The following is a 60,911-nucleotide window of genomic DNA, read 5'->3' on the forward strand; positions in this document are numbered from 1 at the left end:
ATTGTCCTCATTTTGTCTCCTCCTCCCCTTTTCTCCTCTTTCACTGTCTGCTCCCTTCATTCTGTCCTACACCTCCTTCTGAGATAGATCTATCTAACTCTATCTATCTATCTATCTATCTATCTATCTATCTATCTATCTATCTATCTATCTATCTATCTATCTATCTATCTATCTATCTATCTCTCTATCTATCTATCTATCTATCTATCTCTCTCCCTCCATCATGTCAGACAGAGATGAAGAAGGCTCATTGTTCAGCAGGTTGGGGACAGAGTCTCCTCGGCCCAGAGTGAAGTATGGAGGAATGTTCAGCAACGTTGAGGGAGCGTTCGAGAACAAGACGTTGAACTTCGAGTCCTTCAGCCCCGGGACGCAGCGGAGGCGTCGCCGTGGCGACAGCGATGCGCTCAGCGACGCCGGCAGCGACTTCTCGTCCGTCAGCCAGACGCCCCGCCCCCCACCGCCCCACGCCCCGGGAAACCACCGACTCAACTGCTACGGCAAGAGAGAGGTGACCAAAAAGATGTCTTTATTTTATTCATTCATTCACTTAAATGTAATGATTGATTGATTGATTGATTGATTGATTGATTGATTGATTGATTGATTGATTGATTGATTGATTGATTGATTGATTGACTCTCTCTGCTTCAAAGCAGTAGTATAGTGTTTGTATATGTATGTTATATATATATGTTAGTATAGTGTTTGTATATGTATGTTATATATATATGTTAGTATAGTGTTTGTATATGTATGTTATATATATATGTTAGTATAGTGTTTGTATATGTATGTTATATATATATGTTAGTATAGTGTTTGTATATGTATGTTATATATATATGTTAGTATAGTGTTTGTATATGTATGTTATATATATATATGTTAGTATAGTGTTTGTATATGTATGTTATATATATATGTTAGTATAGTGTTTGTATATGTATGTTATATATATATGTTAGTATAGTGTTTGTATATGTATGTTATATATATGTTAGTATAGTGTTTGTATATGTATGTTATATATATATATATGTTAGTATAGTGTTTGTATATGTTATATATATATGTTAGTATAGTGTTTGTATATGTATGTTATATATATATGTTAGTATAGTGTTTGTATATGTATGTTATATATATATGTTAGTATAGTGTTTGTATATGTATGTTATATATATATGTTAGTATAGTGTTTGTATATGTATGTTATATATATATGTTAGTATAGTGTTTGTATATGTATGTTATATATATATGTTAGTATAGTGTTTGTATATGTATGTTATATATATATGTTAGTATAGTGTTTGTATATGTATGTTATATATATATATGTTAGTATAGTGTTTGTATATGTATGTTATATATATATGTTAGTATAGTGTTTGTATATGTATGTTATATATATATGTTAGTATAGTGTTTGTATATGTTATATATATATGTTAGTATAGTGTTTGTATATGTATGTTATATATATATATGTTAGTATAGTGTTTGTATATGTATGTTATATATATATGTTAGTATAGTGTTTGTATATGTATGTTATATATATATGTTAGTATAGTGTTTGTATATGTATGTTATATATATATGTTAGTATAGTGTTTGTATATGTATGTTATATATATATGTTAGTATAGTGTTCGTTCAAATCATTGAAGTGAAGGTGAGAAACGTGCGCTGGTCTCAGGCCACGTTTCCACGGTAACGATGAGAAAAGAGTGCCGTTGCGTTGTCACTTTTTATTCTGCTTTCCACACGGAGGCACAACAGTGATTGAAAACGCTGCAGTGTGCATGCCAGGTGGCCAGGTGGCGCTGTGACCCGCTGCCAGATAGACCAGTCACACATGCACAAAATTGCTTCTGTTGTACTTCCTGTCACAGCTGTTTGTTCCCCCAGAACCCAGTGAAAATTTCACGGAAATTGCACGCTGCGTTCATTTTGTTCAAAATAAACCAATCCTGCACATTTTGGAAGCCAATCTTAGGCAATCAGGATGGAATATGGCAGATCGGGTAGATCTGTGTTGATCACATGACTATAGAGATACTGTCTACCGATTTGTGTGATGTTTGGACAAAATCTGGAGGAGTAATATCCAAAAACGTGTTTTGCACAAGTCGGCCTCCTGGTGGCGCTGTAACAGGCCAATCTAAAAAATGTGGGTTCTGAATTGGCATCCAGGGAGTGTTTGTGCACAGTTTCACAGCGACCGGGCCAATGGTGCCGGAGATTAGCTGTTCACCAGGTCAGGTAGGTTATTGTGGGCCAGCAATGTTTGGAATTCGCCAATCAGGATGGAATATGAAAAATCGGACCGAACCATCTTGATCACTTGACTATCGAGATAATGTGTACTGATTTGCATGATGTTTGGACAACATTTGTAGGAGTAATATAAAATATAAAATTGTTGCCAAAATCGGCCTCTTGGTGGCGCTATAATAGTATAATATAAAAATGGCCTTTAGGAAATTTTGCTATCTGATAGACCCAACGTTGCTATATGTCAACATTTGCATAAAAACTTACCAAAACTTTTTTAAACATTATATTTTCCTCTTCAAAGTACTCCTACAAAACCATCTGAAAGGTTTAAAAATGTTTTGCAAGTACAAATATATCCGGGTCTTACAGGGTTAAAAGGGTGGCATTTGTTTCTCAAGGTAGTGCAAATGTGCGTGCAAAGTTTCACAGTAATTGGACGCTGCGTTCATGATTTGCGGCATTTTGTTCAAAACGGGCCACTCCGGCAAACTTTAGGATGTAAATCTTAGCCAATCAGGATGGAATATAAAAAATCAAACAAAAATGCAGGGCAAAGGTTGTTCCTTGGCCTCTAGAGAGTGTTCATACAAGGTTTTACACAGATCGGTGCAGTTATAGGTAAAAATACTTATCAGCCTGTTATAGCGCCACCATGAGGCTGATTTGATAATTTTCAAGTGGCATATTTCTTCCTCGGCCTAGTGGAAAAGTAGGTGCAAAATGTCACAGTAAGTGAACGTTGTGTTCATGACTTGAGGCATTTTGTTCAAAACGGAGCACTCCTCCACACACACACACACACACACACACACACACACACACACACACACACACACACACACACACACACATGCATGTGTGTGTTAGAGGATGAGAGGGGTGTGTCTGTGAGTGAGCATGTGTGTGAGCAAGTGTGCATGCGTGCGTGCGTGCGTGCGTGTGTGTGTGTGTGTGTGTGTGAGTGTGTGTGTGTGTGATAAAGGGGTGTGGTCCTGGTTGTATTGCGTCACATTAAACACGGTCAGCTAGAAGCTGTACAGTTTGCTTTTCAAATTAAAATGAAAAATAAATTAATACAAAAATAAAATAAACGATTAATCATGAATTTGGGGAAAACATCAGCGGAACGACGAAATATGAAACAATCTCTCAAATCGATCATTATTTATAATATAATATATAATACAAACGTTACATAAATATCATTATATTATAATGTATATAAAACATATATAAATATCATAATGTATTGACTGGTATATATAATACAAACGCTATATTATTACCATTAAGCGCGAAAATAGCAGATCTACAAACTCACAGCGAGTCATGAGCTTGTAGATCGGCTATCTTTGGCTCTAATTTCAAAACGTTACACACGTTAGCTGTCGGTGGAGCTTTTATTTTGAAGAGAATGAGCGGGAAACAGGGTGTTAGTGTTGTGTGTTTTGACACACATGTAACTACACACCGTCCAGACAAAGAGCAGCACACTGACTGGAAACACTAAAACACACTGTGTTTATTATACACACACACACACACACACACACACACACACACACACACACACACACACTGCTGGGTGGTGCTTTATTAAGTAGATATTTAAAATCTTTCATTCATTCATCATGTCGTTCCTCAACAAGAAGAACTGCACGAGACCTACGGTGAGAGAGAGAGAGAGAGAGAGAGAGAGAGAGAGAGAGAGAGAGAGAGAGAGAGAGAGAGAGAGAGAGAGAGAGAGAGAGAGAGAGAGAGAGAGAGAGAGAGAGAGAGAGAGAGAGAGAGAGAGGTGTGTGACCCACATTGGGCAGTCGGTCTTGTATTGACCAAGACTGTCTGTCTGTCTCATTGTCTGTCTGTCTGTCTCACTAACCTGTCTGTCTGTCTGTCTGTCTGTCTCACTAACCTGTCTGTCTGTCTGTCTCACTAACCTGTCTGTCTGTCTGTCTCACTAACCTGTCTGTCTGTCTGTCTGTCTCACTAACCTGTCTGTCTGTCTGTCTCACTAACCTGTCTGTCTGTCTCACTAACCTGTCTGTCTGTCTCATTGTCTGTCTGTCTCACTAACCTGTCTGTCTGTCTCATTGTCTGTCTGTCTGTCTGTCTCACTAACCTGTCTGTCTGTCTCACTAACCTGTCTGTCTCATTGACCTGTGTGTGGTGTTTGCAGGGTGCTGGTCTGTTGATCAGAGGAGGTAAAGTGGTGAATGATGACCAGTCCTTCTATGCAGATGTTTACATAGAAGATGGAATCATCAGGTAATTATTATTATTATTATTATTATTATTATTATTATTATTATAACTTGTAGATCTGTAGATCTGTAGATCTGCTATTTTCTCTACTTCCTTTTAATTGATGGAATTCCCTAATTTATTCAAATTAATTTATGATTTGTTTCATTTTACTTTTGAAAATCTTTTAAACAAAAGATATATATTTACTTATAAAATAAAAATGTGCTGGCGACCCAAAAATGGGCCCCAACCCACTCTTTGGGAAACAGAGATCAGGCTCAGAAGGAGAACATGGTATGAGTACTGTACCCATAGATATATATAAAGGCTAGATGACTCACCCGCGCTGCTGGCCAATGGAGTACGACGTTGCCACATGGCGGCCATCTTGAAACAGTCATTCATAACATTATGTCTATGGTGCATATACTTTAAAATAACCATAGCGTGCTCAATTTTCATCCAATTTTCAAACGGTTTGGTGTGTTGTAAACACCAAAGATGTAGTTATGTTACTGCATACTTAAAATTATATATTAAAAAAAAACATGATTATAATTATAAGTATGCAGTATCATAACTACATCTTTGGTGTTTACAACACACCAAACCGTTTGAAAATCGGATGAAAATTGAGCACGCTATGGTTATTTCAAAGTATATGCACCATAGACATAATGTTATGAATGACTGTTTCAAGATGGCCGCGGTTGAGCTACGCTTGCGCCGCCCCCTTGAGCCATCTAGCCTTTATATATATCTATGACTGTACCGCCTGGTATGAGTACTGTCCCGCCTGGTATGAGTACTGTAACATTACATTTTACATTACATTACATTTTACATTACATTACATTACAGTCATTTAGCAGGCGCTTTTATCTAAAGCGACTTACAATAAGTGCATTCAACATAGGTAGGGAAGAAAACTACTAATCATCAGTCTTAAGTGCATTTTCTGCAAAAACAAGCAACCAAGAATATACCTAGCGCTAAGGTAAAAGTGCAATATATCAGCTACCTACTGTCTTAAACAGATGAGACAAATAGGAAAATCAAATGAGCAAGAGCTAAAACAAATAAGTGTATGAAATAAACAAGATCCAATAAAAACAAGAGCTCGTACAAATAATTGACAACAAGTAGGCAAGGCTAAGAGGAAGGGTGGTGTTTCCTGAAGAGGTGGGTTTTCAGCCTGCGGTGAAAGATGGGCAGTGACTCTGCTGTCCTAACATCAGTGACTCTGCTGTCCTGACATCAGTGGGGAGTTCATTCCACCACTGTGGGGCCAGAACAGAGAAAAGCTGTGACCGTGTAGATCGGCCAGAAGGACCACTGGGCGACGAGGCAACCAGTCGCCCCGAGGTGGCAGACCGAAGTGGTCGGGCAGGGGTGTAAGCCTTGACCATAGCCTGGAGGTAGGAAGGAGCTGTTCCTTTCACTGCCCTATAGGCTAGCACCAGGGTCTTGAACTGGATGCGAGCCGCTACGGGGAGCCAGTGTAGAGAACGGAGAAGGATGGTTGTGTGGGAGAACTTGGGGCGGTTGAACACCAGACGAGCCGCAGCTTTCTGAACAAGCTCCAGAGGTCTGATGGCTGATGCCGGAGCACCAGCAAGGAGGGAGTTGCAGTAGTCCAGGCGGGAGATGACAAGAGCCTGGATGAGCACCTGGGCTGCTTTCTCCATGAGGAAGGGGCGAATCCTAACGCCTGGTATGGGTACTGTACCGTCTGGTGTGGATACTGTACCGTCTGGTGTGGATACTGTACCGTCTGGTGTGGATACTGTACCGTCTGGTGTGGATACTGTACCGTCTGGTGTGGAAACTGTACCGTCTGGTGTGGATACTGTACCGTCTGGTGTGGATACTGTACCGTCTGGTGTGGATACTGTACCGTCTGGTGTGGATACTGTACCGTCTGGTGTGGATACTGTACAGTCTGGTGTGGATACTGTACTGTCTGGTGTGGGTACTGTACCGTCTGGTGTGGATACTGTACCGTCTGGTGTGGATACTGTACCGTCTGGTGTGGGTACTGTACCGTCTGGTGTGGAAACTGTACCGTCTGGTGTGGAAACTGTACCGCCCGCCAACAGAAAAAACCTACGGCGGGTGGTGCGGACAGCCCAGTGCATCATGGGAGGTGGACAGCCCAGTGCATCATGGGAGGTGGACAGCCCAGTGCATCATGGGAGGTGGACAGCCCAGTGCATCATGGGAGGTGGACAGCCCAGTGCATCATGGGAGGTGGACAGCCCAGTGCATCATGGGAGGTGGACAGCCCAGTGCATCATGGGAGGTGGACAGCCCAGTGCATCATGGGAGGTGGACAGCCCAGTGCATCATGGGAGGTGGACAGCCCAGTGCATCATGGGAGGTGGACAGCCCAGTGCATCATGGGAGGTGGACAGCCCAGTGCATCATGGGAGGTGGACAGCCCAGTGCATCATGGGAGGTGGCTGTATGAGAAGCTGGTGGAAGCTCAACGTATCGTCAAGGACACTCATCACCCCAGAGACGACCTGTTCTCCACTACTGCCACCACGGCCAGGCATTTCATTAGTAGTTGTTCTGAATGAAGTTCTTGTTAATGTTGTTAATAATCAGGCAGGTGGGAGGAAGTGAAGGCGGTGGAGGATTATGTTAACGTGTTTTAATTCATGTTAATGTATGCTTATTAATGTTAATTCATGTTAATGTAAGCTCATTAATGTTAATTCATGTTAATGTATGCTCATTAATGTTAATTCATGTTAATGTATGCTCATTAATGTTAATTCATGTTAATGTATGCTCGTTAATGTTAATTCATGTTAATGTAAGCTCATTAATGTTAATTCATGTTAATGTATGCTCATTAATGTTAATTCATGTTAATGTATGCTCATTAATGTTAATTCATGTTAATCAGGCAGGTGGGAGAGCAGCTGTTGGTGCCAGCCGGTGTGAAGACGGTGGAGGCTTATGGAAACCTGCTACTTCCTGGAGGAGTGGATGCTAACGTTAGCATGCTAGCTCCTCAACACGGAATGACTCCCGCTGACGACTTCTACCAGGCGTCTAAAGCTGCACTGGCTGGAGGCACCACTACGATTAGTAAGATAATAATACTATTAGTAAGATAATAATACTATTAGTAAGATAATAATACTACTATTAGTAAGAATACGACTACTACTATTACTACTATCACTAGCTGGAGGCACCACTACTATTAGTAAGATAATAATACTACTATTAGTAAGAATACAACTACTACTATTACTACTATCACTGGCTGGAGGCACCACTACTATTAGTAAGATAATAATACCACCATTAGTAAGAATACAACTACTACTATTACTACTATCACTGGCTGGAGGCACCACTACTATTAGTAAGATAATAATACTATTAGTAAGATAATAATACTATTAGTAAGATAATAATACTACTATTAGTAAGAATACGACTACTACTATTACTACTATCACTGGCTGGAGGCACCACTACTATTAGTAAGATAATAATACTATTAGTAAGATAATAATACTATTAGTAAGATAATAATACTACTATTAGTAAGAATACAACTACTACTATTACTACTATCACTGGCTGGAGGCACCACTACTATTAGTAAGATAATAATACTATTAGTAAGATAATAATACTATTAGTAAGATAATAATACTACTATTAGTAAGAATACGACTACTACTATTACTACTATCACTGGCTGGAGGCACCACTACTATTAGTAAGATAATAATACCACCATTAGTAAGAATACAACTACTACTATTACTACTATCACTGGCTGGAGGCACCACTACGATTAGTAAGATAATAATACTACTATTAGTAAGATAATAATACTATTAGTAAGATAATAATACTATTAGTAAGATAATAATACTATTAGTAAGATAATAATACTACCATTAGTAAGAATACAACTACTACCATTACTACTATCACTGGCTGGAGGCATGACTAATAGTTCATGACTTGAGGCATTTTGTTCAAAACGGAGCACTCCTGCAAACTTTGTTAGCCATTTTTAGCCAATCAGGATGAAATATAAAAGATCTGAAAGACCCGTTTTGTTTAATGACTATAGAGATACTGTGTACCGATTTGCGGGATCGTTGGACACAATCTGTAGGAGTACTGTCAAAAAATGTGTTCTGCTCAAATCGGCCTCCTGGTGGCGCTATAAAAGGCCCATGTGAAGAATTTAGGTTCAGAGGTTCTGCTGTGGCATCCGGGGAGTGTGTGTGTGTGTACAGTTTTGCTGGGATCAAGCCAACAGTGCCGGAGAATAGCTGTGCAATGACACACGGACACACACACGGACGGACACACACACACACACACACACACACACACACACACACACACACACGGACACACACGGACGGACGGACAGGAGGCAAAACATACTCTCTCGCCAGGCCGAAAACAATTGATTGATTGATTGATGTACTTTATTTAGTAAGACATGAGAAACAGTACTTGGAAGTACAATTCACAATACAAGGTCTACTAAACTGGATAACTCGTAAAGCACTAAGCTTGTCTAATAACAATAAAAACAAACGTATGTATCGGGTCTGGATCACATCCTGGTGAAACATCTTACAGTGTGAAAACCACAACGATATCTGACTCTGATTTATAGAAAGAGACTCTTATATTGTGAAATGCTTAACGATCAGATGACTCCTCCTACAGTGTTTACCTGTCCTTACTAACACCAAATCACAAATGCAATATAAGTCTATTCTAATCTGACTACAATAATCTAAACGACATAACATGTATTATAATTATATTTGAATGATTCTTATAATAATAATAATAGTATTTTAATGATTATTACATAAATAATAATAGTATTTGAATGAGTATAATAATAATAATAATAATAATAATAGTATTTGAATGAGTATAATAATAATAATAATAATAGTATTTGAATGAGTATAATAATAATAATAATAATAGTATTTTAATGAGTATAATAATAATAATAATAATAATAATAATAATAATAATAATAATAGTATTTGAATGATTGTCATCATTATAATCCTGTTGTTCTCAGTTGACCATGTGGTTCCAGAGCCAGGGACTAGTTTGCTGTGTGCGTATGAGCAGTGGAGGGATACGGCTGACAGGAGGGCGTGCTGCGACTACTCTCTGCACATGGATATCACCCGATGGAGCGACTCTCTGACCGAAGAGATGGAGACGCTCATTAAAGACAAAGGTACTGTGTGTGTGTGTGTGTGTGTGTGTGTGTGTGTGTGTGTGTGTGTGTGTGTGTGTGTGTGTGTGTGCGTGTGCGCGCGCGTGTGTCTCTCTGTCAGGGTCTGTCAGACATGAAACCCGACTTTGACCCCAACATGTCACGTCCCATTATTCTCTCTCTCTCTCTCTCTCTCTCTCTCTCTCTCAAAGTGGAGACCACACATGACTTTGTTTCAATAAGAAGTACTATTTATTTAGAAAAATAAATAGTAGATAAAGTAATTGGAATCAACTTAATAAAGTATGTTATCAGAATATCAGTGATGTGTGCAAGTGTATGAATGTATGAGACAAACAAACAACTCAAAGAACCTAACTCGACCAAAGCAAGTGAAGAGACACAGTGAAGGCTCAGGCCCCATTATATAGGGTGAGCAATCACCCCACCTGGGTGTGCAGGATTCCCCACCAATGAGGGGAGCCCATGGATCTCAGAGACACAGATCTAAGGCCGAGAGGCCGTCACATCCCCCTCCCCTCAGAATGAGGTCCACCTCAGACCTTGAAAGCAAACAACTTAAATCGTTTTTTTTTTTTTTTTTTTCAGGATTATCTTTTCTACTGTTCTCAGTTCTAATCCCCCACATCCACATCATGCTCCATTAAGTTAGACACCATGAGGAACAAGGGATCCTCCTGGAGGAAATACCCCTGACTAACTTTCCTCACCTGAGACCAAGACAAAACTAGATCATACAGGTCTTTCAGAGACTGGTCTTCTTGCTGTGCTTTCACCAGTTCTGAACGCGAAACATAAAGATCATTTGGCAAAGCAAACATGTTCCCCTCAGAGTTTTCTGACATTGCCTAGTCAAGCAATCCTCCAGAACAGCCCACAGTGCCTGTGTCACCGCACAAACCATATAGACAGGGTTCTCTTGCTGCTCTGTGGCCTCTGCCTGATCTGGCTCAGGGCCCTCTGGAGGTTCTAGAAGTGAAACACAGGTCATTTTATTGACCCATCAGATTTGTGTACATATTCTTGTCTGATATCATTTGCCCAAACTCGGGAACCTGCCAAGTCATTTCCCAAAATTATGTCAATTCCTTCGACTGGCAGTTCGGGGCGAACACCGACCTCCACGTCTCCCTGCACCAGATCACAGGACAGAAACATTTTATGCAGCGGCACCAACAGAGTTTGCAGGCCCATCCCTCTAACTGGAATGCAGACCCCAGTATCCGAACCTGGAGAAAAAGGCAGTGCTGCCTCTCTTACAAAGCTTTGTAAAGATCCTGAGCCCCGCAATATTCTTACTGGAACTTCCTTTTCACTCCCAATTAGCTTTGCCATCCCATAGGACATGAATGGAGCATAACCCAACTCAATCTCTGAAATGTCTATTGGCTTGACATGCATTTGAAAAGGAGCCACCAGTTCTGCTGCCTTCCCAACAATGGGATTATGAATGGATGCAGCCAAACCAGCTGACTTCACATATGAACTTTTCTCTTTTAGCAAAGGACATTATTTTAACCAATGTCCCTTTTCAAGGCAATAATGACATTGGTCTGAGTTACTTCTACCATCAACCTGTCATTCCAGTTTAGGCACTCCAAAGTCAGCTTTTTGGAATTCCTCAACATTTGGTTTCCCAAAGATACGCTTATGTGTTAAAACATATTCGTCCGCCAACACTGCAGCATCACTAGGACATTTAACTTTGCGTTCATTAATGTAGGTTAATGCAACATAGTCAGGAACAGACAGCTTTAACTGTTCTAGAACTACCAAATCACCTAAGTCCTCCAAACTTTTTACTCCAGATGAGGAACACCAACGGTTAAAATTTGACAACAAATCCCGTGTAAATTCCACCTGTGTCTGTCCACCATTTTTACGCCCTTCTCTGAACCGTTGGCGATATGCCTCAGGAACTAACTCATAGGCCTTCAATACCTGCCTTTACCTTTTTGTAGTCTTTGCAATCCTCTACAGACAGTGCCGAGTAAGCCTCTTGTGCTTTACCTGTAAAGACACACTGCAACATTAGAGTCTGTTCCTCCTCAGGCCAGCTTCTGTTCAAACACACGTTCAAACAAAAATACAGAAACATGTGTCCACATCCTTTTCATTAAACTTAGGCATTAACTTTAAGTTACTTCCTACATCGAAAGGAGAACCAGAGAATTTCTTGTTTAAAGCAGTTGCCGACATTTTCCCTTCTTTTATCAATCCTAATTTTTTCAGTTCCAAATCCAGTCTCATTTGTTCCTTTTTGTATTTCATTTTGTCCAACTCCTGCTCGTGTTCTATTTTTAACATTAACAGCTCCTTCTATTGTTCAAATGTTAACCCAGCCATCACCCTTACTTCCCTCCTTCACCAGCACCCCAGAATCTTCCAGGTTAGCCTGTATGATACTTTTAATGGTTTCTTTAATACGCTTGGTGTCAATGTCTATGGAATAATGTTGAGCAATGTTATTCAATTGGTCCTTTTTAGCACTTTTGGCACTTCTCATATTTATTGTTATGTATTACTTGTTGTTTGCACTATGATGTGGTTTGCACTGTCTTGTCCTGTCTTGCACCAGTCCTGTTGTAAGCTGCGCTCCACTGCATCAAACCAAATTCCTAACATGTCTACATGTCATGGCAATAAAGCTTCTGATTCTGAAAAGGGAAAATGGATGCTCTACCCACGTTTTCTCTGTCACCTAGGAAAACCTGCAACCGACTCTCTATAGAGAGTCTCTCTAGAGACTGCTGCCCCCCGAGGACAACCAGTTCTACATAATGCCACTCCAAATGTTATCTTACGTTATCAGTTTACCCAACGAGCCCAAAAAGGATTATTTAAACCTCCTCATTTCATCAAACTAAATAAAAAAAACCGCTGCCATGTGTGATACTCCACTCCATATGACCACATTGTTTTGACGAGCCCCCATTTATCATGATGACTTAGATTAAAGGCAGACAAAGTGGAGACCACACATGACTTTGTTTCAATAAGAAGTACATTTATTTAGGAAAATAAATAGTTTGGAATGAACTTAATAAAGTATGTTATCAGAATGTGTGTGTGTGTGTGTGTGTGTGTGTGTGTGTGTGTGTGTGTGTGTGTGTGTGTGTGTGTGTGTGTTAATAATGCATATTTCTCTCTCCAGGTGTAAACTCCTTTCTTCTCTTCATGTCTTATAAAGATAAATACCAGAGCTCTGACTCACAGGTAAACATATTATTAATATTATTATGATTATTATTATTACCACCACAATGTACACTCATTTAAAATGTGTGCATTTATCAGACTCTTATCCAGAGCGATTTAAAAAGTATTAAGATCAACTATGTCCAGACCAGGTAGTAGATAGAAGATAGATCATGGTAGTAATCAGTGTATCATTTATGAATAAATGAATATGTTTTATATATTTTAGTTATATGAAGCGTTCAGTGTCCTCAGAGATTTGGGAGGAATCGCTATGGTCCACGCTGAAAACGGTGACATCATCGATGAGGTAACACAACACACACACACACACACACACACACACACACACACACACACACACACACACACACACACACACACGCCCACACACACACACACACACACACACACACACACACACATACACACACACACACGCACACACACGCACTCACGCACATGTCTCTATCTACAGTATCTATCTATATATCTATCTATACATATATAGGGTGTTATGATAAACAGAACCGGGGTTCCGAGGTGATAGAATCTGAACCAACCTGAACCCAAGTGATGATAATAAAACGGGGACCAGAACTCGTACGGGTCGTGGATATTATACAAGCAACTAAGAAAGCACAGTGACTGTCTCTCTGCAATGGATAAAGTGGTGGAAGTTGAGGCAAGTGATCAACCTTCCTTTAGCCATCATGACATCTAACAGGGTACAGGCCTCACCCAAATGATAAAAAATATCACAAGGGTAGGCCCCACTTCTCAGACCATCATTGACCTCATTTTGACATCAGACCAGTCGAGGATTCCTTTAAGTGGAGTCATTGAGTGCAGTCTAAGCGACCATAACATCATTTTCTGCACGCGTAAGCTTCACAGATCTGTAGTTGATTGTCATAGCACGATCAGCTGCAGAGCTGTGAAAACTTACTCATCAGAAGCTCTCACAACAGCTCTTGAGAAAGTGGATTGGTCAAATGTACTCGGTGGCTCCTCGGCTGAGGAGTCTTGGACTGGTTTCAAAACTGCTTTTGTGTCTGTTATTGATAGCCTAGCGCCCAAGAAGGTGGTGAGAGTCAGAGCCCGTACACAACCCTGGATGAATGGAGACATCCTAAATGCAATCAAACTCAGAAACAAAATGTACTCTGAGTTCAGGAAATGCAAAGATGTGCAACTACTTGAAAGATGCAGAAATCAACGAAATGTAGTAAACAAATTGGTCAAAACTGCCAAAAAGAATTTCTTAAATGAAAGTATTGAGGCAAACAAAAGCCACCCACAAAAGCTGTGGGAAGCGCTACAGAAATTGGGCTGCAACAACAAAATTCAAACCAAAGCTACAAACATCTGCATTATTTCAAGTGGCGTGCTCATTACCGACAAGCAAGCGGTAGCAAACTGTTTTAACAGCTTTTTTACCACCATTGCAACCCAGTTGGTAAGCAAACTTCCTCAGCATTCAGGTTTGTACGGCTCTGACCACATCCATGCTCACTATGTTAAACTAGGGGCTAAAAAAGACTCCTTTTCATTCAAACCAGTAAATGCTGATGATGTGCAGAAAAAACTACTCGCCCTCCAGCCAAACAAGGCCACCGGCCTTGACAATATCCCCACCAGATTCCTCAGAGACGCAGCTACTGCTATTGCCCCCATAGTAGCCCAAATCACAAACCTATCCATCAGCCAGTGTCACGTCCCACAGGATTTCAAGTTGGCAAGAGTAATCCCTCTGCATAAAAAAGGAAGCAAATTAGAACCTGGCAACTATAGGCCTGTTTCCATCCTTTGTTCCATCTCAAAGGTTGTAGAGCGATTAATTCAAGAACAAATCAACAGCTACCTCAGCGAGCATAAACTGTTGTTTGAATTCCAATCGGGCTTCAGAACCTCCCATTCCACTGACACATGCCTACTGTATCTGACCGACTACATCAAACGTGAGGTAGACGCGGGCAAATACTGCGGCATGGTCATGTTGGACCTCCAAAAAGCGTTCGACACTGTAAACCACTCAATTTTACTTGATAAGCTGAGGGCGATTGGTTTTGACTGCACATCACTAAACTGGATGAGATCTTACCTGGAGGGAAGAGAACAAGTGGTTGACATCAACGGAACCATGTCCTCATCCCTCCCGGTGAGCTGTGGGGTTCCTCAGGGCAGCATTCTAGGGCCGTTACTGTTTCTTCTATACATTAACGACATGAGTGCTGCCTGTAACTGCAAATTGTTCCTGTTCGCTGATGACTCGGCACTCCTGATCTCGGGAGAGGACAAGTTGCAAGTTGAGGAGGCGCTCAGCTCCGAACTCTCAAAAATCCGTACTTGGCTTACCGATAACAAACTGTCACTACACCTTGGGAAAACTGAATCCATTCTCTTTGGGACCAAACATTCCCTCAGACAGATGGATGTAAATGATTTCAAGGTCAAAGTCGATGACACAATTATCTCTAGCAAAGAAGAGATTACCTATTTGGGTTGTGTACTTGACAAATACCTGACAGGTGATAGCATGGCTACAAAGGTGGTCAAAAGAGTAAACCAGAGAACCAAATTTATGGGCAGAGTTTCCTCTTTTGTCAACCCTCAGGCCCTCAGGACCCTCTCTGGGGCCCTGATTCAACCACTTTTTGACTATGCTTGCACCTCCTGGTACTCCAACACCTCAGTGTCACTGAAGACTAAGCTTCAAACCTCCCAAAACAAACTGATTCGGCTACTCCTCGGATTGGGGCCCATGACCCACCTTTCTCCCACCCATTTTGCCAGCCTAGGCTGGCTCAGGGTGGAAGACAGGGTTAAACAACTAAAAATGGGACTGGCCTTCAAAATTGTAAATGCAAATTTGCCCGATATGCCCCCAATTCCCGCATATCTGAGTAAATACCTCCAAAAGGTTAGCGACACCCACAGTCACAATACCAGAGGGAGCGTTAACAACAATTTGGTACCACCCACCCATAAATCAAACATGGGCAAATTCTCCTTCTACAGCACTGCCACCCAGGATTGGAATAGTCTAACTCCATCCCTCAAAAAATGCAGTTCGCTGGGCTCATTTAAAAGAGCCTTAAAAAATCACCTTTCAGGAGGCCAAAGGTGGAGGTAGTACCATTTTCCCGTTAGACAGCAGACCCCCCCCCCCCCCTGTTCTTGTACATATTATTTTTTTCCCCTCTTTTTTATTTTTTTTGTTGTACATAGTGTTATATATTGTTTTTGGCTGTTTATTTTGTAATGATATTTGAACTGTGGTGCCACTATATATGCCTATGAATTAAATACCAAGGCCCTCATTGGAAACAAGTCCGCAAGGACTTTTATGAACGGACCTGTTAGACAAAGTATTTTAAATGTAACTGTGCTGTTTTACATTTTTTGCCTAATAAAATATTCAATCAATCAAAAACAGGTAGTGTCAGAGGTTTATTAAAACCGGGTACATCTAGTGTCAGAGGTCTATTAAAACAGGGTACATCTAGTGTCAGAGGTCTATTAAAACAGGGTACATATAGTGTCAGAGGTTTATTAAAACAGGGTACATCTAGTGTCAGAGGTTTATTAAAACAGGGTACATCTAGTGTCAGAGGTTTATTAAAACAGGGTACATCTAGTGTCAGATGTTTATTAAAACAGGGTACATCTAGTGTCAGAGGTCTATTAAAACAGGGTACATCTAGTGTCAGAGGTTTATTAAAACAGGGTACATCTAGTACCAGAGGTTTATTAAAACAGGGTACATCTAGTGTCAGAGGTTTATTAAAACAGGGTACATCTAGTGTCAGAGGTTTATTAAAACAGGGTACATCTAGTGCCAGAGGTTTATTAAAACAGGGTACATCTAGTGTCAGAGGTTTATTAAAACAGGGTACATCTAGTGTCAGAGGTTTATTAAAACAGGGTACATCTAGTGTCAGAGGTTTATTAAAACAGGGTACATCTAGTGCCAGAGGTTTATTAAAACAGGGTACATCTAGTGTCAGAGGTTTATTAAAACAGGGTACAGCTAGTGCCAGAGGTTTATTAAAACAGGGTACATCTAGTGTCAGAGGTTTATTAAAACAGGGTACATCTAGTGTCAGAGGTTTATTAAAACAGGGTACAGCTAGTGCCAGAGGTTTATTAAAACAGGGTACAGCTAGTGCCAGAGGTTTATTAAAACAGGGTACATCTAGTGTCAGAGGTTTATTAAAACAGGGTACATCTAGTGCCAGAGGTTTATTAAAACAGGGTACATCTAGTGTCAGAGGTTTATTAAAACAGGGTACATCTAGTGTCAGAGGTTTATTAAAACAGGGTACAGCTAGTGCCAGAGGTTTATTAAAACAGGGTACATCTAGTACCAGAGGTTTATTAAAACAGGGTACATCTAGTGTCAGAGGTTTATTAAAACAGGGTACATCTAGTACCAGAGGTTTATTAAAACAGGGTACATCTAGTGTCAGAGGTTTATTAAAACAGGGTACATCTAGTGTCAGAGGTTTATTAAAACAGGGTACATCTAGTGCCAGAGGTTTATTAAAACAGGGTACATCTAGTGTCAGAGGTTTATTAAAACAGGGTACATCTAGTGTCAGAGGTTTATTAAAACAGGGTACATCTAGTGTCAGAGGTTTATTAAAACAGGGTACATCTAGTGCCAGAGGTTTATTAAAACAGGGTACATCTAGTGCCAGAGGTTTATTAAAACAGGGTACAGCTAGTGCCAGAGGTTTATTAAAACAGGGTACATCTAGTGCCAGAGGTTTATTAAAACAGGGTACATCTAGTGCCAGAGGTTTATTAAAACAGGGTACATCTAGTGCCAGAGGTTTATTAAAACAGGGTACAGCTAGTGCCAGAGGTTTATTAAAACAGGGTACATCTAGTGTCAGAGGTTTATTAAAACAGGGTACATCTAGTGTCAGAGGTTTATTAAAACAGGGTACATCTAGTGTCAGAGGTTTATTAAAACAGGGTACAGCTAGTGCCAGAGGTTTATTAAAACAGGGTACAGCTAGTGTCAGAGGTTTATTAAAACAGGGTACATCTAGTGTCAGAGGTTTATTAAAACAGGGTACAGCTAGTGTCAGAGGTTTATTAAAACAGGGTACATCTAGTGCCAGAGGTTTATTAAAACAGGGTACATCTAGTGCCAGCGATCTCACCGTTTAAGACGCGCTGTTGCTGCAGCAGAATCGACGAGGAGCACCCGGATGTAAACAATGTCTGTCTGTCTGTCTGTCTGTCTGTCTGTCTGTAGGAACAGAAGAAGCTGTTAGATCTGGGAATCACTGGACCTGAAGGACACGTCCTTTCTCACCCTGAAGAGGTACACACACACACACACGCACACTCACACACCTACACACCTACACACTCACACTCACACACCTACACACACACCTACACACACACACACACACACACACACACACACACACACACACACACACACACACACACACACACACACACACACACACACACACACCAAACAAACAGCTACACTTTACATAGTGTAGCTGTTTGTTGTGTTAATTGTTCATGTATTTGTTGTGTATGTGGAGACTGGAGCAGTTTATTTATTCTATTTGTTTACATGGTGCAGGTGGAGACTGAGGTGGTGTATTGTTTGTTTACATTGTTTATTTGTTTACATGGTGCAGGTGGAGACTGAGGCGGTGTATTGTTTGTTTACATTGTTTATTTGTTTACATGGTACAGGTGGAGACTGAGGTGGTGTATTGTTTGTTTAAATTGTTTATTTGTTTACATGGTACAGGTGGAGATTGAGGTGGTGTATTGTTTGTTTACATTGTTTATTTGTTTACATGGTACAGGTGGAGATTGAGGCGGTGTATTGTTTGTTTACATTGTTTATTTGTTTACATGGTGCAGGTGGAGATTGAGGTGGTTTGATTGATTGATTGATGTAGTTTATTTAGAAAGACATGAGAATAGTACATGAGAGTACATAACAGTACATGGAAGTACAAATTCACAATACAAGGTCTACTAAACTGGAAACCCTCATTAAGCATTACGCTTGTTTAAGATGAGAACCCCATGCACACAAATCATGATGAAATATAAGAGGCAGACAGATATACACACTACTATACAGAATGTCATACAATCAGCTTACAGGTTACTGGTATGACGAGAGAAAAAATATATATATATATATACAAAAGAGGAAAATGAAGGAGGGGGGGGGGTAGGGGGGGGTAGGTTAAGACTTAGACAGGGGCCATTTTCGAATTGCAGCCTCCTGAAGGTGTATCTTTAGGGCAGTTTTGAAAGTGAGTAGGGTTTTACACTCCTTTACTCCTTTTGGTAGGGCATTCCACATTTTTGATGAATAGCATGAGAACGAGTTCATACCCTTAGTTGAGCCAAATCTGGGTTGAACATGATCAGTGGAGCTGCCTCTGGTGTTATGATCATGGACTTCATTAATATTTTGGAAGTATTTTGACAAATACAGGGGGATCCCAATGTTGTGGTGTATCTTGAAGACCAGGCCCATAGCAAGTTGCTGTACTCTGTCCTCAACCCTAAGCCATCCAATCCTAGCAAAATGAGCAGGGGTTAGATGGGTTTTGTGATTGAGGCCAAGAAGTAGCCTTACAAGTTTGTTTTGGGATGTTTGGAGCCTTGTTTTTAAGGCCTTGGAGGTGTTGTGATACCATGAAGGGCATGCATAATCATATTGACCTTGAATGAGGGCCCCTGCAAGAATCTTCAGAGTATTCTTACTGACTAGGCGATCAATCCTCCACAAATAGCGTGTTGTTCGGTTGACATTTTTGATCACTTTTTCGGCGTTTTTGTTACCAGAGAGGTTTGCCTCCAAGATGGAGCCCAGGTAGGTAATTTCATCCTTTCTTTTGATGACATCATCACCCACTTTGATCGGTGTATTGTTTGTTTACATTGTTTATTTGTTTACATGGTACAGGTGGAGACTGAGGTGGTGTATTGTTTGTTTACATTGTTTATTTGTTTACATGGTACAGGTGGAGACTGAGGTGGTGTATTGTTTGTTTACATTGTTTATTTGTTTACATGGTGCAGGTGGAGACTGAGGCGGTGTATTGTTTGTTTACATTGTTTATTTGTTTACATGGTACAGGTGGAGACCGAGGTGGTGTATTGTTTGTTTACATTGTTTATTTGTTTACATGGTACAGGTGGAGACTGAGGCGGTGTACAGGGCGATCACCATCGCTAAACAAGCCAACTGTCCTCTCTACGTAACCAAGGTGATGAGCAAGTCTGCTGCTGATGTCATCGCTAAGGCCCGCAAGAAGGGTGAGAAAGCTTTATTAACAAACCACACAAAACAGCACAAAGAAAGAAGGGTAATAATACTTTATTAACAAACAAATAAATCCAAGACAAATAAGGGTCAGAACAGGTTTGTGTATATTATATATTATATCAACCACTTGAGCCCCCTAGCATCCATATTCTACCAGAGTATGGACGAGCCCCCTAGCATCCATATTCTACCAGAGTATGGATGAGCCCCCTAGCATCCATATTCTACCAGAGTATGGATGAGCCCCCTAGCATCCATATTCTACCAGAGTATGGATGAGCCCCCTAGCATCCATATTCTACCAGAGTATGGACGAGCCCCCTAGCATCCATATTCTACCAGAGTATGGATGAGCCCCCTAGCATCCATATTCTACCAGAGTATGGATGAGCCCCCTAGCATCCATATTCTACCAGAGTATGGATGAGCCCCCTAGCATCCATATTCTACCAGAGTATGGATGCAAACATAGCAGTGAGCTTGTAGATCTGCTATTTTTGACAAAGACATTTGGTGTAGACAGAAAAGAAGCCGTACAGAGACATCACAGGTTTACAGAAGTTAAAGAAGAAGAGGGGAGGGGAGGGGAGGGGGGCAAGGGGGCAAGGAGATCACGGGGGGGGGGGGGGGGGGGGACCATAGTAGAGAGGGCACCGGATATCCCCTCCCATTCACTTGCATTGAGTTGCTCACTCAGCGCATGAGGCGAGTTCAGCTCTTCTTCAGGGTTGGAAAATGTGATGGGCGGGGCCTATTAGGGGCTTCTGTGACACGTTCTGCGTCATCTCGGTGCGCAAGCTCGTGAGCCGAGCCCATTGGTCGAAACCGTTTTAGCTCGTTCATGTACAGTGGCCCCAGCTGCAGTACCTATGAATGGCCAGCATGTCCAAATGCGCTTCAATGCAACCACTGGGTTCTGGGGGCTTGGGGGGGGAACAGTTCCAACAGAGATTGGTGGATCCCGAGGCGGATCTACATATTTACACATAGGACCTGAGATACGATATAAAGGTGTGTGAGCATAGCAGCAGCATCTGTGTTTTTACCGTATGCAAACTGCCAACGGGTCCAGAGAGCCGGGTAGCAGGGAGCAGATGTAGCATGGTAGCATGTAGCATGGAGCAGATGTAGCATGGTAGCATGTAGCGTGGAGCAGATGTAGCATGGTAGCATGTAGCGTGGAGCAGATGTAGCATGGTAGCATGTAGCGTGGAGCAGATGTAGCATGGTAGCATGTAGCGTGGAGCAGATGTAGCATGGTAGCATGTAGCGTGGAGCAGATGTAGCATGGTAGCATGTAGCGTGGAGCAGATGTAGCATGGTAGCATGTAGCGTGGAGCAGATGTAGCATGGTAGCATGGTAGCATGTAGTGTGGAGCAGATGTAGCATGTACATTACATTACAGTCATTTAGCAGACGCTTTTATCCAAAGCGACTTACAATAAGTGTATTCAACATAGGTAGGGAACGAAAACTACTAATCACCAGAAGTCTTTATTGCATTTTCTGCAAAAACAAGCAACCAAGAGTATACCTAGCGCTAAGGTAAAAGTGCAATATATCAGCTACCTATTTCCTTAAACAGATGAGACAAAATAGCTAAATCATGAGCATGAGCTAAAACAAATAAGTGTATCGACTAAACAAGATCCAATAGACAATCCAATAATCCAATAAACAATACAGCAATAGAAAACAAGCGTTCGTACAACTAGTTAACAACAAGTAGGTCAGGCAGAGAGGAAGGGTAGTGTTTCCTGAAGAGGTGGGTTTTCAGCCTGCGGCGAAATATGGGCAGTGACTCTGCTGTCCTGACATCAGTGACTCTGCTGTCCTAACATCAGTGGGAAGTTCATTCCACCACTGTGGGGCCAGAACAGAAAAGAGTCCGTGTGGATCGGCCAGAAGGACCCTTGAGTGACGAGGCAATCAGTCGCCCCGAGGTGGCAGACCGAAGTGGAGCAGATGTTGCATGGTAGCATGTAGCGTGGAGCAGATGTAGCATGGTAGCATGGCAGCATGTAGCGTGGAGCAGATGTAGCATGGTAGCATGGTAGCATGTAGCGTGGAGCAGATGTAGCATGGTAGCATGTAGCATGGTAGCATGTAGCATGGAGCAGGTATAGCATGTAGCATGTAGCATGTAGCATGGTAGCATGGTAGCATGTAGCGTGGTAGCATTGTAGCATGAAGCAGATGTAGCATGGTAGCATGGAGCAGGTGTATTCCCTCACCGGCCTCACAAAGCATGTGTTGACCATCGGGGTGAGAGGGACAGGCAGGGACAGGGACAGGAACAGGCAGGGACAGGAACAGGCAGGGACAGAGACAGACAGGGACAGACAGGGACAGGAACAGGCAGGGACAGGGACAGGGACAGAGACAGACAGGGACAGGAACAGGCAGGGACAGGGACAGACAGGAACAGGAACAGGCAGGGACAGAGAGAGGCAGGGACAGAGACAGGCAGGGACAGGAACAGGCAGGGACAGAGACAGACAGGGACAGGAACAGGCAGGGACAGGAACAGGCAGGGACAGGAACAGACAGGAACAGGCAGGGACAGGAACAGGCAGGGACAGGAACGGACAGGGACAGGCAGGGACAGGCAGGGACAGGGACAGACAGGGACAGGAACAGGCAGAGACAGAGACAGGCAGGGACAGACAGGGACAGGAACAGGCAGAGACAGGGACAGGCAGGGACAGGGACAGACAGGAACAGGCAGGGACAGAGACAGACAGGGACAGGAACAGGCAGGGGCAGGAACAGGAACAGGCAGGGACAGAGACAGACAGGGACAGGCAGGGACAGGAACAGGGAGGGACAGAGACAGACAGGGACAGAGACAGACAGGGACAGGAACAGGCAGGGACAGAGACAGACAGGGACAGGCAGGGACAGAGACAGACAGGGACAGGAACAGGCAGAGACAGGGACAGGCAGGGACAGAGACAGACAGGGACAGGAACAGGCAAGGACAGAGACAGACAGGGACAGGCAGGGACAGGAACAGGCAGGGACAGGAACAGGCAGGGACAGAGACAGACAGGGACAGGCAGGGACAGGGACAGGCAGGGACAGGAACAGGCAGGGACAGGAACAGGCAGGGACAGGAACAGGCAGGGACAGAGACAGAGACAGACAGGGACAGGCAGGGACAGGAACAGGCAGGGACAGAGACAAACAGGGACAGGGACAGGCAGGGACAGGAACAGGCAGGGACAGAGACAAACAGGGACAGGGACAGGCAGGGACAGGAACAGGCAGGGACAGAGACAGAGACAGACAGGGACAGGCAGGGACAGGAACAGGCAGGGACAGAGACAAACAGGGACAGGGACAGGCAGGGACAGGAACAGGCAGGGACAGGGACAAACAGGGACAGGAACAGGCAGGGACAGAGACAAACAGGGACAGGGACAGGCAGGGACAGGAACAGGCAGGGACAGGGACAAACAGGGACAGGAACAGGCATGGACAGAGACAGACAGGGACAGACAGGGACAGGGACAGGCAGGGACAGAAAGGGACAGACAGGGACAGGAACAGGCAGGGACAGAGACAGACAGGGACAGAGACAGACAGGGACAGGGACAGACAGGGACAGGGACAGACAGGGACAGGGACAGGGACAGGCAGGGACAGACAGGGACAGGGACAGGCAGGGACAGGGACAGGGACAGACAGGGACAGACAGGGACAGGCAGGGGCAGGGACAGGGACAGGCAGGGACAGACAGACAGGGACAGGGACAGGCAGGGACAGGCAGGGACAGGCAGGGACAGGCAGGGACAGGGACAGGCAGGGACAGGGACAGACAGGGACAGGGACAGGGAGGGACAGGGACAGGGACAGACAGGGACAGGGACAGGGACAGACAGGGACAGGGACAGGGAGGGACAGGGACAGGGACAGACAGGGACAGGGACAGGGACAGGGACAGACAGGGACAGGGAGGGACAGGGACAGGGACAGACGGGGATAGACAGGGACAGGGACAGACAGGGACAGGGACAGACAGGGACAGGGAGGGACAGACAGGGGCAGGGACAGACAGGGACAGGGACAGGCATGTCACCGTGGTCTTTTTGGGGACGGAGCACAAGGGTTGACATCTTCAAATGAGACGTTAACCCATTAAGACCGGGGACGCATCTGTGTGTCATTTTTTTGAATTATTTGGCTATTCAAAAATAGCAGATCTACAAGCTCATATTATGAGCTTGTAGATCTCACTATTTTTTTTAAATCGTGAACATTTGTGGAAATCTTTGAATATATACTTTTTTAAAACAAACATTTGTAAAATATGTTGTTCCAGGGATTCACCTAAAAGCAAATATTCACTTTAAAAATATATATATTGAAAGAATAGCAAAACAAATCTACAAGCTCAGATCTACAAGCTCATAGCCGCGCAACTCCGTCTTATTGTGTTAAAGATGTCAGAGAAAACACCGCCAGCTGTTCTCCACATGCCTTTAGGAACTCCCCCCCCCCCCCCCCCCTTCTTTAGGTCCTGGCCTGGTAACCCCTCCCCTTCTTAAGGACCTGGCCTGGTAACCCCTCCCCTTCTTAAGGACCTGGCCTGGTAACCCCTCCCCCTTCTTAAGGACCTGGCCTGGTAACCCCTCCCCCTTCTTAAGGACCTGGCCTGGTAACCCCTCCCCTTCTTAAGTCATTTGCATGTGATTTCCAGAAGCAGTTTGGTCTACAGGCCTGTGTGGGCGTTTCTCTGGAGTTTATAACATGAACTCTCCTATCAGCGTCCTCGCTCATTGTTCTGTGATTGACAGTGGAGGTTGACCAATCAGGTGGAACCCGAGTGAACCCAAATGGCGCCGATTGCAGCCGACCGAAATGTTACGGCGGCCATTGAAACTCTGTCGCTGTTTTCGTCTCTCTTTTAAAACTATTTTTTGAGGCACGTAATTTACTTTTAAGATATCGTTCGGATAGCATTTAGTTGTTTAACTTAATATATGAGGTCAATTCATCATGACAGAGCCTTTTTAAAAATACAAATTCAGAGAACCGGCAGGGGCGGACAGTGACACGCATGTATCCGAATAAAGCAACCTATTTTGGGCATGGCCCTTTCAAAAGTCCCCCTGCGTCACGTTGCTCTGGTGGTGGGGGAACAAACTGCTGATTGGCTGAATGGGAACGAACTGCTGATTGGCTGAAGGGGTTGTCAGTCAACGGTACTAATCCCGCCCAGCTCTTGCATGCTAGACTGACTCTGGAGGGAGGGGTTTACCAGGCTATGGAAACCCCTCAGGTCCCGCCTCCTCCTGGTTGTTGACAGTTGGATAAGGGACACGTTTTTTAGTTTATAAATAAAGAGACTTTATTTCCTCATTTCCAGAGGGACGGTTGGCATGGCAACGTCTCGTTTGATCTGACCATTTGTTGCATCTTTTCCAGGCATGGTTGTATATGGAGAGCCAATCACAGCGAGCCTGGCGACAGACGGCTCCAACTATTGGTCGAAAGACTGGGCCAAGGCCGCCGCCCTCGTTATGAGCCCGCCCCTCAACCCCGACCCGAGTACCCCACAGTACCTGGTATCTCTACTGGCATGGTAAAAATACTTTAAATACTTTAATTACTCACTACTGGCATGGTAAAAATACTTTAAATACTCACTACTGGCATGATAAAAATACTTTAAATACTCACTACTGGCATGATAAAAATACTTAACATACTCACTACTGGCATGATACAAATTCTTAAAATACTTTCTACTGGCATGGTAAAAATACTTTAAATACTAATAAGTTGTTGTCTCCGTCTCCGGCATGGCGAGAGAGTATGTTTTGCACCCTGTCTGTCCGTCCGTGTGTGTGTCCATCTGTCTGTGAGCAGCTAATCTCCGGCACTTTCGGCCCGGTCGCTGCGAAACTGTGCACACACACTTTTACATGGGCCTATTATAGCGCCACCAGGAGGCCGATTTGTGAAAAACCATTTTTTTATATTACTCCTACAGATTTTATCCAAACATCACACACATCAGTATACAGTATCTCTATAGTCATGTGATCAACACGGATCTGTCCGATTTTCCATATTCCATTCTGATTGGCTAAGGTTGGCTTCCAAAGTTTGCAGGATCGCTCCGTTTTCAACAAAATGCCTCAAATCATGAACACAGCGTGCGATTTGCATGACATTTTACACGCACATCCTACTAGGCCGAGGAAGAAATGCCACCGTTTTCACATTGGCCTGTTATAGCGCCACCAGGAGGCCACAATAACGTACCTGACCTGGCGGAGGGAGACCTGTGCTCCGAGGAGCACTTTTTCTAGTTTTATGTAATTCCAGTGGAGATCTGCAGTGACATCTAGTGGTCATTAGGAGTATGTGTTGTGTGTAATTCCAGTGGCGACCTGCAGGTGGTGTCTAGCGGTCATTGTGGATTCTCTACCAGTCAGAAAGCTGTGGGTAAAGATGACTTCACTCTGATCCCTGAAGGAGCCAATGGCATAGAAGAGAGAATGTCTGTGGTGTGGGACCGAGCTGTGGTAAGAATACTAACTAACTAGCTAGCTAACTAGCTAACTAACTAACTAACTAACTAACTAACTAACTAACTAACTATAGAATAGAAGAGAGAACGTCTGTGTTCTGGGACCGAGCTGTGGTAAGAATGCTACCTAACTAGCTACCTAACTAACTAACTAACTAACTATAGAATAGAAGAGAGAATGTCTGTGGTGTGGGACCGAGCTGTGGTAAGAATACTAACTAACTAGCTAGCTAACTAGCTAACTAACTAACTAACTAACTAACTAACTAACTATAGAATAGAAGAGAGAACGTCTGTGTTCTGGGACCGAGCTGTGGTAAGAATGCTACCTAACTAGCTACCTAACTAACTAACTAACTAACTAACTATAGAATAGAAGAGAGAATGTCTGTGGTGTGGGACCGAGCTGTGGTAAGAATACTAACTAACTAGCTAGCTAACTAACTAACTAACTAACTAACTAACTAACTATAGAATAGAAGAGAGAATGTCTGTGGTGTGGGACCGAGCTGTGGTAAGAATGCTACCTAGCTAGCTAGCTAACTAGCTAACTAACTAACTAACGTCCTATCATCCGTTACGTATGCGTTGTGATGTGTAATGTATTAAACTACAGCTTCTACTATGGTGACAGTTGAGGAATGTGTGGTATGGAGATGACCCGTTGAACACGTCTGTTGAAAATATTATAAATATTGCTGACAAAACTGTCTGTCTGTCTGTCTGTCTGTCTGTCTGTCTGTCTGTCTGTCTGTCTCTCCAGTCTACAGGGAAGATAGATGAAAATGAGTTTGTTGCAGTCACCAGCACCAATGCAGCTAAACTGTTTAACATGTATCCACGCAAAGGTATTATTGTTATTTTTATTATAATTATTATTATTAGTAGTATTTTTAGTATTATTAATATTTTATTGTTGTAACTCTACAAACCAAACCTAATGTTATACCTGATGTTCCAACTGTGTGTGTGTGTGTGTGTGTGTGTGTGTGTGTGTGTGTGTGTGTGTGTGTGTGTGTGTGTGTGTGTGTGTGTGTGTGTGTGTGTGTGTGTGTGTGTGTGTGTGTGTGTGTGCGCGCAGGGCGTATTGCTGTAGGTTCAGATGCTGACCTGGTCATCTGGAACCCCAAGGAGACTCGAACCATCTCTGCTGAAACTCACAACCTGGTAACACTGTTCACCTACAATATGTGTGTTTATATGTTACAATATGTGTGTGTGTTTATATGTTACAATATGTGTGTGTGTATATGTTACAATATGTGTGTGTATATATGTTACAATATGTGTGTTTATATGTTACAGTATGTGTGTATATATGTTACAATATGTGTGTGTATATGTTACAGTATGTGTGTGTGTGTATATGTTACAATATGTGTGTGTGTATATGTTACAATATGTGTGTGTATATGTTACAGTATGTGTGTATATATGTTACAGGGAAATTGGCATTCCAGGGAAATTGAAAAAGGAGCGCTTGTTTTTACCACCCACCCAGGCAATTCTGTATAACCAACACTAGAGGGCAACGTGTGTGTGTGCGTGTGTGCATGTGCATGTGTGCGCACGCACACATGTGTGTCGTCGTGGACACTGGATAGTAACCATAGACTGTAACCCATGAAAATATATATTTTCCCCCTATCGGTTCACAACTCGGACGGCGCTGATTCGACTAGCAGACCTTCGGCCGGTCGGCGCGCGCCCTCGCGCCAAGCTCTGCTGAGTCGGCGCGCCTCCGTCATGGAAAATAACTATTATCACGTGCGTGTGAACGCGTGTTCAGCGTTCCCCTAGCGTAGCTTCCTGGTTGCTTTGTGGGGGGGAACAACAAAAGCCAGGTCCGCCTCGCATCAAAGCCCCGCCTCGTGCCTCCTCCTCGCGTATATATATATATATTATTATTATTATTATTATTTTTTTTTTTCATGTATTCCGTGATGGTTCAATCTTTGTCAAGTAGCCTACATGAATGACACCAATCTCATCGTCATAAATCATACCATACGTTTGTATATTAATTTAACCCATTACGAGCAGTGCACGTTCTAGTTACACAAAAATAAAGCAATCATGTATTTGAGTCACAGGCTGCCGTGGCGCCACGTCAAGGCAGTCATAATAATCTGAACGTTTATGGAGTGACCATTGATGAATGAATCATAAACATTCATGGATGAAGGCTGGTGTGTGTTTGGAGTGTTAAATGTCAGATCTCCTGCGGCGTCCCAAATGAATCCACAGCATGAAGAATAACCTGCTGGTCAAAGGTTTGGAGGGTCGGGTTTATATCCTCAACCCAGCCCAGGTTGTATAACTCCATATAGGACACCAGGTTGTATAACTCTATATAGGACACCAGGTTGTATAACTCCATAAAGGACACCAGGTTGTATAACTCCATATAGAACACCAGGTTGTTTAACTCCATATAGGACACCAGGTTGTTTAACTCTATATAGGACACCAGGTTGTATAACTCCATAAAGGACACCAGGTTGTATAACTCCATATAGGACACCAGGTTGTATAACTCCATATAGGACACCAGGTTGTATAACTCCATATAGGACACCAGGTTGTATAACTCCATAAAGGACACCAGGTTGTATAACTCCATATAGAACACCAGGTTGTTTAACTCCATATAGGACACCAGGTTGTTTAACTCTATATAGGACACCAGGTTGTATAACTCCATAAAGGACACCAGGTTGTATAACTCCATATAGAACACCAGGTTGTTTAACTCCATATAGGACACCAGGTTGTTTAACTCTATATAGGACACCAGGTTGTATAACTCCATAAAGGACACCAGGTTGTATAACTCCATATAGGACACCAGGTTGTATAACTCCATATAGGACACCAGGTTGTATAACTCTATATAAGACACCAGGTTGTATAACTCTATATAGGACACCAGGTTGTATAACTCCATATAGAACACCAGGTTGTTTAACTCCATATAGGACACCAGGTTGTTTAACTCTATATAGGACACCAGGTTGTATAACTCCATAAAGGACACCAGGTTGTATAACTCCATATAGAACACCAGGTTGTTTAACTCTATATAGGACACCAGGTTGTATAACTCCATATAGGACACCAGGTTGTATAACTCCATAAAGGACACCAGGTTGTATAACTCCATATAGGACACCAGGTTGTATAACTCTATATAAGACACCAGGTTGTATAACTCCATATAGGACACCAGGTTGTATAACTCCATATAGGACACCAGGTTGTATAACTCTATATAAGACACCAGGTTGTATAACTCTATATAGGACACCAGGTTGTATAACTCCATAGAGGACACCAGGTTGTATAACTCTATATAGGACACCAGGTTGTATAACTCCATAGAGGACACCAGGTTGTATAACTCTATATAAGACACCAGGTTGTATAACTCTATATAGGACACCAGGTTGTATAACTCCATAGAGGACACCAGGTTGTATAACTCTATATAGGACACCAGGTTGTATAACTCCATATAGGACACCAGGTTGTATAACTCCATAGAGGACACCAGGTTGTATAACTCTATATAAGACACCAGGTTGTATAACTCCATATAGGACACCAGGTTGTATAACTCCATAGAGGACACCAGGTTGTATAACTCTATATAGGACACCAGGTTGTATAACTCCATAGAGGACACCAGGTTGTATAACTCTATATAAGACACCAGGTTGTATAACTCCATAGAGGACACCAGGTTGTATAACTCTATATAAGACACCAGGTTGTATAACTCTATATAGGACACCAGGTTGTATAACTCCATATAGGACACCAGGTTGTATAACTCCATATAGAACACCAGGTTGTATAACTCCATATAGGACACCAGGTTGTATAACTCCATATAGGACACCAGGTTGTATAACTCCATATAGGACACCAGGTTGTATAACTCCATATAGGACACCAGGTTGTATAACTCCATATAGGACACCAGGTTGTATAACTCCATATAGGACACCAGGTTGTTTAACTCTATATAGGACACCAGGTTGTATAACTCCATATAGGACACCAGGTTGTATAACTCCATATAGGACACCAGGTTGTATAACTCCATATAGGACACCAGGTTGTATAACTCCATATAGGACACACTGCTGTAAGTTTGGAGACCTCGCTGTCCATGAACAGATCACAGCGGCGCGGCCATGCCAGTCCCGACTCCCGAAAATGCTCTCGCATAAACACTCGTTGTTGCGAACGTTCAGGGCGTACTTGCCAGAACTGGCCTATATGGAGATCCCCATAAATGGAGACGATCGACCTACGAAGTCGGACAGCATAGAATCTCTAGAAAGGGAGATTCCTAACATACCTAGCTTTGACATCAGAGAATCCCTCCTGGAAACTCCATGATAACCGAAACATCCAGGACTGACATTATAGTCCCAGATTTGGGCATAACTGACACAGCCCACTCCATATATAGATACGCCTGACACTATTTGACATCACCGTAGTGACATCACCGTAGTGACATCACCGTAGTGACATCAGGGGCACAACTAGCAGTATAAAGGACTCTGGATGCCCTGGTTAACACAGTGACATCACCGTAGTGACATCACCGTAGTGACATCAGGGGCACAACTAGCAGTATAAAGGACTCTGGATGCCCTGGTTAACACAGTGACATCACCGTAGTGACATCACCGTAGTGACATCAGGGGCACAGCCAGCTGTATAAAGGACTCTGGATGCCCTGGTTAATGCAGTGACATCACCGTAGTGACATCACCGTAGTGACATCAGGGGCACAACTAGCAGTATAAAGGACTCTGGATGCCCTGGTTAATGCAGTGACATCACCGTAGTGACATCACCGTAGTGACATCAGGGGCACAACTAGCAGTATAAAGGACTCTGGATGCCCTGGTTAATACAGTGACATCACCGTAGTGACATCAGGGGCACAGCCAGCAGTATAAAGGACCCTGGATGCCCTGGTTAACGCAGTGTCCTCATCTTAACTCTCTCCAGAGTACCAGGAGGACTAGTTGGCCGTACAACCCAGCTAGGCCTCACAGTGGCTCTTTTGAGTCCGGTTCCAAACAACCAGCTGATTATCAGTTCTACACTCGTATATTTTGAAAATAGCAGATCTACAAGCTATTTTAGATCCTTGAGCTTGTAGATCTGCTGTTTTCAAATGGCCAATGCAGCCAGATCTGCAAGCCTAACCGAATGACTGTTAAAGCAGTTTGTTTAAACTAGAAGGTGGGGCCCACGGACGGCTCATCTGATTTGTAGTGGAGTAGAAAAGGTGAAGTAAAACATATGTGATCATAAAGCGTACGATGGTAGTGTTGAATAGGTGTTTTTATTATGAATATATACATATGTGATCATTAAGCGTACAATGATAGTGTTGAATAGGTGTTTTTATTATGAATATATACATATGTGATCATTAAGCGTACGATGGTAGTGTTGAATAGGTGTTTTTATTATGAATATATACATATGTGATCATTAAGCGTGTAACGGTCAGATATTATACATTTGACTATTATTATTTTTTAAATCACGGGTTGTGAATGATCTCTTCAGATACAATTGATTAGGCTGAAAGCAGTGCACTTCAATAAATAAACAGCAAATAAACACAGACAGAAATAAAGCACGAAAGTTTGTGGTCAAGTTTAACCCTTTTATCTAAATCAAATGACAGGAAAATAATACATGCATTGCCCAAATATAGCAGATCGTGAAGCGTCCGACGGTAAAGTCTGCGTCTCGCGCACGCTCCTATTGTTCCAATATAGTTCCGTGTAGCGTCTCCAAACGCTCCCAAAACAGCACGAAAAAGTTAATCCAAAAGAAACTTAATCCACTCCAGAAGCGGTATAATCCAAGACGAACGCCCAGATCTCCACGGAGAAAACAAAAGTATATCCACGCTGGATATAAATAAAATATAAACGGTCTCACCAGTTCAGAAGAATGTCCTCCGCGTCTCTTCCCTTTAACGGTGAGTATTGACAGATAATGTGGCCTTTGCTATTTTCCACTGATAGCTTAGAGGAACAGACAAATACTTAATCAAACTAAACCAGGTCTCCCGTGGACTCCCTGACGGTTTGTCTCTGTCGTTTTCTTCCTCCTGAGGGCCGGCAACTTCCGCACACTATATGGTGCGTCAGTCATTCACAGACCCGTCACTCAATGTCAATCAATCAATCACAATACATCAAAATGAAAGCATAAACATTTAACCCCCCCAAATAATAACAAAATGAAAACATAAACATCACAGAAGATAGGACCTTACCCTTAAAGGATGGCGTTCATTTAAGGAATATTTTAATTCATAGGCATAAACTTTATAAAGCCATTATAAAACTAAATCCTCTTTTACACATATGTGGCAGCGCTACAAGCGTACGATGGTAGTGTTGAATAGGTGTTTTTATTATGAATATATACGTGATCATTAAGCGTACAATGATAGTGTTGAATAGGTGTTTTTATTATGAAATTGTTGTACAACACGGAATGGTGGGAATTGTACGGTGTGTTATTAACAGTGTTATTAACGGTGTTATTAACAGTGTTATTAACAGTGTTATTAACGGTGTTATTAACGGTGTTATTAACGGTGTTATTAACGGTGTTATTAACGGTGTTATTAACGGTGTTATTAACGGTGTTATTAACGGTAACGGTGTGTTATTAATACAGTGTGAAATTAAATATGCAATATTGCATGAATGTGTTCAGCAGCATTTGGCGACAGGCTGTGTTATGATGAAGCAGCTGTTATTGTAACATGTAACGGTGACGTCACCCATTGGTTTCTACAGTAAATGAAGCCCATTGTTCAGGAACCTTCAATCCTCCATCTTTAATATATACCATTGGGCACGCCGGAACTCAAACGCTAGTGGTTGAGAGCAGACATGTGACCAAAGCGGGGGCGGGTCAACCAGACATGTGACTAAAGCGGGGGCGGGTCAACCAGACATGTGACTAAAGCGGGGGCGGGTCAACCAGACATGTGACTAAAGAGGGGGCAGGTCAACCAGACATGTGACTAAACCGGGGGCGGGGTCAACCAGACATGTGACCAAAGCGGGGGCGGGTCAACCAGACATGTGACTAAAGCGGGGGCGGGTCAACCAGACATGTGACTAAAGCGGGGGCGGGTCATCCAGACATGTGACTGAAGAGGGGGAGGGTCATCCAGACATGTGACTGAAGAGGGGGCGGGTCATCCAGACATGTGACTGAAGAGGGGGCGGGTCATCCAGACATGTGACTGAAGAGGGGGCGGGTCATCCAGACATGTGACTGAAGAGGGGGCGGGTCATCCAGACATGTGACTAAAGTGGGGGCGGGTCAACCAGACATGTGACTGAAGAGGGGGCGGGTCAACCAGACATGTGACTGAAGAGGGGGCGGGTCAACCAGACATGTGACTAAAGTGGGGGCGGGTCACCAGACATGTGACTAAAGTGGGGGCGGGTCAACCAGACATGTGACTAAAGTGGGGGCGGGTCACCAGACATGTGACTAAAGTGGGGGCGGGTCAACCAGACATGTGACTAAAGTGGGGGCGGGTCAACCAGACATGTGACCAGGGATGCAGTGTCTGATTGCCGTGAAAAGCCTAAGAAGAAATGACACCCCTTTCACATTGGCCTATTATAGCGCCACCAGGAGGCCACAATAACGTACCTGACCTGGCGGAGACCTGTGCTCCGAGGAGCACTTTTTCTAGTTGTAAATATGTCAGGCTGGCCCCTTGGGCTTAATGACTGAAGTCAGTGTACAGAGCTGTGCAAGGTAAATGGAGAACATTTTGGTAGCCTACTGTACAGATGACAACACTGGCTGCTGTTACATGGACAGTTTCATTCGGAATGAATACACTTCTATTCGGAATGAATGAATGGATGAATTCATTCAGAATAGAAATGCTCATGCACCTCAATTGAAATAGAATATTCCATTCCAGTCTGACGGAGGGGTGGTATAGACCGTTTGAATCGGGATATACCAATCGGAATTGACCATGTAAACACTTTATTCCGAACACTCCTCTCTTTTTGGAATACATGCATTCCTTTGCACATGTCCGTGCTTAGTAGTGCTGTCAGAATTGTCCAAAAATGACCTATCAAATCTCTAATTCGGCCACGGTTGGTGCTGAGAAGCGCTCGCTCCTGCGGGATAAAATGAATGATTCTATTCTATAGCGTCATTTAATAAGCCTTTTTCTAAACGGGTATTTTAGTCCTCAGTTTTTAAAAAGAATCCCTGGCCACATGACAAAGATTTTTTTTTTTAAATCCCTGTCCATACGTAAACGCAGAAACGCATTGATCAGCTGTAAGTTTCAATTTTAAATCAGATTTGTTTTAATTATTTTTATTTATTTTATATATGAGGGGCCAAATACATATACATTTTAATCACATGTTAAGGCCCAATACTGCAATAGCTGCATTATTTTAATTGCATACGTGAACAAAAATAAATGAAAACAACATTATTAGGGCGCAGGCGCAGCTGCAGCGAAAACAGATGAGTTTTACTTTTACCACAGCTGCTCCATGGTCGCTGGATTTTGACCCGGGGTGATTGTGTTTTAGGGCGACAGACTATGGACAGACCCCGCATTCAACCCGTGTGCGCTCCGCGCGCTACTCGGCACAGAAAGAGGGGTTTCGTCACAGTGAATGAGTTATAGCATGTTTCAAAGCTTTTTCATAATAATACAAGAAAAACGTGACACTCGGCATAATGAGTAGCTTATACTTTCTACTTAACCCTCCAAGACCCGCAGTTGTAATATTACAACATTTGTATTTTATCAAAAACATGGTATAAATCATTTGTTTTCCTGTTATTCTTTCACCTAAACATCATCATTGGATCCTATTGTTTAGTCTTGCAATGTCATTGGCCGGGATATTTGCATATAAATACCCCCCACAGAGGCAGGAAAAGTCACAACTTGAAAATCCTTGAAGGAAGAACAATCTCTTTTTCACTGGACAGGATTTCTCACAAAAAAGTAAGTAAAATGTCTGCAATATTTTTTTTGGTGATCATTAGAATGTCTAGAACATGTACATATGATATTATTGGGAAAGATATCCCCCAAATGTAAATTAGAGCATGCTTTATACTTGTTGTTTTTTTACAACTCTGGGTCATAGTGGTAGCAAATAGCAATGCCACCTGTTCACCTGGCTAAGTGGAGTCTTTTATACAATTATGTGTATTTTCCCCACATTGCATTACTATATATATATACCACAAATAACCACAAACATTACCAAAATGTTTTGCTAAAACATTATAGGCAATGAAATGTTATAACTTATAAGCTAAAGCAGTATATTTGTCTTCGAGTACAATTGGTTAAAACATACAAATTGGTGTGTGTGTGTGTGTGTGTGTGTGTGTGTGTGTGTGTGTGTGTGTGTGTGTGTGTGTGTGTGTGTGTGTGTGTGTGTGTGTGTGTGTGTGTGTGTGTATATATATATATATATATATATATATATATATATATATATATATATATACCAATTTGTATATTGTAACCAATTGTACTCGAATACAAATATACTGCATCATTAGCTTATAACATGTCATTGCCTATAATGTTTTAGCAAAACATTTTGGTAATGTTTGTGGTTAGCAATCAGTGTATGGTAATTGTTCATATGGGAGTCGCCCAGTTAAGAATCTCTCATCATTGTTCATGTGATGGGTGTTGGGATTGCCCACTTACAGTCATCCCCAATCCCTTTGTTAGGCTAAGCATCATCATTCATCACTGATAGTGCTAAGTACCATCATCACTGATGCCACTTGTGAGGATAAGCAAAGTACAATAGGTTGGCCAGACAGTATTGTGTGACTTGTGAAATATGTACCTGCAGTGAGATGTGCTAGTACTAATGTACTAATGGTATTTCTTTATTTTCATTTCAGAATGCCACAAGCAAGGAGAGAGCCTCGCTTCACTGCAAGGGATGTGTTGGATATTGTAATGCATGGAGAGAGTGATGTGGACATCGACTTTACTGAAACTGATGAAGAGTCGGATGAAGAGGCCTGTGGAGAGGAGTCCAAAGAAAACCATCCACCCAGTGAACCCAGTGAACCCACTGACCCACTGACCCACTGCCCCCCCCCCCAACCGGCCAAACACGCCAAACCCAGAATGCCACAAGCAAGGAGAGAGCCTCGCTTCACTGCAAGGGATGTGTCCAGACTGCAATCCATGCAAGGCACCATGTCAACATCGGCCATCAGATGTGCGCCAGGACCAAGTTGGACACCTCCCACGGAAGACAGAGAGGGGGCGCTGCAGGAATAGTGGCTGTTCAAGTTACACCAGCTTACTCTGCCACAAGTGTGGTGTTCGTCTGTGCATTTCAGGAGACAGAAACTGTTTCTGGGACTATCACTGCTAAAAAGCAAGTGATTGTAAATGGTGTTCAAATTGATGGATGAGAGGGGGTGCCCGTTTCATTTTGAGCAGGTGTGAATTGGTCTTCGGTGGAGGGCTGTTTGCATCACATTGTGACCAGTGTATATTGTAATTAGGTTTCTTTAGTACATTCATTGTACTGTTTTTCATTTTGTTCTTTTAATAAAATCAAAATTCTTAAAAATATGGCTTATTGATGTTATTATTCATAATGTACTGTTCTGAGGCCCAATATTATTCATAATGTATACTGTTCTGAGGCCAAATGATAAACCATAACCATATAAATGAACCCTTAAGTTGTTTTAGTGAAGTATATAGACATTTGCCATGCTATTCTGACAGTGAGTAAAAATGGCCTATAGGAAATTCTGCTACCCGTTAGACCCACTGTTGTAATATTACAACATTTCAATAAAACCTTACGAAAACTATTTTTTTTTAAAAACATTATATTTTCCTCTCCAAAGTACTCCTAAAACACCATCTGAAAGGTTGATTATTTTTTTTTGTAAGTAGAAATATATCCGGGTCTTGCAGGGTTAAGTATATTTTGATGCCAATACTTGTACTTTTGCCACAAATGAGCGTGCCTTGTTTCATAGACTGTACGTAGTGTTGCTCTCTCTCTCTCTCCATTTATTATTATAATGACCATGAGCGGTCCGGTGTTTATGTATTATTATTTATTATTATAATGACCATGTGCGAATGCGCGATGACGTCATCGTACCTACATGAGAAATGTGACAAATCGTATAGGCTAGCCTACGTTTTACCGTGTCTGATACCAATACAAAAAAAGAAACTGGTCTGAACTTGTAGATCTGCTACTTTTGCATTAAAACGGCAATAACAAAGGAACACAGGCTTGCACCGCGTACAACGCTGCCTGGCCAGGAGTCGTGCGTTGCTTACCGGCCTGCCTACGACCTACAGACCTCTGCCGCGGAGGCACAAGGGGGCTATTCATTGCCTCCTCCCATGCCCACCAGGGGAAGCTCTGCTCCGGGTAGTGGCCCCTGGTCCATGCCCAGGCGTAGGCGGGAACCACTTTGCGCATGTCAAAAGTTATATTCCGAATGAATGCTTTGGTCATGTAAACGAGGAATACTTTTATTCAGGTTACATGTAAACAGGTGAGTGGGTCAGATTCCTCTATTCGGAATGAGTTCATTCTGAATGAATACATGATGGTCCATGTAACTGTGGCCACTGTGAATGCAAGTGCAGATAGCCAAATGCACTGTGTGTGTGTGTGTGTGTGTGTGTGTGTGTGTGTGTGTGTGTGTGTGTGTGTGTGTGTGTGTGTCTCTGTGTGTGTGTGTGTGTGTCTGTGTGTGTGTGTGTGTGTGTCTATATATATATATATATATATATATATATATAATGTGTGTATAATGTGTGTGTAACCGTTGTATACCCGTCCCGCCAAGAACACACACAAGAGGCAGTGGGTTGGATGATGTGGGGTTAGCTCATCCACTGGTTCTGGTGTCATTAGCAGACTGCTAGTAGAACTGCTATATTACATATCATCTTATACATTTTTACATTCTCATGAAATGCATTACAGATGTGACTTTTAACAATGGATTTACAATGGTTTTAACAGTATATATTTTTTAACATGTGATCGTATAGTGGTTTTAACTGGGTTTTAACAATAATACTTTTACTATGAATTCAATACAATCTTATTTTAACTTGTTTTAAACCTGCATCATCCTTTTTATCGTTTTTATATAGAAATGAAATAAGAAAATACAAAAACACAAAACTGATAATAAAATTGCCAAACGGCACCTTCTAGTGGTACAAAGAAAATACAGCAGGCAACAACGTGGCTGTTTTGTAATGGCGGCTGATACAAACATGTTATCAGGCTTGTAAACGTCTGACTTAATACATACATAACATTTAGTGCAACAAAATGTACCTGCAATGGTTAGGTTCAAAGCACATAACATGTGGGGTTAGCTCATCCACTGGTTCTGATGTCTACAGGGGAAAATAACATTGATTTCAGTATCAAACACATAGTGCGTCTAACGTGAGTTACAGCAACAAAACGAAAACACACAGAAACAACATGTCAACTGCTGTTACAGGACAGTGTATCTTACAATTAATCTCACGTTAGCTTTAGTGCAATTTATAATACTTTTACAGAGCAGCACCAGACCGTGACTTACCATTAGCAGACTGCTAATAGAACTGCTATGGTCGCAGTACCACGGGAAGTAGGGGTGCAGGGGGTGCGGCCCCCCCTCCCCCCAGGTACCGCACCCCCTACCGCCCCCCCATCAAAAAACATATATATTTATTTTTTATAATAAATCGGTAAAATCAAGCAACAATAAGAATTAAATAACATAACTCTAACCTAACCCTAAAACCGAAAAAAAAGAAACCAAAAACTGGGAGAAAAACAAACCCAGTCCGCCCAGAACCGCGAAAAAGAAATGCGCGCGGGGGGTCCTCATGCACGCGCATACCACACCCCTAACCTAAAAGGTCTTCCCGCGGCTATGTATGGTCGTCACATCCGGTAACATTTATAGACATTCCGGCTAACAGCAGATGGCGCTAACTAACCATTCCTTGCAGGACAAACTATTGATACATGCTTTAGCAGGCATTTCACAATAAAAGACTAAGTCTTTCTTCTACCTGTGTGTGTGTGTATATATGTTACAGGTAGATTGGCATTCCAGGTAGAATGGAAAATAAGCGCTTGTTTTCACCGCCCGTCCGCCCCCCAGGCAATTCTGTAGAACCAACGCCAGAGGGCAATGCAAGCCACACATGAGTCCCACACCACACACGCACGCATGCACACGCGCACAAACGAGCACGCGCACATGCACGCGCGCGCACACACACACCCGCGAACAAGGGGGCGAGCCTGAGGAGGCGGGGCTGGCGGGCTATGTTAGTGCAGTGAGTGGCAGTTGGGGCAAACCATAGCGGGGCAAACGCAGTCCCCACAACATCATTTACTATTCTGTGCCTATCGGTACATAACTCGGACGGCGCTTAGTCGACTAGGAGACCATCGGCCGGTCGTCGCGGGCACTCGCGCCTGGAGGCGCTATATATATATATATATATATATATATACACACACACATATATATGCACACACACACACACACACACACACACACACACATGTAACGTGTAACGTTAAATAAGCACATTAACCTTGCGCAGTCGCTTCTGTGGGCTGTATTGCATGATAACTGTGGTGGCTCTCCTTGCATATTAGTGAATTCTCTCTCTCTTGCGTGTCTCTCTGTCGCTCTGTCGCTGCCTGGCTCTCCGTGTTGCTGCGTTGCCAGGTCTGTTTATTGTGTAAGCGGTTTTGGGCTTATTTGGGCGCTTCTTTTGGGCTCGTTTGCATAGACCACGGCAGCGCTTGTTTCTCGCCCGTTTCACGGATGTGGCTGCGGCAAAGCTTTTTCTCGCACATGATTGGCTCAAATTTTGAGATCATTTTGACGTTGCATAGATCCCGGAAGTGAAAGTGCGAGCTGAAATTTTGCAGACGCTTTATGATTTTTAGAAGTGGAGACACATGTGAAGGTGGAAAAGAAAGTAGATGGTACTACTTTTGCATGAGCGGTTTTTGTAGCAAGTTGGGAGAGAATTGGGTTAGGGTTACTGCTTTGGCTGTGAGTTAGGGGATGGTTTGGGGTGGACTTCAGTGCTAAGCCTTTTTAGAAGTATTTAATCTAAATTCTAAATCTTTGCCCTAAGTTCTTTTTAGCTGTTTCACCTTTCCTAGAGTTTTTTTTAGGATTCCCAATTAGGGTTAATTAACCATTTTACCTTTCTTTAAGGTTTGGGTTTTTAGGCATGTTTACAAACTATAAAATAAAATTGCCAGTGAACTTTGTGAGAAATATTCACTGGGGGCTGTGGGAGTAATACAATATATTACTCTTCATCCAAAGTAATACGTGTGTGTGTGTGTGTGTGTGTGTGTGTGTGTGTGTGTGTGTGTGTGTGTGTGTGTGTGTGTGTGTGTGTGTGTGTGTGTGTGTGTGTGTGTGTGTGTGTGTGTGTGTGTGTGTGTGTGTGTGTTCTCAGAGTGTGGAGGTGAACATCTTGGAGGGCTTGGAGATCAGAGGTTGTCCAGTGTCGGTGATCAGTGGAGGAAGGATGGTTGTTCAGGACGGGAACCTTCTGGACGTTCTGGAAGGTTCTGGACGCTTCGTTACCAGGAAGGCTTTTCCTGACCCCGTTTATAAGAGGATTAAAGCACGTAGCAAGGTATCCTACAACGCTCCTTTAACATAACATAATATAATATATGTTTATAAGAGGATTAAAGCACGTAGCAAGGTATCCTACAACGCTCCTTTAACATAACATAATATAATATATGTTTATAAGAGGATTAAAGCACGTAGCAAGGTATCCTACAACGCTCCTTTAACATAACATAATATAATATATGTTTATAAGAGGATTAAAGCACGTAGCAAGGTATCCTACAACACTCCTTTAACATAAAATAATATAATATATGTTTATAAGAGGATTAAAGCACGTAGCAAGGTATCCTACAACGCTCCTTTAACATAACATAACATAATATATGTTTATAAGAGGATTAAAGCACGTAGCAAGGTTTCCTACAACGCTCCTTTAACATAACATAATATAATATATGTTTATAAGAGGATTAAAGCACGTAGCAAGGTATCCTACAACGCTCCTTTAACATAACATAATATAATATATGTTTATAAGAGGATTAAAGCACGTAGCAAGGTTTCCTACAACACTCCTTTAACATAACATAATATAATATATGTTTATAAGAGGATTAAAGCACGTAGCAAGGTTTCCTACAACGCTCCTTTAATATAACATAATATAATATATGTTTATAAGAGGATTAAAGCACGTAGCAAGGTATCCTACAACGCTCCTTTAACATAACATAATATAATATATGTTTATAAGAGGATTAAAGCACGTAGCAAGGTTTCCTACAACGCTCCTTTAATATAACATAATATAATATATGTTTATAAGAGGATTAAAGCACGTAGCAAGGTATCCTACAACACTCCTTTAACATAACATAACAACAAAATAACATGACATAACATAACATAACAACAAAATAACATTAAATAACATTATATAACATAACATAATATAACAACAAAATAACATTATATAACATAACATAACATTACAACAAAATAACATTATATAACATAACATAACATATCATAACATAACAACAAAATAACATTATATAACATAACATAACATTACAACAAAATAACCATAACATAACATAACATAACATAACATAACATAACAACAAAATAACAATGACATAACATGACATAACATAACATAACATAACATAACATAACATAACATTACAACAAAATAACAATAACATTATATAACAATAACATATTATAATGTATGTTTCGGGCAAATTTGCATTTTCAATTTTGAATACCAATGCCTAGGCTGGCAAAATGAGTGGGAGAAAGGTGGGTCATGGGCCCCGTCCTACTCGGTAGTCGAATCAGTTTGTTTTGGGAGGTTTGAAGCTTAGCCTTCAGTGACACTGAGATGTTGGAGTACCAAGAGGAGCAAGCATAGTCAAAAAGGGGCTGAATCAGGGCCCCTGAGAGGGTTCTGAGGGTTGACAAAAGAGGAAACTCTGCCCATAAATGTGGTTCTCTGGTTTACTCTTTTGATCACCTTTGTAGCCATACTTTCTCCTGTCAGGTATTTGTCAAGAATACAACCCAAATAGGTAATCTCTTCTTTGCTAGAGATAACTGTGTCATCGACTTTGACCTTTTGAATCATTTACATTCCTCTGTCTGAGGGAATGTTTGGTCCCAAAGAGAATGGATTCAGTTTTTCCAAGGTGTAGTGACAGTTTGTTATCGGTAAGCAAGGTACGGATTTTGGAGAGTTCAGAGCTGAGAGCTTCCTCAACTTGCAACTTGTCCTCACCCGAGATCAGGAGTGCCGAGTCATCAGTGAACAGGAACAGTTTGCAGTTACAGGCAGCATTCATGTCGTTAATGTATAGAAGGAACAGTAAGGGTCCTAAAATGCTGCCTTGAGGAACCCCGCAGCTCACCGGGAGGGATGAGGAGATGGTTCCGTTGATGTCAACCACTTGTTCTCTACCCTCCAAGTAAGATCTCATCCAGTTTAGTGAAGTGCAATCAAAACCAATCACCCTCAGCTTATCAAGTAGAATTGATTGGTTTACAGTGTCAAACACCTTTTGGAGGTCCAGCATGACCATGCCGCTGTATTTTCCCGAGTCTACCTCACGTTTGATGTAGTCGGTCAAATACAGTAGGCATGTGTCAGTGGAGTGGGATGTAAATAGTGGGATGTTCTGAACCCCCAGGTTGAAGCTTTTAGATGGTGATTGAAAACTCTTCTTCTATGGTTGTAGATAGTGATTGAAAACTCTTCTTCTATGGTTGTAGATAGTGATTGAAAACTCTTCTTCTATGGTTGTAGATGGCTGAAGCTCGTGGCGTCCCCCGTGGGATCTACGATGGTCCGGTCCATGATGTCATCAGTATGACATCATCCGTACCTCCCACGCCGACCAATAGGGGCCCTTCCTGCCCCAAAATCCTGACCGGCCCACGAAACCTCCACCAATCAGGATTCACTTTGGCAGGTCTGAATGACTCACCGTCAATCACAGAAAAAAACTAATTTCCTATCGTTCATTATTGATAGATGTTTATAATTATTGATAGATTATTGATAGATGTTTATAATTATTGATATAATATTGATAGATGTTTAAAATGATTGATAGATTATTAATAGATGTTTATAATTATTGATATAATATTGATAGATGTTTAAAATGATTGATAGATTATTAATAGATGTTTATAATTATTGATAGAATATTGATAGATGTTTATAATTATTGATAGAATATTGATAGATGTTTATAATTATTGATAGAATATTGATAGATGTTTATAATTATTGATAGATTATTGATAGATGTTTATAATTATTGATATATTATTGATAGATGTTTATAATTATTGATAGATTATTAATAGATGTTTTGTGTTCTTCCAGGCACTCAGATAGACGCCCACATAGTGATGTTTATAATGATTGGTATATTATTGTTATAATTGACAGATTATTATAATGTATTTTTATCATCTTCCAGGGACTCAGGTAGACGACCACATCCCCCGACGTTCTACTCAGAGGATTGTAGCGCCACCTGGAGGACGATCCAACATCACTACCTTATCTTAAACAATGGCTAAACACCTTATTTTAAAAAATGACTTAACCTTATCTTAAACAATGACTTAACCTTATCTTAAACAATGGCTAAACACCTTATCTTAAACAATGACTTAACCTTAAACAATGACTTAACCTTAAACAATGACTTAACCTTATCTTAAACAATGACTTAACATTATCTTAAACAATGACTTAACCTTATCTTAAACAATGACTTAACCTTATCTTAAACAATGACTTAACCTTATCTTAAACAATGACTTAAAGGGATAGCTCACCCAAAATAAATGTGTTTTTTCTATGGATTAGTCACCTATATATAGGTATAAATAATCCATGAATTCTTGTCTCCGTGGGGTGACTCATACATAGAAAAAACACACTTTGGGCGTAAACTATCCCTTTAACACCTTACAACAGTGACTTAACAATATCTTTAATTAATTAGCCTTTAAAGAACATGAACGTTTTGAGTCATGTTTGCATGTTTATGTAGTGACTGATATACATGTACCTCATGTTTATATACATGTACATCATGTTTATATACACGTACATCATGTTTATGTACATCATGTTTATGTACATCATGTTTATATACACGTACATCATGTTTATATACACGTACTTCAGTCATTGTAAATTCTCCATGAGAACTGAAACACTGCCAAGCTGCACTGCCGTGTTAAGTTAACCAGCTCTGCATTAACCTCATTACTACAGTTAATCCTGACTTAACCAGCTCTGCATTAACCTCATCACTATAGAGGTAATCCTGACTTAACCAACCCTGCATTAACCTCATCACTATAGAGGTAATCCTGACTTAACCAACCCTGCATTAACCTCATTACTATAGAGTTAATCCTGACTTAACCAACCCTGCATTAACCTCATCACTATAGAGGTAATCCTGACTTAACCAACCCTGCATTAACCTCATCACTATAGAGGTAATCCTGACTTAACCAACCCTGCATTAACCTCATCACTATAGAGTTAATCCTGACTTAACCAACCCTGCATTAACCTCATTACTATAGAGTTAATCCTGACTTAACCAACCCTGCATTAACCTCATCACTATAGAGGCAATCTGGGAACCCATCGCCAACTGAAAATGAAAAACAGCGCCCTCTGCTGTTTGTTCTATGTCTGTTGGCTCTGGGCGGACGATAACGTAACACCAGAGCACAAGGAAACCGGTGTTTGTGATGCGCCTTCAGCGCATCACTTCCGGTTGGTGCGACTATGTTTTCATTCCCACTAACAATATTTCTACACGGAACACTAACACCACTTCTCCCAGAGAACATGGATCGTTTTGGTTATAAGCCCACTTGTTTCTATGATGAAAGAGTAAGTTAAAATGTGAATATATTTCCGTGGTTTTGTCTGCTCCGCGGACGCTATTGTTAAATTAGTTTTGGTTTGTTTCGAGGGGGAAAGATCGACGGACATGTGAATCCCGCCCACTACATGTGATTGGGTAAAGCGCGGCCTACTTCCTGATCTGAATGCGCATTCGTTATGACGAACCTCCCCGACAGATTCCAACGCAGTGCAGAAGCTGTTCTTGAGAGATTACTATAGAGGTAATCCTGACTTAACCAACCCTGCATTAACCTCATCACTATAGAGGTAATCCTGACTTAACCAACCCTGCATTAACCTCATCACTATAGAGGTAATCCTGACTTAACCAACCCTGCATTAACCTCATCACTATAGAGTTAATCCTGACTTAACCAACCCTGCATTAACCTCATCACTATAGAGTTAATCCTGACTTAACCAACCCTGCATTAACCTCATCACTATAGAGTTAATCCTGACTTAACCAACCCTGCATTAACCTCATCACTATAGAGTTAATCCTGACTTAACCAACCCTGCATTAACCTCATCACTATAGAGTTAATCCTGACTTAACCAACCCTGCATTAACCTCATCACTATAGAGGTAATCCTGACTTAACCAACCCTGCATTAACCTCATCACTATAGAGGTAATCTTACCCTTCATTTAACCACCTCACTATAGAGTTAATCCTGACCTAAATAACCCACCATTTAACCTAAGCACTAGACTTAACCCCAACCAAACTAATCGTTCATCACTATTAACATCATAACTAGACGTAATCCTGACATAAATAATTATCAACAACATAACCAGACGTAATCCTGACCTAAATAACCTGCAAACTCCAACATTAACTAGTTAGGTGTTTTACAAGGCAATAATGTAGAGATGTTCATTAGTGGTTATAATAATAATAACAACCACTGATTAACTAAATAAACTAAGTTCTATACCCTGAACCCCTCTCTCTCTCTCTCTCTCTCTCTCTCTCTCTCTCTCTCTCTCTCTCTCTCTCTCTCTCTCTCTCTCTCGCTCATATCAATATGTGTTTGTTTGTTTGTTTATTAATGTAAATAATGTATTCATTGTCATCATCCTCACGTGTAACATTAACATTAATTAATATTCATACGTACAAGTGTTATTGACTGACGCTACTGTTGCAGATAGACAGGCAGACAGACTGATTGTTTATTTATGTATTTAAGGTCATATTCTGCAGCCTAAATGATATAATCCTTATCTTCAATCATCTTTATTTGTACTTATTTATATTTATTTATATTTTTTTTTTTACATAAACGACATAATTAAACAATGGTTTAATTTGATTAGATGTATCCTTAGTGTTGGTGTGTCAATGTTCGCATCCTTACTCTTGTTTTCTTCTACACCAAGTCTCTTTGCCAAAACATAGCATAGCTCACAACTCAACACGTTGTGAGCTTGTGGATCGGCTATTTCTGACGAATGTTCCCCCCAGAATAAACATTCTGGGCTCCAAGTGGTTGAAGACTGAACCAACTCACCAACACAACCTGTAGTGTCTGCTTTAACTACATCAATACAACACAACCTGTAGTGTCTGCTTTAACTACATCAATACAACACAACCTGTAGTGTCTGCTTTAACTACATCAATACAACACAACCTGTAGTGTCTGCTTTAACTACATCAATACAACACAACCTGTAGTGTCTGCTTTAACTACATCAATACAACACAACCTGTAGTGTCTGCTTTAACTACATCAATACAATACAACCTGTAGTGTCTGCTTTAACTACATCAATACAACACAACCTGTAGTGTCTGCTTTAACTACATCAATACAACACAACCTGTAGTGTCTGCTTTAACTACATCAATACAACACAACCTGTAGTGTCTGCTTTAACTACATCAATAATGGTCTCCTCCAGGCCAGGCGGCCAAAGGCTGGAGACTATGTTTTCGGCCCCGTCCGTCCGTCCGTTCCGTCTTTCCGACCGTCCGTCCGTGTGCAGCTAATCTCCGACACCGCTGGACCGATGGCCATGAAGCTTTGCATGCACACTCTCTGGAAGCCAAGGCAAAACCTCTGCTCCAATGTTTTCAAATAAACCTAATGGTGGCGCTATAACAGCGCCCTTCATGTTTTGGCCTATACCTCTTGAACCGTAGGTCGTACAATCAAACTCTTTCTCTCCTGGATTCCTTGGGTCATGGCCCATAGCCTACAGGCCATATTTTCTATTGATTTGACGTTTTCTTCAAAACAAATGTTTTGCTACAACTTGTATCCCTGAAGTCATGTGATCAACAGATATCAGTCAGATTTCTCATATATCATTCCATTCGTCTATAACTGCCCTGGATAGACAGCCCGGCCTGGCGGACATTAAAACTAGTTTAACCTTTCTTGGTCTAACTAGTCAACTAACTCTAACCAGACCAGTTGTTCATTCTGACTCCCCTGAGATTAAACTGAAGGACAATAATAATGATAATAATAAAGACAAATCACTGGCTAATTAGGAAGACATGACCTGAAGTGCAATTATGTTTTATTACTCGACCAATCAGCTCATAATTGGTCCGTTGTGCCAGATCATGATTGGTCAGTTGCCCGGCGGTGATGGTGTATTCGTTCCTGTTTTGAATGTAAATCAACTTCCTGTCTGAGATTAACCTAATAAAACTGATTTAAAAAACTAACTGTCTGGAATCAATGATGTCATTTTACAATCAATGATGTCATTTTACAATCAATGATGTAATTTTACAATCAATGATATCATTTTGCAGTTCTGTTGAATCAATTATGCTCTTTTGACACAATGAAGATGTTTGAATTGACACTGTTATTATATTTTGTTTCCTCCTACAGCGTTAAAACACAGGCTGCCTTAGTCCGGTCAGATATTATAGTTACGCCATTAAACAGTTGTTTTCCTCTGGAATGTGATTTAATCACATGGCAACGAGCATGTGGAAGTGTAATAATAATAATAATACATTTATTATTATTACCCTTATTATCTATGTGTATGTGAAGTATGACAGCATATCTATATCTATATCTATATTATTATTATTATTATTATTATTGTTATTATTATTATTATTATTGTTATCATTGTTATTATTATCATAATTATCTATGTGTACATGAAGTATAACAACATATCTATATTATTATTATTGTTATTATTATTATTATTATTATTATTATTATCATCTATGTGTATGTGAAGTAACAGCAACAGTGGAACGCATTCGATGAAGGTAAGACATGATGGTTTTATGTTTCGTTTGTATTTCTGTTGTTTATTTTAGCACAGCGGATGTGCTTACTGTATCGGTGCAGTAAAAACATGAATCGGCCTGATATAGCGCCACCATGAGGCTGATTTGAAAATGTTCAAGTGGCATTTCTTCCTTAGCCTAGTGGGAATGTATGTGCAATATTTCATGGAAATGCTGAACACTGTTCATGGTGCTGAACACTGTTCATGGTGCTGAACACTGTCCATGGTGCTGAACACTGTCCATGGTGCTGAACACTGTTCATGGTGCTGAACACTGTTCATGGTGCCGAACACTGTTCATGGTGCTGAACACTGTTCATGGTGCTGAACACTGTTCATGGTGCTGAACACTGTTCATGGTGCTGAACACTGTTCATGGTGCTGAACACTGTTCATGGTGCTGAACACTGTTCATGGTGCTGAACACTGTCCATGGTGCTGAACACTGTCCATGGTGCTGAACACTGTTCATGGTGCTGAACACTGTTCATGGTGCTGAACACTGTTCATGGTGCTGAACACTGTTCATGGTGCTGAACACTGTTCATGGTGCTGAACACTGTCTGCTCTTAGAGCATCACTGTCCATGGTGCTGAACACTGTTCATGGTGCTGAACACTGTTCATGGTGCTGAACACTGTCCAGAACACTGTCCATGGTGCTGAACACTGTTCATGGTGCTGAACACTGCCCATGGTGCTGAACACTGTCCAGAACACTGTCCATGGTGCTGAACACTGTCCATGGTGCTGAACACTGTCCAGAACACTGTCCATGGTGCTGAACACTGTCCATGGTGCTGAACACTGTCCATGGTGCTGAACACTGTCCATGGTGCTGAACACTGTCCAGAACACTGTCCATGGTGCTGAACACTGTCCATGGTGCTGAACACTGTCCATGGTGCTGAACACTATCCAGAACACTGTCCATGGTGCTGAACACTGTCCATGGTGCTGAACACTATCCAGAACACTGTCCATGGTGCTGAACACTGTCCAGAACACTGTCCATGGTGCTGGACACTGTCCATGGTGCTGAACACTATCCAGAACACTGTCCATGGTGCTGAACACTATCCAGAACACTGTCCATGGTGCTGAACACTGTCCAGAACACTGTCCATGGTGCTGAACACTGTCCAGAACACTGTCCATGGTGCTGAACACTGTCCATGGTGCTGAACACTGTCCAGAACACTGTCCATGGTGCTGAACACTGTCCATGGTCATGCTGCTGAACACACAAAATGAACACATTGAGTTAATCCAGCATCACAATCAGTTTAACCACTTTAACCCCTTATATACAAGTGATCTATAAGGGTTGTGAAGATTATACAATCGCTATTTTCACAACAGACACAAACCTGGCACAACATATATATATATATTATATATATATATATATATTATATATATTATATATATATATATATATATATATATATTATATATATATATATATATATATATATATATATATTATATATATATATATATATATATTAGGGCCGGGACTTTATCGCGTTAATTTCTATCAATTAATTACAGAAAAAATATCACGTTATAATCGCACTTATTTTTTCACCGCGGAACGTTTCTCACGGGACGAGTTTCAGACGGACCGCTTATACCGGTGCACCAAATGAACGTGCATGGTCTCACACAACAACAAACCCCCAGTCAACACGGTGCATGAAAGTGAAACATGAATGAAGACGCTGATGAGACCGCTTTGGTTGGCCTCGTGGATGGGAAATTTTGTTTTAAAAAACTGACGGATGGAAGCGTGGATAAAAACACAGTTGTGTGCAAATTATGCAAAAAAGAATTTGCATATCACCGCAGCTCGTCAAGCCTCCGGTTTCACATTAAGGCAAAACATGTTGCAGCTAGTGTGGAAGGTAACGTTAATAAAACGAGTGCGAGTACAACGACCCACACCCAACCCACACTCGACCAGATGAGTAGTTTCAGAGCCAGGATGAATAAGTCCACGTCTGAAAAAATAACAAACTATCTTGCTCACTGGATTGCAGTCGACTGTAGACCACTTGCGGTGGTAGAAGATCAAGGGCTGCAAAAGGTGCTGCAGATTGCGTCGTCTGACACAACAAATGAGCTGCCATGCAGAAAGACAATGTCAAAAAGAATCCAGCAGCTTTATGAGACTGAAAAAACAGCAAAGGAGAATTTAATGGAGGAAGCCGAATATGTTGCACTGACCGGGGATCATTGGACCTCGGTAAGCAATTCAAATTACCTCGGTGTGACGGCACACTTTATTGACACCAAGTGGCGTCTTCAGTCACTTGCCTTGACCATCCAGAAGACCACCACCAGGCACTTTGCTGAAAACGTGGCAGAGGATTTTGAATCTGTGGCAGAGGCCTGGGAAGCCACACAAAAGGTCACCACAATCGGAACAGACAGTGCCCGAACCATGATTGCTGCAATGAGAATGCTCACACTCCAGCACATGCCGTGTGTTGCTCACGTGTTGCAGAGGACCATCACTGTTTGCCTTGGTGACAGTGGGTTTACAGCCACATTGGCAAAATGTTGCAAGATAGTGGGGCATTTTAAACACAGCCCCTCAAACACAGAGGAACTGCACCAGGAGCAAAAAGAAAATGGACAAGAAAAAGAGCCACTGATCCACAAGGTGGAATTCAACACTGTTTATGATCTCTCGTCTGTTGAAGAACCAAGAGGCTGTGAAGGCTACTCTAGCCACACAGAAGCACAAGCTAACCATGTTGACTACAGCAGAGTGGGACAAACTGCAGAGGCTGGAGACCCTCCTTGAACCATGCAGGTAAACACCCACCAACTGTTTTATTAATGGGATTCATTACACGTTACTGTCCCTTGAAAAGCTTTGTGAACAGTGATAGTGCAATATAAATTAAATTGCTTTTCCAAAATTGTATGTACTGAATATCGATATCACTAGGACTATAGTATAAAGTTGCTGCTATTTTTTTTTAAATATGCAATTTGAATCTACTATTAATTGGTCCAATAATTAAATCACTTTCCTAAACTATCCACTGCAGATACGTGACTGAGCTCCTTGGGGGTGAGACTAATGTCTCATGCTCTGTGGTGTTACCTTCTCTCCGCCACCTGACCCACATCATGGAGGTCTCAGATGACGACCCAGCCTACGTGGTGAGGTTCAAGGCTGCCTTCACAAAGGACCTGTCTCAACGCAAAGATACACTCAACCATGGATGGCTCACGGTGGCTACAGCACTCGACCCGCGCTTTAAGGACCTAAAGTGTCTACCAAGAGGAGAGTGAGAAGGGGTGTGGACCAGCGTTGACGCACTGCTGCGAGAAGAACCCGGCAGAGCCACTCCAGAACCCACAGAGGAGCCAGCAAGGAAGAGGAGCCTCCTGCTGTTTAATTCAGACTCTGAATCAGAGGATGAAGAGGGGCCCAACATGGCTCTGAAACGCTACAGAGCAGAGCCCACCATCAGTGAGACAGACTGCCCACTGCACTGGTGGTCCACTCATGCAGGGGCCCATCCACAGCTTTCTACCCTGGCACGCAAGTATCTGGGCAGCCCTGCCACTTCTGTCCCTTGTGAGAGACTTTTCTCACTGGCAGGTAACATTGTTCAAAAGAAAAGGGCAGCCTTGAGCTCTGAAAATGTGAACAGGCTAGTTTGTCTCAGCAACTGGCTGAAAGAGAAGAAGCAGAAGAAGTAGGCTGAGAGGTATCCTGAGGCCAATTTTGTTGTCACTAAAATGTTGACCGGTTATGGGCTATGTTTTGCAACAGAGATATTGTCAGGATATTGGAGGAATAGGAGGGATTGAGGTCAATCACTGGCACTTTTTTATTTTATTTTACCATTTTAAATGGTACAAATGGCACTTTATGTTGAACTGTTTATTATGCTGGCCTTATTCAGAGAGTTTCTGAGTTGTCAGGGTTTCCACTGTTCTGATTTATTTGATTTTTGATTTTTGATTGTTTTACATTTAAAAAAAAAACAGGTTGGAAGTGTTGAGTTTACAGAAGGTCCTTGAATGTATATAGGCTACCTGAATCTCTTCAATGTATCCTAAAGTTGCTGCACTTTATGGCAATAATTGCACTGATCTGTTGGTTTGGTTAAGTACCACCATGATAAAAAAACAAAACAATGTTTTGTTGCCTAAGCTTATGTAGGCCTACTCACTATTCATTGATTCACTCGTGTACCAAAATCCACACATTGGTTCTCACTGTTCTCAGGTCAAATATTGATATGCGATTAAAATGCAATTAATATAGATTAATTAATTACAAAGCCTCTAATAAATTAGATTATTTTTTTTAATCGAGTCCCAGCCCTAATATATATATATATATGTATGTATGTATGTATGTATGTATGTATGTATGTATGTATGTATGTATGTATGTATATATATATATATGTATGTATATACATGTATATATATATATATGTATGTATGTATATATATGTATATATATATATATATATATATATATATATATATATGTGCGTATATATATATAACATTTGACACATTCCCACGAGGCCGAGGAAGAAATGCCACTTGAAAATGTTCAAATCAGCCTCATGGTGGCGCAAAAAAAAAGGCTTATTTGCGTTTTAAACTAAAACTGCACAGATCTGCGTGAAACTTTTCACACAATCCCTAGAGGTCAAGGAAAAACATCTGCCCTGCATTTTTTCACATTTGCCTTTCATAGCGCCACCAGGAGGCCGACTAATGTAAAACAATTGTTTTGATATTAAGCCTTCAGATGTTATCCAAATTTTACGAAAATCGGTACACATGATCTCTATAGTCATGTGATCAAGATGAATCTGTTTGATTTTTCATATTCCATCCTGATTCGCTAACATTGACATCTAAAGTTATATATGCTCTCAGTGTATTCCTAGTGTTTGAAGTTCCTAGTGTTTTGTTTCCTCGTGTGAGGAGCTGCTCTGCATGTGTCTGTCTGTCACCACTTAGGTCCTAGTACACCTCTCTGCCTCGCAGCGCCACAGTTTTATAGCCATTTAAAGTTTTAGTTTTTCATTATTTGGTTCCTTTCGGTGAATTAACATTGTGTTGATTTTCATGAACACACACCTTTAACACACCTTTAACTCATGAACACACCTTTAACTCATGAACACACCTTTAAAGGAGCATTTCACCCCTGGAAGAAACTGCAATCACTCAATGTTAATAGTATTTGTAGTAGATAACAGTAGAACAATTTAAAATTTGCACCCTATGGCCAGAAAGATAATGAAATCTGTGTGTTTGACTAGGGTTTGACTGGACTGCTGCAATACTACAATGACCATAATGCTTTGGTGCATTATGGTCTGCCCCTCCTTGTGGTGGAGTGGAGGCTGCCTGTGGGTGTGATCATCAACAACAACACACAACATGTGTACCAGTGTTCACAGCGTTGCCATGTCTGCTTATTATAAGCGGCTTCTTTCTAAAATGTAGTTGATATTTGGGCTTGTATCCAAATGTTTTGATTGTTGTTTAAACCAGTGGTTCTCAAACATGTTCATGTATTTTTCCACTGACCCCCATCTGAAATTATAATTTGTGCCTGGGAGCCCCAACCAAATATGTGTTGTTAAAACGATAAAAAAATATTCCACATTTTGCACTTTTTCCCCCTCAAGATTTTTGGGAAAATAGCAGATCTACAAGCTCACAATGGGTAACATCGCAACGCGTTGTGAGCTTGTAGATCGGCAATTTTCAAATATATAATATCCCATGTCTAGGTTTAAAGTGCTCTTGGCCTAGTTATCTTCTTTTGGGCTTGTTTTCATAGACCTGGTTTCTTATTTCTTTCACAATATCTGGCAACACTGGAAGTCAAAAGCGATTCGTTAATGATGTCACATCACTGACAAATCCTTGGTATCTTTATGCCGTTCTACTTCCGTGTAGCATAGCAGCGACATAACTGTCGAATCCTTGGTATTTTGATCCTAGCCTTTCAACAGTGTTTGTTTGTTTACCGTCACTCCACGCTGTATTTGGATTATTTCAGGCTTGCGCTTATGAAACACTAAACAGGATTATCATTTCATGTCAACATTCAAGTACAACTATCAGAAGATGTAACTCAGGTAAAGTAATGCGTCCCTCTGCAAATTTAAGTAAAGTTTTCCACCTGTACAAAGTCATTTCTTATACAGACGTCAAGGCTGGACATAATAATTTTTTTAATCATCCTTCCCTTGTCAATATCTCGCCATTTAGGGCAATGATATAACATTATGTAGTGATTTGATAACATAAATAGCAGCCACCAACCAGTCATTTACAGCCAGTCAACTGTCTTCTGAGTTTTGGTATTCGAATGATGAGCGAACGTAAATAACGTCACGAGATCTTCGAAGATTACTAGATATCTAAAAACACAGATTATACACAAAAGAAAACAGGATCTTGTTTCTTCAGTCCTAAACTTCATTAAAATAAGATCTGGTTAAAAAATCGGCGAAATGTCCCTTTAACGCAGGAACACACCTTTAACTCATGAACACACCTTTAACTCATGAACACACCTTTAACTCATGAATACACCTTTAACTCATGTACACACACCTTTAACTCATGAACACACCTTTAACTCGTGAACACACACCTTTAACTCATGAACACACCTTTAACTCATGAACACACCTTTAACTCATGAACACACCTTTAAAGGATCTACACCATGAATTTAAAAAAAATATTTGATATTTAATATCATATGGTGTATGTCCCTCTAAATCATCACTCAGATATACTCATCCCAAGTCAATTGTCTCTGGCTTATACAGCACTTTCAGCTGCAATACCAAAACGTCCTTTTGGGCAGGGGGGGGGGCTACTGAGCAATTCTGTCTGGCCAGCATCAATGCAATGGCAACGCAAGTGATGTCACTTGCATTGCCATTCTGAAATGGCCTGTTCAGACACGCCCATTCTGAAAATCTCTGAAATGAGAATGAATGACTGAATGTTAAAAAAAAATACCCCCCCCCAAAAAAAAAAAGAAATTCATGGTGTGGCCCCTTTAACTCATGAACACACCTTTAACTCATGAACACACCTTTAACTCATGAACACACACCTTTAACTCATGAACACACACCTTTAACTCATGAACACACCTTTAACTCATGAACACACCTTTAGCTCATGAACACACCTTTAACTCATGAACACACACCTTTAACTCATGAACACACCTTTAACTCATGAACACACACCTTTAACTCATGAACACACCTTTAACTCATGAACACACCTTTAACTCATGAACACACCTTTAACTCATGAACACACCTTTAACTCATGAACACACACCTTTAACTCATGAACACACCTTTAACTCATGAACACACACCTTTAACTCATGAACACACCTTTAACTCATGAACGCACCTTTAACTCATGAACACACCTTTAACTCATGAACGCACCTTTAACTCATGAACACACCTTTAACTCATGAACACACCTTTAACTCATGAACGCACCTTTAACTCATGAACGCACCTTTAACTCATGAACGCACCTTTAACTCATGAACACACCCTTTAACTCATGAACACACCTTTAACTCATGAACACACCTTTAACTCATGAACACACCTTTAACTCATGAACACACACCTTTAACTCATGAACACACCTTAACTCATGAACACACCTTTAACTCATGAACGTACCTTTAACTCTAAATGTCATGTTTTGTTGTTTTTATAAATGAGTCCTACTTTTTCAGAAGAGTCAAAAACAAAAGTAGAGTAAATAGCCGATCTACAAGCTCACATTGCGATGTTTTGTGTAGATCTGCTATTTTTTGCATGTAGATCTGCTTTTTTCAGTATTTTCTATTCTATCTATATATATAGAGAGAGAGAGAGAGAGAGAGAGAGAGAGAGAGAGAGAGAGAGAGAGAGAGAGAGAGAGAGAGAGGAGAGAGAGAGAGAGAGAGAGAGAGATGCAGGGGGAGGGGGTATGATGACGCTGGGCAGCACTCAGGCTGCAGAGAGATGCTAGTAGCATTGGTACTGACTGGTACCCAGCTAGCTGCATGCTAACATACATGACACACACATCTACAGGCAGACAGACAGACAGACAGGACAGACCAACAGAGTGCTTGAATGAGATGCACAGATAAATAGCTAGCGGGAGAGGATGGCAAGTTAGCATCGCTCTCTCTCTCTCGCTCTCTCTCTCTCACTCACACACACACACACACACACACACACACACACACACACACACACACACACACACACACACACACACACACACACACACACACACACAGAGCATTGTGGAGGCACAGGGTTCTGGCTGGAAGGTGAGTCACTACTGTGTGTGTGTGTGTGTGTGTGTGTGTGTGTGTGTGTGTGTGTGTGTGTGTGTGTGTGTGTGTGTGTGTATGTGTGTGTTAGAGAGAGAGAGAGAGAGAGAGAGAGAGAGAGAGAGAGAGAGAGAGAGATTTTGCATATAAATGGCTGCCATTGCATTTATGGTCATCTCCACATGCAATGGATATAAAACAGCTGATATTGCCTTGTGTGTGTGTGTGTGTGTGTGTGTGTGTGTGTGTGTGTGTGTGTGTGTGCACATCATCATGATTATTATTATTGTTGTTTTCATTATTATTATTATTATTTTGTTGACATTCACAAATAAGAGATCTTTATATCAAATATTACAGAAATAGGTCCTTCACACTGTCTGGAACTTGTAGTAAACTCTTAAGTTAAGTCGAGTTGTTGATGTTAAAATAAGTATTAAATAGATCTATATTTTGATAGTAATCATTGCTATAGAGTGTTTGTTCAGTAACAGTGTTAAATAGAACTATATTGTGATAGTAATCATTACTATAGAGTGTTTGTTCAGTAACAGCGTTAAATAGCTCTATATTGTGATAGTAATCATTACTATAGTGTTCAGTAACAGTGTTAAATAGATCTATATTGTGATAGTAATCATTACTATAGAGTGTTCAGTAACAGTGTTAAATAGATCTATATTGTGATAGTAATCATTACTATAGAGTGTTCAGTAACAGTGTTAAATAGATCTATATTGTGATAGTAATCATTACTATAGAGTGTTCAGTAACAGTGTTAAATAGATCTATATTGTGATAGTAATCATTACTATAGAGTGTTCAGTAACAGTGTTAAATAGATCTATATTGTGATAGTAATCATTACTATAGAGTGTTCAGTAACAGTGTTAAATAGATCTATAATGTGATAGTAATCATTGTGTTTGTTGAGTAATTTTACTTACAAATAATTGCTTGACTTAATTGATTAATGATTTAATCTATGTTGGTGAAACGCTAGAACAATATAAATATCTTTTTGACTTTTAGGCTTTGTAAACAAAAGTTGCAAATGTTTTAATAACATACTTAAAAACAACCATTAATAATGGAAACAGCCGATCTACAAGCTCAAAACTTCTAGATCGGCTATTATAAAGGTTTGGAAATATGTGAAAATGTTTTACATGGAAATGATTATAACAATTACCTCAAATAACTGATTAGGCCGTTGTGAGAGGCCTACTAACTGTGTGTGTGTGTGTGTGTGTGTGTGTGTGTGTGTGTGTGTGTGTGTGTGTGTGTGTGTGTGTGTGTGTGTCCACAGATAAAACAGATGTAGTTTTTTTGGGACGTAGACGGACAAACCGTGTGGGTTTGTTGTTTGTGTGTGTGAGTGGGGGGTGGGGGGGGGTGGGGTGATGTCAAAGAAAGGGGCGGCACGGGGGAGGGGGGAGAGGCATGATGCCATGGCAGCGCTGCAAGCAGCCAATGAGGAGCTGAGAGCCAAACTGACGGACATTCAGATAGAACTGCAGCAGGAAAAAACCAAGGTAATGTTAATATGTGATTATGTATGTTAATATATGTTAATGTATGTAATTATACTGTTAATATGTGTTAATTTATGTTAAAACACTGTTAATGTGTTAATGTATGTTAATATCACATATAATACATGTTACCAGTCCATCACCACTAGGTGGTGTTAGATGGTAAAGTACCTGTCCATCACCACTAGGTGGTGTGGTGTTATTTGTAAAGTACCTGTCCATCACCACTAGGTGGTGTTAGATGGTAAAGTACCTGTCCATCACCACTAGGTGGTGTGGTGTTATATGGTAAAGTACCTGTCCATCACCACTAGGTGGTGTGGTGTTATTTGTAAAGTACCTGTCCATCACCACTAGGTGGTGTTAGATGGTAAAGTACCAGTCCATCACCACTAGGTGGTGTTATATGGTAAAGTACCTGTCCATCACCACTAGGTGGTGTTAGATGGTAAAGTACCTGTCCATCACCACTAGGTGGTGTTAGATGGTAAAGTACCAGTCCATCACCACTAGGTGGTGTTAGATGGTAAAGTACCAGTCCTCCCGGTGGGGGCTCCTCATTGTCAGTTGTAGGTTACAACAGTAAGTCCTCCCGGTGGGGGCTCCTCATTGTCAGTTGTAGGTTACAACATTAAGTCCTCCCGGTGGGGGCTCCTCATTGTCAGTTGTAGGTTACAATAGTAAGTCCTCCCGGTGGGGGCTCCTCATTGTCAGTTGTAGGTTACAACAGTAAGTCCTCCCGGTGGGGGCTCCTCATTGTCAGTTGTAGGTTACAATAGTAAGTCCTCCCGGTGGGGGCTCCTCATTGTCAGTTGTAGGTTACAAGGTGGATCTGTTTACATCCTGATTTTATCCTGATATAACGTTGACATCTAAAGTTTGTAGGTTTGGCCCCGTTTTGAACAAAACGCTGCAGATCATGAACGCAGCGTTCGATTGCGGTGAAACTTTGCACGCACTTTCACACTACGTTGAACAAATGCCACCCTTTTAACATTTCCTTATTATAGCGCCACCAGGAGGCCGATTTTTCCAACACTTTTCTATCTTAGATTACTCCAAAAAAGTGTCCAAACATCAAGAAAATGGTTTATTTCCCATTTTTCATATTCTATCCTGATTGGCGAATTCTGAACATTGCTGGCCCAGTAACCTACCTGACCTGGTGACGACCTGTGCTCAGAGGAGCACTTTTCATAGTTTCCATTTATTTTCCATCCATCCATCCATCCATCCATCCATCCATCTATGTTCAGGTGAGTCTAGAGAGGGAAAATAGTAAGGAGTTGTAAGCAGAGCACCACAGAGCTACGGTTGCGTTAACCGATCTATCAATCTATATATATCTATGTATGTATTTATCTATCTATCCATCCATCTCTCCATCTCTCCATCTCTCTGTCTCTCTGTCTCTCTGTCTTTCTAATGTTCAGGCCAGTCGGCTGGAGAGGGAGAAGAGTCAGGAGTTGAAAGCAGAGCACCACAGAGCTACGGTTGCGTTAACCGAGCTGAAGACCAAACTCCATGAGGAGAAACACAAGGAGATGTCCATCATCAGGGAGACGTTGCTACGACAACACGAGATGGAGCTGATGAGAGTCATCAAGATCAAAGACGGAGAAATCCTACGACTTAACGGTCTGGTGGTCACTCTACGAGATGGATCTACTG

The 60,911-nt window shown here is 41.4% G+C and overlaps 2 protein-coding genes across 2 annotated transcripts in view; both read left to right on the plus strand.

Annotated features, from left to right (window-relative positions):
• Nucleotides 1–226: 226 nt before the first annotated feature.
• Nucleotides 227–44,708, plus strand: LOC308081207 (dihydropyrimidinase-related protein 4-like; the record flags this gene model as incomplete). The annotated part of the gene is made up of 15 exons (XM_080457597.1): nt 227–514; nt 4,466–4,554; nt 7,448–7,632; nt 9,629–9,793; nt 12,948–13,009; nt 13,221–13,301; nt 18,261–18,329; nt 20,194–20,314; nt 25,756–25,912; nt 26,720–26,861; nt 27,630–27,714; nt 27,948–28,033; nt 41,460–41,642; nt 43,893–44,058; nt 44,578–44,708. The coding sequence occupies 15 exons, from the start codon at nt 227–229 to the stop codon at nt 44,667–44,669; spliced, it is 1,971 nt and encodes a 656-aa protein (XP_080313723.1). The 3' UTR covers nt 44,670–44,708.
• A 14,400-nt stretch (nt 44,709–59,108) lies between these two features.
• Nucleotides 59,109–60,911, plus strand: part of jakmip3 (Janus kinase and microtubule interacting protein 3) — a gene marked incomplete at both ends in the record, with an annotated part of 64,403 nt that continues 62,600 nt past the window's right edge. The window contains 2 exons of the mRNA XM_080457594.1: nt 59,109–59,240; nt 60,674–60,911. The exon at nt 60,674–60,911 is cut by the window's right edge and continues 5 nt beyond it. Of these exons, the coding sequence (XP_080313720.1) occupies nt 59,109–59,240; nt 60,674–60,911 (370 nt within the window). The remainder of the gene's footprint in view (nt 59,241–60,673) is intronic.

Source organism: Gymnoscopelus braueri (genome assembly GCF_963280865.1).
Source record: "Gymnoscopelus braueri genome assembly, contig: SCAFFOLD_58, whole genome shotgun sequence".
NCBI classification, from domain to species: Eukaryota; Metazoa; Chordata; class Actinopteri; order Myctophiformes; family Myctophidae; genus Gymnoscopelus; species Gymnoscopelus braueri.